Genomic DNA, 71,013 nt, shown 5'->3' on the forward strand with positions numbered 1-71,013 from the left:
CTACAACTCTCGCGCTTTTCAGCGTTTGGGCGGGGGGAGCCGGGGCGGCGTGGCGGGGCGCACCGGGGGACGGGGCCGCCTCTGTCCCCTCCGTGGGACGGGACGGGCTGCGCGGGTGGGAGGGGGCGGCGGAGAGCTGCGCCCGCCGGCGGGGCCGCGCAGGGCTGCCCCCGGGCCGGGGCCGGGGCCTTGGTCGCCCCCGGGCCGAGGCGGGCCGGGCCGGGTGGGTTCGGCGGGCATCCCCCGGCCGTGGGGGCCGTGGGCGGCCGCGGGATGCGCGGGCGAGCAGCTGCCGGCCCCCCGGCTGCGACCCTCGGCCGCTCACCATCCGCGGGGCACGGCGGCATCTTGGGGACAGGGCTTGTTTTGCTTGGGGTACTTTGGGGGCCATTTTTTTGGTTTCTTTTGCTGCTTTTTTTTTTCTTTTCTTTTTTTCTCCCCTCCCGCCCCGTTCACCGGCCACGCCAGTCTCGGTGCCTCCCCCCAGACACTTACCAAGCCACGGTTTTATCGCGGATCCCTCTCGCCGCCCACCCGCGACATGCCCTCCCGGGTGCAAGCCCGCGTTGCACAGGGGGCTGCTGCCCCCGCACCTGGCAAAGCCCCGTCGGGGCACAGAGGGACTCCGACGGGGCTGCGTGGGCAGGCGGGACGGGGCCACGGGGCCACCTGGACACAGCCCTAAACAGCGGGGAGGGCCTTTCGGGCCCGGGGGAGCCCTCGAAGAGAGGAGCAGGCAGTCTGGACCCTGCTGCTTTTCTGTCCGCTGCCCCCGTTATTTCAAAGGCTATCCAGCAGCGGGGGAAAGCAGGGTGGGAAGTGGGTGCGGGCGGGCGGTGCAGACCAGAGACCACGGCAGCGGCCCCCTCGGGTCAAGCGCTCGCTCCCCTCCTCTGCCTCCAGAGGCTGGAGGACTTGGGCTTGCAGCTTTAACAATCTCGGATGTTGGGGTGGAAGGGTTTTCCACGAGGGAGCCGAGGGGAAATAAGTGCCTGTCCAGTGCATAGTCGTTTATATACATTTTATTGGAAAAAAAAATTTGTACATCAAAATATTTTGGCAAACTGTAAAAAGTATACATAAGTGCAAATATATTCTCCTTTTAAAGCAATAGTGTGTGAGTATACACGAGATTTATTTAAAATAATTTTTTAAAAAATATTGTGGTAGAAAACAACTTTTGTAAAAATAAAAAACAAAACGTTGTATTGCTGCAATACTGGAAAAAATGGAACTTTTCTTAAAGTCTATACACGAAAGGGCTAAACAATACTGTTTTAATAATATCGATCGGTCGGTGCTGAAGTCCATACAAAGTGTCCTTGGTGGGGCTCGGGGAGAGAAAAAAATACAGAAGTAAATTTCCCACTAACGCAGCAACGGAAGGGGGAGTCCTCGCAGGTGCTGAGCTGGGAGATTTATTTTTCCTATTCAAAGACACTTTCTCGTATAAAAATATATCGAATTGTTCCCTTTCCCAAAGCTCGATTCTTTAGGAGATCACAGAAAGGCGGTTTATGATTAAGGTGGTCAGACTTGGCATAAGGACACTTACGTCCCACCTAACCCAACACATCACACAAGGCATTTTTCTTTTAGGAAGAGCTTTGGAGCGTTATATCGGCTGGATGTGTCCTTCAAGGTGTGGAGGGGGACCGAAAACACTGCTTCCTTAGGTAATTTTGCTAAGTGACTCGTGTACTACCAATGCTATCAGAGTGCACATTATATTTAATCTGCGTGGGTCCGTCTATACCTCGGCTCTGTCCAATGCCACCTGATTGTCTCTGTTGGAGGGGCTGCCTTCACATCACGCAGGGCTTGATGTCTTGACAGACGCTTTGATGGTGGTGATGGTGGTAGTAAGATCCACTAGCGGAAGGGTGAAACGAAGAAATGCCATTAAAATTGAGGACAAAATCTTTCCTGTCACACACCGGGGAGGGGTGATGCTGGTAGCGAGGCAATCCCACTGCAAGAGAAGGAAATAACAAGAGCTGCTCAGAAGTCGGGTAGCTCTGCTCGGGCAGAGCAGCCCTTTCTCCCTCACCCGCAGGGAGGACAGGCCGCCTGCACCAGGGCTCACACACCGCTTCGTTTCCCCCGGCCTCGGCACCCCCCTGCAAGTTTTGGGAGCTCCTCCCTGGTTTTCCTGGCAGCGGACCGGGCCCTCCCCCCGGGCAAAGCCTGTCCCGCTTGCGGGGCAGAAAGAGCGGCGAGTCCCATCGCCCTGAGCGAGGAGGGAACGTGGATTCCCCGGAGTCCCCCATTGCCCGCGGGTGGGCTCAGGGCTGCACCCCTGCTCCTACGAGCCCCCGTGCCCCCTCGGCGGGGGGGTTATAAGCTGCACAACCGTGCGGTACACAGGCTGAGGGGAGGAAGGCGTGCGGAGGCGGATGCCCACGGACACATGTGTGGCCGCATCCCGGGTGCGGATGCCCACGGACACATGCGTGGCCGCATCCCGGGTGCAGGCGTGTCTCGGAGCATCCCTCCCGTGTGGGCACACACGCTCTGCTGACTGCCTGCCCCTCCGCCTGCCTATTTATCAGCATGTAGAGTGAGGTCGGCCTCTGCGTGTGGTGTAGGTGAGGGATTGTGGGTGTGAGCGAAGAGACGATGCCACTTGCGTGGTTTTCTGGATGCGCTGCAGGCATTTGAACCCGATTCCCATCTTTGCTCCCTCTTCCCCCTCCCTATCCCGTTCCTGGGAAGTTTTTGCTTTTGACTTGAATGGCTGCGGGTTGAATTCCAGCCACGATCCGTTTGCGTGTTGATACTGTATTTATTTGTGTGTGTGTGTGTGTGTGTGTGTGCACACGAGCGTGCACGCCTAGTGGCGTATGTGCTTTCATAAACGTAAGACACAGACCGAAGACACCCTACGGTTCATCGTCAACAACAAGCGAAGTATATCCGTGGCACCGACATGCGAATGACCTTGCAAGTTCCCATTTTCATTTCCTTCAGCCTAAGGCAGCCTTTCGGGGGACAAAATCCCAGGGCCGCGTGGGAGATTCCCCCTCCCCGTCCCCAGCCCGCGCCGTAGGGCCGTGCTGGGATCTTTAGTCTGGCAGGGTTCCTACTGGATCCGGCGGGGAGGGGAGAATTGCCTGAGCAAGGCCCGCAGGGTAGAGCCAGAGAGGGATTTGTTTTGGCGTGCGGATGTCAAACTCGGCTTGTGGGATCCTGTCAAATCTGACTGAGGGTCAAGAAAAAAAAAGGAAAAAAAAAGACAGAGAAGGGGGGGGGGGGGAAGGCGGCAAGAGAAAGAGAAGGAGAGATGGACAGGAAAAAAAAAAAAAAAAAAAGAGGGAGCCGTCCCCGGTTTTCCCCAGGATGGCGGAGCGGAGCCCTTTGGCGGCGGCGGCCAGCGGGGCGGCGCGCACAGCCCGTCTCCTCCGGCACTGTCCCCTCCTTCACCCCGCAGAGCTCACTTTATAAAAGTGATTATTTCGCTGGATTTCCTCGGCTTTCTAATAACCCTGCTGGTATGCTCACCATAAACCGGGCCACTTTATTACAATCCTGATTCAATCATTTAGCAGGATTTAATAGTGTGCGAAAAAAATCCCCCCACACACACGCCCCCCAGCTTCAAAATCCTTTTAGCAGAACCGAGCCTCCTGTTTCCAATTTTTTCCTCTCTTATTCTTGGGTCTGATGCAAATTCAAGGCTCTAAGTCCGCCCTGTCGCTGTCATGAGTAGAGGATTATTGACCGATCAACAACGGTTGCCACAGAATTTGCTTTGCATTTAACTAAGAGAAAGGGAAAGGCGAGATTCACTTGCTATTGCTTTTTGGAGGGGAGAGGAGGAGAAAGATTATTGCTGGTAATAATTACGAATGAAGGAGTTCGGATGGTTTTTCCCCATCTCCTTTCAATCTACTAAAACGTTTGCGCTGCAGAGATTTTACGTAGCACACACGAACGAGGATTGGATCCACGCAAAAAAATAAAGGGTTGGGTTTTTTTTTAGTTAATCAAGGAATGGGGATGGTTTCCACTAAAGTCGTGGGCCCAGATCCTGAAGCTGTAGAAAATAAGAGGAGAAACGCCGTTTTGCAAAGTGGTGGCATTAAATCTGAGCTGCTGGAAACGGACGCTCGTCGTCGGCATTAAGAAAGCGTCCATCGGTCCGTCTGCATGTATATCGGTCCTTGAACGGAAACAATTCTGATTTAAAACGCCCCAGCCTCGGAAACCGTAGTGGGGGCTTCGGGGTAACCAGAACCCTTGTTCCCTCTCCCTCTGCTTTTTGTTTTGAAGAGCTGTTCTTGGACTGCTTCGAAATGAAAATTTCTCTTCCAGGAATCGCCTTTCCCACCTCGGGGGTCTGGCAGGAGGAGGGGGCGGCTGCATCCCAGGCCCGCTCCCCGCGCCAGTCCCCCTCCCGCGCCACGCGTGGCCCCGTGGGCCCTGAGCGGCGGCCCGCGGGGCCGCAAGGAATAAAACAAACGGAGAAAAAAAAAAAAAAGTCCAAAAGGAAGGAAAACAAAAGAAAACAAATAAAAAAAAAACCAACTAAGAACGACAAACCAAAGCAGAAATTCCTATCGGTAAAGGTACGTATTTCGGTAGGGGATGCCCGTGTGAACCCGCCGGCCTCTCTCCCCGGCCCTCAAAACCACGTGGAAGGTCGACTCGAATCTCCGAAAAGTGGGTTTAAACCTCAGCAGCAGAGCCCCGAGGGCACGGAGGAGCCTGTCTGGGGACGCACCGCGTCCCCGCACCCCTCTGCGCCGACACGCCGGTAAGGCGGCGACCCGCTCCGCAGCCGCCTCTCCCCAGGAGCCACACCACGGGCTGTTTAGAGGTTTGAGTTGTTTTGGTTTTTTTTTAAGGGAGGAAAATTTGCAACCGCTTGCTCTCCCCTGACACCCCACGTCCCTTGTGCGGTGATGGCCAAGCGGCTTCCCCAGCGGCTGGGCTCCCAGCTCGCCCTCCCCGCGGCGGCGGCAGGCTGTGGGGAGGCCGGGGCAGGCTACGGGGCTCGCAGAAGGACAGGAGAGTGATTGACAGGCGCCCAAGGAGGGGGCGGAGGGGGACCCAGAGCTGAGGGTCGCCTGTATTTGTTACTTGTTGAAATTCCCATAAAATTGAACAAGACCCCGCTCTCATAGGGGTTAAGTCAGGCTAAAATCCTCTTCGGTGTGGTCCAGCCCAGACTGTCTTTGTTTGCTTAACCTCCGAGACCCACGTTTAAAAGGGCTATTTGGAAAATTTCCCCGTAAGAGCCCAACATCTTTTACCCATTTTTGTGCTCGGATTTTTCTGAGCAGACATTGTCTGTAATCACCGGCCGGGGGGGGGGGGGGGGGGGGAGACAGAGACCAGAAAACTCTTTCCCTCCGGTTGCAGAAATACACGGGATCCGCTTTAATCTCTCGCGCATTTTTCAAGATAAGCTGTTTGGGATTTTTTTTCCCCCCCCCGAAGGGCTTGGGGAATAATATTTAACGCCTTTTTTTGATTACTCCCGCGACGCGTCTCGGCGGACCGCGGTTTACCGAGGCGGCGGCGATGCCTGCCGGCGCTCCCCGCGAAGTGAAGCCGCAGCCCGGGGCGGCGGGGCTCGCCCCGCTCCCGCCGCCGAGCACACGGCGCCGGCACCGGGGGGGACGTGCGAGCCGGGACGGAGCCGGGACGGAGCCGGGCTTTCCTCGGAGGGCTCCTTCTTGGCGCTGGGCAAGAAGGAGGGATGCTCGCAGGCGTAGCCACAGCCTCCCCCCCAGACAGCCCCCCTGTCCCGAACAGAGCAGCTCCAACCCACGCGTATTTTCCTCCCTCTCGCAGACAATGCCCCTCTTTTTTCCTACGCCGTGGAGGTCGGGGTGTCCCCGCGCGAAACCCTCGTCGCCGGTGAAAGCCCCGCCGGCGCCGCGCTCCCCGCCGACCCCCCCCCCTCGCCCGGGTCCCTACCTGAGAGGTCGTCGCGGGGGCTCTGGTGCAGGTAGCCCTGCTCCAGGGAGTAGGAGGGCACGCTGGAGTGGATGCCGGAGGAGGCGGCGTTGGCGGCGGGGAGGCCCTGCTGCTTTATGTAGGGCGAGGCCCCCGAGGCTGTCCAGTGAGCCGAAGGGCTCGTGTAGGGCGAGTGGCACTCGATGGCGCTCGCCATGGCCGGCGAGGAGGGCACGGGGCTGCTGCTGCTGTCGGGGCCGTAGTCCCCGTTGGCAGTCACCGGGCAGCTGGCCATGTAGGTCGAGCCGGGGTTGGGAGACATGTGCGGGACGTGGTGGCCGCCGCTGAGTCCCTCGTAGCCGCTGGCCATGGCGTTGGGCATCATGTCGAGGTTGTAGCCGTTGGAGTGGCAGGCGAGGGAGGCGGGGGGCGCCTGGAAGTCGAAGCCCTGCGGGAGGATGGAGGCGCCGAAGCCCAGCCCGTTCATCATGCGGTACATGGGCTTCAGCGCCTGGCATTTCCTCCTGAAGCCGCGGGGCCGCCGTCGGAAGGAGCCCTCCTCGAACATGAACTCGCTGGCCGGGTCGATGGTCCAGTAGTGGCCCTTGCCTGGGCGGCCCAGGCCCTTGGGCAGCTTGATGAAGCACTCGTTGAGGGAGAGGTTGTGGCGCACGGAGTTCTTCCAGCCCTGGTAGGAGCCGCGGAAGAAGGGGAAGCGGGCCTGCAGGAACTGGTAGATCTCGCTGAGGGTCAGGCGCTTGGAGGGCGAGCTCTGGATGGCCATGACGATGAGGGCGATGTAGGAGTAGGGGGGCTTCTCGGGCCGCCGCAGCCCCGAGCTGGCCTTCTTGCTCTTGGAGGACGCCGCCGCTGCCGCCGAGGAGGAGGAGGAGGAGGTGGAGGTGGAGGAAGAGGAGGTGGAGGTCTCCAGGGCGGAGGAGGGCGGCCGGCTCATCTGGAGAGCTCCGGGAGCCGGGCTGCAGGAGCGGAGAGGGACGGGGGGCTCCAGCCGCTGCTGGCCGCTCTCGGTGGTCATCTGGCGGAGGGAGGGGAATGGGGCAGGGTGGGGTGAGGCTGGGAGGGAAGGGGGGGAGCCGGGCGGGGTGGGTACCGGGGCGGGGGGTGCCCCGCAGGGGGAGAGAGCGGGGGCGGGGGGGGGGGCGGTGGGAGCTGCTGTCCTCCGGGTACCTCCTCAGCGCGGCGGGCGGCGGCGGGGCGGCGGCAGCGCCCTGCGCATCCCTCCCCGCGGTTCCTTGCGCAATGGCTCCTCTGCTTTCCGCCGGAGCCAGGCGCTGGGCGGGATGGACCGGCCCGGCCCGGCCCCGGCCCCGGCCCCGGCCCCGGCCCGGCCCCCGCCCTCCCCGCGCTGCCCCGCGCCGCCCGCGGAGGCTCCGCTCAGCGCCGCTCCGCTTCCTCCTCTGCCCCCCACCTGGGGACCGTCCCTCTGCCTAATCCGGCAAGGGGAGGAAGCGCAAGAGCCCCCCCTCCCCTCCAATCTCTTCCTCACTGTTATTCTTTCACATATACTTTTTTCTCGCGTAAAAGGCACAGCGCGACCGCCTACCGGTTCCTCCAATATTGCCCTTTTTTTTTTTTTTTCTTTCCCCCGCAGACCCCCCTGAATCCGGTCGAGGACTCAGCAGAGATAGAGAGAGGGGGAGCGAGGGGGGGGGGAGAGAGAGACCACCCCCTTTCCAGCTGGCCTCTGTCCACCCGTCATCTGGGCAGGAGGCTCGGCTGCCGCTGCCGCTGCCGCTGCGGCACCATCCCCGGCTCGCTCCCGCTGCCGGCCCCGCAGCATGCAACGACCCCGTTTACTGCCTCCCCGGGGCTCCCCCGGCCCCGCAGGCACCGGCCGGCCCGCTGCTCCCCGGCACGGCCCCGGGGCGAGGGGAGCGGCTGCCAGCTCGATGCAGCACTGATGCCGCCGGGTGCGGGCGTGGGTGTGTGGGAGGGGGTCGCCCACCCTGCCGAGACTCAAGCCTGCTAGACCTCCGGTTTTTAAGACTCCTCGCTACCCCTTGCCACTCCCCTATAAAATGCGATTCATTTTATAGGGCGACAGGGGTCGAGGCCGAGGACCGGGGATGCGCCCTCCCTCCACCCCCCGGGGACGTCCCCTCGGTGCAGCGGGTGGGTCACGCGTGCTGGCAAACGCCGTTTGCCCGAGGAAACGGGGCGCCGGGGCGGGCAGGGAGGAGACGGGCAGGCGGAGGCACAGGCCTTCTCCCAGATGATGGAGGAGGCTCCGGGATCAAACTGGAGACGGAAGGAGGACGAGAGGCAAAGCAGGCAGGGATGCTGGACCAAAGGCACGGGGGTGGGAAGGACGCGGGCAGAGCGGGACGCCGTGTCAGCGTGCCTGCAGCGCGCTGTGTGTGTGTGTCTGTGTGTCCGTCTGTCTCCAGCGCAGCTCCGTGCTGAGAGCTCGCTGGTGGGTACGGGCAGGGAGGGGGTGGGGCTGGTCCCAGACAGTGACCTGCAGTTGAGTGGAAGCAGGCTTTTTCCATCAAACTCTGCCTGGATACCACACACAGAGCCCAAGTGTCAGTTTACTGCCCTGAGCCCGGCTCCTTTTCCCTAAGCTCCACAGTAATTAGACAAAGAAAACCTAAATTAACTGAACAGGCGTCGACAGCTTCCTCCAGATCACCGCTGCTACATACATGGGAATGTGTCCGAAAATGGCTTGATTGTATCTGAGGATCAGCTAAGAAAAACACTACCAAGCCCGGCAATGTTTACTACACTTTTTTAATAGAAAAAATAATCGCCCGGTCGATAGACCGTGTTTACCTTTCCTGAGCCATCGATTTTATTTGTTCCCATCGTAAAAAAAAAAAAAAAAAAAAAAAAAAATCAATCAATCAATCTATCTATATATCTATATCTGTCTGTCTATCTATCTATGTTCTTTTTTTTGTTGTTGTTGCCTCCCTGGAGGGGCAGGGAGGCCGACGTGCGATTCCTGATCTCGTTGTAACGACCGACGCGGAATATTTTAAAAAAAATATCCGTGTTTTTATATATAAACATCCTTCCCTGATCTAGATCGGCGAGCAAGCGTCCTTTTTCGCCTTCCGCGGCGGGACGTCTGTCTAAATGTCACCTTTGGATGACATGTCCAAGCAATTTCTGCGATCTTCAGGAGGCTAAACGCATTAAAGGCAAGGGGCGGGGGGGGGAGGAGGGGGGAGAGAACGTTGCCTGAAAATCACTCTAACCTGCCCCCGTTTCAAATAGTTCGTTTTGATCCTTAATATTAGTCGAGTGGGAAGAGGCATTTACTCCCAACACAGATGTCACGATAAACGAAGGTGTCGTTGCGTTCTCCGCGGTGCGAGGCAGGACGGGCAACGAAGCAAAGCCGGGTAGGGCAGCCCTGTGGCAGAGAGCCGCATGCTGTTTCTGTCGCGACTTGTCCCAGCCCTGATAGGAGAATCGGAGGTAACACATTCAGTCAGCCGCCTTCTACCTGTTAGCAATGTCCTCTTCTTCGCAGCAGACGCTTCTTTGAAACATGGCATTAAGAAGTCTCCAAGACATGGTCCTGAGACTTTAAAAGATGGTTTGAAGTGCCCATGATTAAACAGAAGTGCGCTTGCTGTTTGGTGGAGATGTTTATTTTGATTGGTGTATCCATTTCTGAGCTGATCCCAGCTTTGGAGCACAACTGGTTTGTTTTACCAGAGTATACGGAAATTAAACTTTTTGGCAGATTTGGTTACTCAGATGTTGTTCTATAATCATCGTTTTTATTCTGGGAAATCTCTTCATTATTGCGGTTTCAGTTTCATGTTCATAACACAGTCCCCTCTGCTTCGTGTGCTAAATGAAATAACTTAGACTAAACCCGTTAAGAAAATGGGAGACAAATATGAAAGATAAATGTTTACGGTTATCTTGGAGTCCTTTTTTTTTTCCTCTTTTCCCCCTCTTTTTGTTCTTTTTCTGTTCTTTTCCTCCCCTTTTTTAACTGCGTGCTTCAGGCTCTTTCCTCTCCTCTGAGGTCCTGCAGATGAGAAGCGTTTTTTCAATTAAACCCGAGACTGAAACTTAAACAAATCCCTCCAGTATTGTAAAAGTGCGTTTCCTTAAGCCCCGGAGGATTTTCCTCCAACTGTCAGTTTCAGGGTGCCTGGATTTAGATCTCGATCTACAGCGGCTGACAGAGATCCCTTTCCGCATGAGGGGCATGCGGGCATTTTAACGAGCTGGAGGAGCCTAGCAGCCGCAGCGGCAGCGCCCGGCACCCGGCCCCGGTGGCCCCAGTGGCCCCGGTGGCCCCGGTGGCCCGGGGCGACCGCTGGGGCGTGGGGGGGAGGCAGGCAGCCCCGCCGCTGCGGAGGGAATAGCAGAAAGGCCGGGATGGGAAGGGACTCGCAGCGGTCTTGCCCCGTCCTTTGTGCTGCTCCCGGGACCTCTTGACTTCTCGGGACCTCTGGCAGTAGCCGTGCGATCCCGATGTTTGTTTGGAGAGGTTTTTCCGCTTTTTTTTTCGCCCCCCGCTCTTTTTTTTTTTTTTTTTTTTTTTTTTTTTCCTTTGCGTACGCGATGGGCAGCAGGCGTGACTCTTTGTAGACGTCTCCCTGAAGGCTGCCATCAGGACCCTTCTTCCCAGCTTCTGTCGAAGAGTCGGTGTCTTTCTCCTTTCCCGAGGCAGAGGAAAAGGGGAGATGATCCCGGCTTCCCAGGGGTTGAGACACCTCCCATCTCAAGGGCAGACAAGGACATTCAGCGCAAACGCAGGGGCCTACCTCTCCTTGCGGGAAAAAAACCACCCCGACCCCAAAAGCATCACCAGACACACTCCCTGCACAGAACGGGCACCTCTCTCGTAGCATTTTGCAGAGGGTTACCTGGGGTATCGCCACATGGGTTTGGCTGGCTTCCCGCGCAGATACCTTGGGAAATTTTTCAACAGCGCCTAGATGTGGGGGGAGTTAAGCCGAGGTCAGGACACCTCCATGAAGGTAGTGATCGTGAACTTGTAGGGCCGTACCTTTCCCTTTCCTCCATGCTACACAACTCTCCCGTCCGGGGCGGCTTTGTTCGGTGCCCGAGGGCGGAGAGAAAGACCAGGCGAGAAACAAAGTTTGGGCGAGGAGCCAGCCGAAGAGCAGAACCTATTCGCCTTTAGGGAAATGTTTTCCAGGGGGAAATCGGCCTCAGCAGGTGGGAGAAGAGGCACCACCCAACCCTCCCACGCTGGACACGCAGGACCTTGGCTCCCGGGAGCGTCCCGCAGGGAGCCGGGACTCCGCGGGCCCCAAGGGCCGGAGGACCCCGCGGAGAGGAAGTGCGAGCACTGAACACCGGGAGCGCGATGACATTCCTGCCCCGGACAGGTTCTGCTTGCCCGGGCGTTTGGTTTCTTCAACAGGCTGAAAAGAGTTTCTCAGCTTTTAGACTTTCCAGGAGGGCACCTACAGCCTAAGATTTTGTTGCCATGTTGACCCCCCCCCCATCCCTCCTGTCCCCTCCCGAGACCACTTCCATCCCCTGCATCCCATCCCGTCCTCATCACTGCCCGGGAACCGTGGCAGAAAGACACCCTGCGAGCCTGAGGTGCCCACTCTCCGTCCGAGCTCGCTAAGCCCAGGGTTTAGCAAAGCCGACGGCCACCCAGCCGCGGGACTCTGCTGGGGGTGCCGAGGGTGGTCTGCCGCGACCCACCGGGCCGCCCGTCCCCTTGCGGTCCCGGGCTGGTGGGACACAGGAGGAAGGGGGTCCCCAGGTGAGGGGTAAAGCAGGGGCTCCGGCTGATGGAGGAGACCTGGCCGCCCTGCAGATACCGTGGGTGTTGCAACAGCCCGTCGGAGCTGCGCGGACATCGCGGCGATTAAACCTGCACAAAGACACGCTCCGCGTATAATAGCAGCGTCGGTTTTGTAAGTGTCAGCCCGCGAGTACTTCCACCAAGTGTTTGTGTGGGTAGACTTTGCTTTTCCTATGCCAGATGACAATGTTAAAGATTTTATCCCCTCCCAGCTCTGCACAGCTCCAACTGAACTTCCCGGAGCATCAAAATAAACCCCCTACAGCGGTCAGGATATAGGTCACCTCTCTAAAAGGAAACACAACCCTTCCAAAAATATAAAACATCTTTGACGTAAAAAAAAAAAAAATACTCTTTTGTCTCCGAGCATCCTCTGTCGGTGTAAATAAAACGTGACAGGCGCGGGGTAAAACAAGAAGCGGGATGTTTCGAGCTCAGAGCGGAGGCGAGGTCCCCGTGCAGAGCGGGCAGGCGGGCGGCGGCAGCGGAGCAGGCAGCTCCGGGCAGGTGGAGGGCTCCGCCGCGCTCCCGGTAAGCAGGCAGAGCTGCCGGCCTGGGCACACCTCCGAGGGGACGCTGCAAAAGAGATGGGCGTCGGATCCGATCTCTCTACCCTCCCTCCCCGCATATCCCGGTCGGGTCTCAGTGGTAAAGGCCGCGCAAGAGCCAGCAGCGACAGTGCAAAAATATTAGCGGCAGCCCTTGTCGTTGGGGTTCATCGTGTCTCTGCGAGGCTGTAGGAAAAGCCCCCCCCCCAATCCTGCTCTGCATACCCAATTGACAGCCGCGAATAAGGGCAAACACGGTTTGGCCCGAGATCTGAACACACGGTACCTTTTTGACTGGCTTCTCCCCCGCCCAAGTTTACATTCCGATCAAATGAGATTTCTGACTTTACACATTGTCAATAATTTTCATACATGCGCCGAACCTTAATTACTTTCCATACCATTTGCAGCAGACAAATAGTTTCAGCGGGGAGAGGGAGCCAGCGGTGCCCCCGGCTCTGGCGGAGGGCTGCGCTTTTCTCCCTCTTCCCCGCCGCCCCCCGGGACCCCCCTCCGACCCCCCCGACCCCTCCGGCCGCCGCCGCCCCCAGCCCCAAACGCCCCCGGCCGGTCGGCATCCCCTTCCCGCAGAAACCCGCGTGAAAACCTCCGCGGGACGCCCCCGGCGCCAGACAGCGGGTCTCGCCGGGTGGGCAGCGAGGGGGGAGCCATCGGGGGCGGGGAGAGGGCTGGCTGGGATGATAGGCATATCGGTAACATCGGAGGGGCTGTGGGTTTGTTTTAACTTCGGAGGAAGAAGGGCCCGGAGCGATGGGCGCAGCTACCAAGCCGGCCCCGCCGGGCGGCCCTGCGCGCCCCTCACCCGCGTCGCGGCGGTGGCCGCGGGCCGCGGAGCGGGGCTCGTCCGCAGCCCCGGCCCCGCTGCCGGGGAAGGCACTAATCAGGAGCAGGTTTCCCCTCTCTCTGCTTTCCCCCCCCCCCCCGCCTTACCCCCCCCCCCCCCCGAGCACCCCCCTCTCCTTTCGTGAGAGGTTTTCATTAATTTTTAAGTAAAGCCCATAAAACATAACGACCCACTCAAAGGTAGAGCCGAGTTACTGAGTGCCGGATTATTACATGATTTACGAACATAGTTTGGAAAAAAGTAATAATCCAAGCTCGCACCTCAGGAGCGAGCCTGCCAAGGCCGGGCACGGCTGCTGCGGCCACGGCCCCGCCACCTCCCGCCCCGGCGACACTCATTAGGGCCTGTTCGAGGTGGCGGGGGCAGGAAACCGTAAAGCCGATTCTACATCTTTTCTAGGGTGTTTTTTTTTTTTTTGGTGTGTGCTTTTACAGGCTGTATCTCCCCGCCTCCCCCCCCTCCATACACACCTTTTTATACACGGGTACCTCCAAAGCCCTGGGTCTGCTACGATCCCCCACCGGATCAAAGGGGAAGCGGGGGGGGGCGATGTTGCCTCCGGGGTCCCTGTCCCCCCCCCCCCCCCCCGCCCCATCACCCTTTCTCTCTTTCCCTCCTCCACCCGGGAGGCTTTTATTGATGAGCTGCCTCCGAGCCCCCGCACGAAATGTCCCTGAAGGGTTTAGACAATTCATCAGCCATCACTTTCGGTATCTGCTTCCTCCCTTTCAAATACAATCCTCGCACACCACGCTAGGAGGGGAGGGGAGCATACTTGAGACCAGAACAGCTACATAATCAACGTCAAAATGATACCACTGACCTTTCGGAAACACGGAGTCCGGGCCAAAAAACCCTCCACATGATTTACTTTTACTTTTTTTTTTTTTAATTATTATTTTTTTTCTTAAACTTTCACTGCCACAGTATATACGCCATTATTGCTCGCTTTCCCAAATTCATTAGGGCTTTGCGGCATGGCAGAGCCACCTCTTCCACTGCAACGCGGGGGGGGGGTAGGGGGGGACCAGAAAAAAAGAAAAAAAAAAAAAAGACGTTTCAAAACGATGCCCCTTGCAGGCTGCTCCCCCGCCCGGGCACGGGGGTGGCTGTCGGAGCCGCAGCGTCTCCGGGCGGTGGGTGGGTGGGTGCCGGGCGCCTCCGGGGCCCCTCGATCCGCCCCGGGGGAGACCCCCGGCCCCCGCGGCGCCGGCCCGGCCTCTCCGCTGGGTGGCGCTGGGCTCCGGGAAATGGCGGCTCCGGCACCGCCTCACCTGCCGGGGCAGTGCGGCCCGGGACCCCCCCTGCCGCCCCCCGAGCCCACTGCCCCCCCCGGCTTCGCCCCCAGCCTGCACCTTTCTCCAGTAGTTCGGGAGCTGGTCCGTTTTAAAAATACATCTACGTTGGGTTTTTTCGCCCCCGCTCCCCGGAGAGGAAGGGGGGGGGGACCCCGTCCAAGCCCGACGATTTCAAAGGCCCCCTTGTTTGGCTCTCGTGTCATCCCTGCCGATAAGGCCGGCCATGCCTGCTTCTTGCCACGAAATTAAATTCCCAGGCTGACAGGCGGAGAGGGGCAGCGCGCTGCGGCGCGGGGGCCCGGGGAAACCCGCCCCGGCCCCGGCCCCGGCCCCGGCCCTCCCCGCCGCCAGGCTGGGCTTAAGCATCCCCCCAATCCCTCCAGAAGCAAAAAACTCCCGCCTCGGATTTGTCCCAGGGCAGGGTAATATCCTCTGCTTACAAAGACCTGCCATGCCTTTTAAACACGAGGCTGACATCACACTTATTCGTCTTCGTTAAAGCTTGGAGGCGAGGTTTTTATTGTTTGGACCGAGGGGAGAGGAAGGGTGAGATTTGCTGGGGGGGGGGGTTCACGTCGCATGGCCCTTAATAAACCCCTTGCTCTGGGGCTGGGCGGTGAGGAGGGTCTCTGCCAGCCGGGGGCTCCTTCTGCCGCCGCCAAAGGGGGAACCCGGGGGCCAGACAGCCCGGGGCGGCGGGGCTCGTACCCCCGGGGCGGTGCGTGCGCCCGGGCGCAGGTTGCTTCTCCCCCGAGGTCTCCCCGGTGAAGGCTGGCACCGGGTCTGGCTGGAAGGGAAAAACGCTTGCGGCTGCTTGGGTGCGAGAAGCCGTTTGAACGGCACCGGGGAAGAGGCAGAAAAATGTCCAGCATCGACGCAGTCGCGAAGGCGTTTTACTCCTCCTCTTCTGCAAAGCCAAGCCGCCTTTAAAGCTGTATGTTACGTGGAAAGCAACGGATCTCTTCGGGCGCTAGATGTAGTTAAATCCCTTTCGCTTCCTTGTTTTTCGGTCTCCAGAAAAACGAAAATGCAAATACGAATGAAAAAGAAGAAAATGGATTTGAGGGAGAATTTTTCCTTTCCCTTTCCTTTTTCTTTTCCCTTGTTCTTCTCCGTGAAAAAAAATTCCCCTTTTCTTCCCACTCAGAGAACACTGTCTTTTCTTTGCGATTGCATGTGAAGATGCATGTCTTTCCCTGAGCCACTACACGCAATAGCGGTGTACTTAACCACTATAATAGTTCATTATTAGCAGGCGGGCGGCCTTGAACACTCTCTTTCTGAGACCCATCCCCGCTCACCACTTGCAGCAAAGCTGGTGTAAGTGGGCACCGTGGTGGCACTGCCTGTGGGCTGGGTTTTTAGGCCACTAGGCAAGAAAGGGGTCCACGGAGGAGGAGTGGAGCCCTGCCCAGGCAGGGCACAGTTCCTGGGGTGGGGAGCGATGTGTGTGGGTGCAATGGTGAGTTCCTAGTGTGTGGAGCTGGCCTAGATGTGGGGTCCTCGCCGCAGGTGTCTTCCTTTATTACTGGTTGAGGGTTGCTGATGGAGACTGCAGGGGATGAAGACAGACCTTCCTAGAAGCAAAGCAGGGTCTGTATCAGAAGGGAGCTGCTGTGGAGTCAGACAAAGGCAGCAAGGTGGGCACCCATAGGCATGCTGGCTGAGGGAATATGTCGGGCTGAGTGACATGGGGAGGTGACCAGAGGTACGGGAAGGAGGTCTGGCCAGCAGACCCCAGGGTGGGGGGATTGCTCTCGTGGCCAGAACCTGGCTCCACCTCCAAATGTCACCCAGACCTGGCTCTGAAATCCAGTATCATGCATGAAAGATGCTGAGATGGCAAACTAATGCTCTGGGAGCTTACAGCTCTCTGGATCTTATCCCAGCACTTCCCAAGCTGCATCTAAGGACATACACTCTATAATCTCTGCGTAGAAGGATTCCTCTCCTAGGTGTACGTCCAGCCACTGGGCAACGAGGCTAGGGTCTGCAGCAGGGATCTACAGATGCTCTTGCAGTACAACAAATAATACCCAGTGGGGGACATTGGGTGGAGTCTCTGATCCACTCTGCATGAGAAAACAGACCTCTGTCCTGCCTCCCCTTTACCAGAGGCTCTGCGTGGGAACTGCAGTGTGCACCTTCATGGGGTGGAGGCTTCGTTTCCTGCATTCTGGTAAGATATTAGCTAAAGTGTCAGAGTCCTATCTAATGGGTAGCCTAGAGCTCTTATGGCTAACCATCTGATTATCTCAACGGATCAGACCTAGTGGCTTGGAGGCTCTGAAGACATCTGAAAGAGAGCAGAAAAAGAAATCAAACAACAGCCATGGAGTGGGTGAGAGGCAGAGACATCCCGCGGGTAAGGCAGTGCAGCTCTGCTGCTTCACGTGGTACAGAGGATACAATGTCCTGCGTGCAGTTATTCAAATCCTGCTGTTACTTGAATTAGGCTTTTTCCTCTCCTGCTCCTCCTGTTCTCATGAAAAAAAAAAAAAAAGCCTGAGGGCCTTAATGGAGAAAGAGCATATCTGTTTAACAGAAAACATCACATCTTTTGCCCTCCAAATTGAATCTTATTACAAACTCGTTCTGAGAAATGCTGGACCCAAGAGGACGTGCCCTTTTCTCCAGGCTAGAAGAAGGCTAGTGGAGCAACTGATTGGAAGATTAAGCTGCTGCCAAAGTTGTCCTGCCAGTAACTAATTTATTCTCCAAAGGATAACTCATTCCAACTCCTGAAATCTACAGTGTGGATCCAAGGGGAAATTTGGCTCAGAGGAGGTAGCATGTTCAAGTCTCTGAGCTTCACGCAGAAATATGTATCTGTTGCTGGGGGTGGAGACATGTCATTGACTTTAAAAATTTGAGCACTTGTAGCACTGTGGCCCATTCATCTCACTGGGACATCTGGGTGTAAAAATAACTAGCGGTGATATTTGTGCACATCTGGAATATGTCTCAATGGCTGTCTTTCTTTTCAACCTGTCTCTAGTTTTATTCTGAAGTTATTTCTTCTCAGAGGCTGGACCTAGCCCTGCAAAGTGACACGTTCCCAGCTGAAAGTTAGGAACAACAGGCTTGTTAACAACTTCTTAGATCCTAAATGGAAAACCATGAAAGGTTTTATATATATTGGTACAGATATATGTGTTTACACACAGACACAACCTTTACCTGTGTATCTTTATATATTCATTCATAGAGCATATACATAAAACATTTATATAAACTCACTAGTAAGTGCAGTCCAGATTGGCTAGCTATGTGTTAAAGGAACTAGTGCCATGTACAATTACTTTTCTTGCCCTGGCTTTTTCCTCACCTGAAGCTCGCTCCAATTCCAGCAGAGTCCATAAAAGCTGTCTTCCCTTCAGTGGCAGTCGAGTTGCATTTGCAGCATCCTGTGGGTCACTGAGTGATGTCAAGGTGACCATCAGAGGTGAAATCTCAGCCAACCCATTTTGAAAATGGTATTTACACATGAGGTAGGTCTGATGTAACTGCATTTGTATTGGCAGACTGGACGCATCGGTGATGTCTGCTATAGGTGTGTCGTGGTTTAACCCAGCCAGCAACTAAGCACCACGCAGTCACTCACTCACTCCTCCCCAACCCAGTGGGATGGGGGAAAGAATCAGAAGGACAAAGGTAAAACTCATGGGTTGAGATAAGAACAGTTTAATAGGACAGAAAGGAAGAAACTAATAATGATAACAATAATAAAATGACAACAATAATAAAATGACAACAATAATAAAATGACAACAATAATAATAACAAAATAATTGGAATATACAAAACAAGTGATGCACAATGCAATTGCTCACCACTTGCCAACCAATGCCCAGTTAGTTCCTGAGCAGCAATCCCCCCCTAAGCCAACTCCCCCCAGTTTATATACTGGGCATGACATCACATGGTATGGAATACCCCTTTGGCCAGTCTGTCTCAGCTGTCCTGGTTGTGTCCCCTCCCGAATTGTTTTGCCCCTGCAGCCTTCTCGCTGGCTGGGCATAAGAAGCTGAAAAATCCTTGACTTGGTCTAAACATTACTTAGCAACAACAGAAAACATCAGTGTGTTATCAACATTCTTCTCATACCGAATCCAAGACATAACACTGTACCAGCTACTAGAAGGAAAATTAACTCTATACCAGCTGAAACCAGGACAAGGTGAAAAGGATGTGGCAGGGTAAGTATTTTCCATATAGGTGAATGGGTGATGCCTTTGGTTTACAAGGTTGGAGGGACGTGGGAGAAACTTGCCTGGTTTGTGCAGTTGCTCACCTTCCCCACTCATACTGCTGCCTTTTGGGACTTCTAACGTGTATTGTGATGGCATAGAGAAATTCTCAGATTTGAACAACTTTTGCAATCTTGGCATTTGTTATCAGTTGCCATGTGAGTGGATCGCTAAGCACCCTGAATTGCTGACACGTTGTCTGCTGCCCATGGCTAGATTGGGTGAGGAAGCAAGTCCAGCTGCAGAAGGAGGGAGGAGAGCTGAAGGACTGAGAGAAGAGTAAACTCACCAAAATGGCTGTTCAGGGAAAGGAAAGGCGTAAAAGCTTACGTGACCAAAGAAGCCAACGCTAAAACTAAACCTCAGCTCTAAACCCAGAGCAATCTCGCTGGGCAGGATAATAGGATTATTTCTTATCCCGTTGGCCTTGATTTTCCACTCACTTCCACTGCTATAAACAAGGAGTAATTCAGCTAAGTTAATGAAATTGCGTTAGTGCTAGTCTGGTATACAGAGCTTATTGAAGCCAATGGAAATTTTACTGTGAACACGAGTAAAAGCAAGAAAAAAACCCTTAAAGCTTTCCCCCATTTTGCAAGTTATTTATATAGCAACATTAATCAGTAGTAATATCTCAGTGCTATTGGAACAATGCAGACGCATTGAAAAAAAGTGGAAGTGGTGCAGTTATTTTTGGGCTCGTGCCATTGGGTGCAGTCCATTTCTGTGGCCGTGAGCTGGTTCCCCATGAAACCACAATGAGAGGGTGTTCGATTGGCCTTGCTGTCAGGAGTTGGGGTGGAGTTTGAAGTAGCTGACAAGTGCATTAGAAAAAATAAATATAACTGGAATGCTTGGGAAGTTAGCTCAGCCAGAGCTAGAAAATCATTTGGACTGCTGTGAGAAGGAATATTTGAAAAAGTGATTCAGTAGAAAAATGCTTGGATTGGCTATTAATCCCCAGTGCTGAGCACATTTTTCTATATTTCTGTAATTATTTTATTGTCCGCTACTGTGGGACAAATGACAAACAACATCTGGTCACAAAGCCTTTTCAGAGTGATGGAAAAATCACTATAGCAGCAATTAAAATGTTTAGAGCCAAAGAATAAAACAGCATGCAGCAATCGAGTGAAACAGAGCACACTCTACAGTCAACAGTTCCCCCCGCCCCCCAATTTTAAATACAGCAATGCCAGTCTCACTTGTATAACCCAGAGTAACTGCTTTCTCAAGGGGTTCCTGTGGACACTCCTGGCCCATGAAACTCTGCAGCACTTTTGCCTCAAATTTTGATTGAACCTAGATGAAGCTTCATGCTTCCACAGCTGCTGTTCTGATGAAAAATACACATTTCAATTAATGTTTCAGTATCTTTGATAAAACATCTTTAGCTTTAGAAAGCTGAAAATACTTTTGTTTGCTTCTCTTTTTAGTTCTTCGTCCTCCCTATTTTTCTTGATTTTCTTCCTCCTCTTTTTTTTTTTTCAAGTGGATAAATGGGGAATGAAAAGAGGGCAGTGAAAATTGTTTCCAGTTTGTCTTACCTCTGAACGCCTTATGCATATGCTTAATTTATAGGTTTACCCAGATAACTCTTGAATAAAAATAAAGACCCCACAGTTACCCCTGTACATATATATAATTCTATACCCAACACATATGAAGAAATATGGGTGGATGTTTACAACTCAAGCCATATGATTTTTTCAGTTTACATGGAACTGTTTAAAAGATCTGTTCAATAGCTGAGGTGTATACATCAGTAGAATGATTACCTTTAAACTTTTGAAACTATATTTCAGCAACAATTTCCTTGTCTACAACTTTACTAGGCTGTAAATAGCCCCTGTGTGCATAATGAATTCTGACATCATAGGCCAGGGTTCTTATACACAGCAGGTTTTCCAGAACTTTTATTAGCAAGTTACACCTTGAGGCGAAACTAAACCCCCCAACTTTCTATTATAAATGTTACAATAAAATGTTCCTTTGAGTTTTCCTAGAGCTCAATGTTCCTTCTTTCTTCCCGTTCCAAGTCATTCTTTCTGCAGCGTATACGGATTTGATACAGTCAGATTACATGGAAAATGTGTTTTGCTGCAGACATATTGGATATTAGGTATTGTTACAAGGCGTTTTTTATGGCTAGGCTTGCAGGACCAACGTAACAAGGTGATAAAGAACAAGATTTCTTGCTCTTACAATACTGTACTCATGGCTGTTGCTATTCCTACATGATGCATGTGAGCTGATTTTATTTATCCCAGTGCTGGGTCTAACGAAGCTCCAGTATGTTACAACCGAGGGCTGGGAGGAGAAAGAGTCAAATGATTTTTTCAAAAGATTGAAGAGATACAGGCAGAGATAGGCTTGCAATGAAACTATTCCTTGTAGCCTGTTTGTGTTTCTTTTCACCCACTTTTGTGGCTAGCCCACCTAACAGTGCCCTTCTAGGTTCTTACATACAACACCACAAAACTGTTGCGGCTATAATGGTCTTTCTCCTCTGCATTCCCACAGTGTGGCACACAGCAAGGCCAGGCTTTGAGAACACAAACATATTGAGCTAGATACAATACTGTTGTACGTGTGATTTCCTTTTGATCGCTAATGCCATTCCCGGCAGCTAGAAGTGATCCTGACTAGAGAAAATGAAGAGACAACCCTTCTGTCCTCTTCATTGCCACTGGGCAAGTCACTTCAATATAGATTTCTGGGCAGTAGACTAGCTGAGGCGATGGGGACGCTTGAATTAGTCAAGAAAGCACTTCCATATATGCTAGTTTCTAATCATAGGCTTTAAGTATTTTCTGAAGCAGACTGCATGCCTAGGTGAAAAAAGCAAATGGTAGCGCATCCTCACTGTGTAACCTCTCCTCACAGCTCTTCCTGTACAGAAAGGATTTAGTGACAGCGTGACCACCACCTCGCTGTGCACCGGAATAAGAAACCTAGGCAAGGTGAATGAGTTTGTTCCTGCTGTTTGCTTTTGAAGGTATTGTTCAGACAGCTGCTTACTGAATGTAGGATGCTGTCAAGCAGCCATGCAAACAGCCCCCATTCCTGTTTCTAACACTAATTTCCCCTTCATTTTCAATTCTGTATGTGCTTCTATGTTTCTGGGTCTGCCCTTGTCTGAATTACCATATTCCACACTGAGAAAGGGCTCGTTTTGCACACTCCCTTTGTGCCTTTGGGTTGAAAAGCTGTGGACAATGGGGAGCCACTTTCTCTTCGGATTCCGTTTCACCCCGGTCTGCGGAAAAGCAGAGTTCTCAGGTGAGAGGATTGAGGCAAGCATAGGCAGCGCCACGTCTCAGCGCTAGTGCCTGGGCTCCAACGGGGCAGCAAAATTCACTGCGAATCTCTGTCAGGAAACAGTTTTTCTAGCAAGCTGATACTCCTCTCCTTTTACAGACTCATCAAGCGAACATCAAAAATGACGAGAGAGTTTTGCTTGGCCCTTTTCCTATGGCAGCAAAGCATCTTCCCAGTGTCGCCCCTCCACCTCCTCAGCATACTGTACGTTTCATTGTTGTTGAAGTAGGTTATCTAGAGGTCAGTAGGCTAACAGGGTGTTTGGTTTTCCTAAAATTGTGCCTGTCCTTAAACGTGGCAAATCGGATTGTTTACACACCGCTCCGTGAACCTGGACCGCACACTAAAAGCTGCACACAATGCTGCTATTTCTGCTTCTCTGCTCCCTTCCCCCTCGATGTAGGTATTTCAGCTTTCTGGGGGGGCTCATTAAGGTTCATAAAACACAGTAAAGAAGCTGGCTGGAGACACTCGTAATTCTACAGGTCCACCATGTGGGATATGCAATAAAAAAAATTGCATAGCTAGAAAGAGATGTCCTTAATAAAACACTTAATTGAAAGCAGCCCTGATGGTCAAAATGGTATCAAGAGGAAGGAACTACTGTGACACTCAGGTTTGCATTTGTTTCCTCTGACACTGATTTCCTGTATGGCTTTGAGCAAGGCACTTAATTTCTTCAGAGCTCCATTTCCTACCCATAAAATGGGGATAATAAGATTGCTTTTCTTTTATTGTCTTTTATCTTACCTATTTGGACTGTGAGTCCTTCTGCACAGAGCCTGTCTCTAACTAGCTAACACTATCCATTTGGATGGTTGTTTAAGGTACCAGCGTTAGACTGTCAGAAGACAGGCAGTATGTCTGTCCTTTTCTGCTACTCTGGGGTTCAAAAGGGTTTTATTATCAAGTGCGGGAGTGGGTGTTACTTTCTGCTCTTCTTCCTAGACCAGCAAAAAAGCCCCTTTGCAAGAGCTCACTTGAATCACTAAGGGCACTTTCCAGGCTCGATTAGAACTACTTTATCCATATTCACCCCAGTGTACTTCCACTGAAATAATTTCACTGGTTTCACAGGTTTTATTCTTTCTGTGTTTTCTCAATAAAAGTATACCCATGAAAGATTGGCCCAGTTCATACTCTAAACTGGAAACTTTCCACTAATGTCAACGGCTTTGGACTGAGTACTAGAAACAAGAACAAACTTACTCCAAAAAAAATTTTTAACTTCTAAAGTAGTAATAATCATAAAAAAGCCCTAGTTTCAGGGAGTCACATTTCTGCGGCTTTGTGCTCTTCTTAAACTCAATATTCAAACTCAATCTTAACTTTGGCTCCTGTTCCATCTTGAAAATACAGCATAGCATGAACACATAATACTCCTAGTATGTTTTCTTGCCCATTTGTGCCATAAGGAGAAAATTAGAAATCACACATTACAAGTTCACTTACAGATTGTGAGTCCAACATTATATGTAAGAAAGACTGTAGGCGCATGGGGAAATTTTGGGACAAAAAAGTCAGAGGTTAGTTTTGGAGATGCTGAAAAATCACAGGAATTTTCAAAACTTCTATGTCTACCTCAAGGGTACAGAAAGTTAAGGAACTCTTACTGGAATATTGAAAAATGTATAATAAATTGAACTTATGAAGTTCACACCATTCTGTCTTTTTGTTTTGGCTTTGTACTCTTTCCATCCTTCCATGCATGCCTAGCAGCCCAGCTGGGAACCATCCAGAGTCAATGTGGTGAGCACCGAGCAGCACAAGGAATCCATCTACATGCAGAAGAAGTAGACCATACGGCAAAGCAGAAGTCATTCCTGTAGCTAATGCCCATCACATCCCTTTTAATTGTGCCTGTGTTAGAAGGGTGCAGGAGAGGTGCTATGACATTAGGAACTACACTAGGGGTAAAGGACCTAGCATCCACCCCAAACACACTCTTGTATGAACATGAGCAACCACCTGAAAGACCACAACCTGTCTGCTGTGCTGAAGAGACTGGTCTGAGGGAATATAAGGCCAAAGCAGGTGGATGCAAATGCTCTGAGCCTGAGCAGCACAGCTCTTTTCAATATACTGCTGATTAAGGCAACCATAAAAACGAGGATGGCCAACAGACTGGGGTTGTGATTGTGTTTGTGGGTTTTCTGTGATTTGCAAGTAGGGGCTGCTGTAGCACTGTGCATGGGTTTTAGGGCAACTAAATGGCTGATGAGTAGGTGCAGTGTGAGTTGTGCTTATCCCGTCTAGATAATCTGGGTGAGACAGAAGAAAAGGAGGTGTCATTTCTAGCAGAAAGTGGTCTGATGGATGTCTGAACCTCATTGCTGTTTGGCTTTTGTAGTGTGTGAGTTTAGTTATTGGTATCTTTGAAGTTAAAGTTGAGTGATTCTTTATCAATATGCTGCCAATTAAAAGTGGTTGAGGCAGAGGGTGTGGGTAAGGCAAGCTGTGGTTTTGTCTGTGAGCCTGTGAAGGACTTTTCCCACAAGAAAAGGAGGAGGCGATGCCACGAGTGCACTGTCTAAAATGCTGAGAGAAGAGGGGTTGTTGGTGGCCAGAGAGGTTGCTGATGATCAGTGGCTGCCTTCTGAAGGGTGCAGAAATAGCCCTTAGACTACTTCCCCTGTACCTAAGCAGGGGAAAAGCATTTCTAGACAGAAGAAAGCTGAACTAGGCTTGAAGGGACAAATGATAAAGGTCCACAGGTAAAAGAGTGTCCTGGCCTCTGTGGGGAGAGAATGGGGAGCTGTATGAGACCCATCAGAGAAACAGGACTGAGAATAATAGGGCAGTGAGCTGAGCACTTGGCATCTCTCTACACTAATGCCAAGGGTATGGCAATAAACAAGAATTCAAAGTCTTAGACTACAGCCAAAGCTACGATATAAGAGGTATCATGGAGACGTGGCAGATGGATTGTATGACTGCTATATCAGAGTAAGCTGCCTTGGAAGGGAGATGGGGAAACAGAAGGGAAGGGTTGCACTGCATGCCAAGAATATATATACTTTCTCCAGAGAAGGAGGGATGAGTGGCAAGTTTGCTGAATGCTTCTGGGTAATAAAAGTAAAGATCCAGAAGTCTCCTGGAGGTCACAAAACTGAGTGGAGGAGGTAGAGCAGAATCTGGTTTTGAATAACTACTAGAAGGATTTAAAAGGCAGGCCGTGGAGGGGTTTTAATAAAAAAATATAACAGGACAAAACGAATCAAATTCTTGGAGTGTGCTGAGAATATTTAACTGTGGAGGAATGTGGAGAAAGCAGTAAAAGAAGATGCTATTATATTTCTGGCTCTTATTGTTTGGACGAACTGATAAAGGATCTGAAGTTCTGAGGTAATTTAGGTGAAGAGGATCACCTGAAATAGCTTGAAAATGGTGGTGGTAGAGCACCTGACTTCCAAGGAAAGGAATATGTAAAAGCAATGGTGGGGGACAATAGACTTGAAAAAAGTAGCCCTTGACAGACTGGTTAGTGGGACTGTTTTGAGAAGATACCTGGCTTCTGAATCAAAGGTGGTAATGAGAGTGTTAGCCTATTTGGTCCCCACTTCTGTGCTCATTTTCAGTTCTAAGACTCTCTCTATTTCCCTTTTATGCTCCCAGTTATGTGTGCAACTGCATTTATTGTTTGTCGTCTTGAGGTTTTTTAGCATTTCCCATACGCATAAAACATAAAAACATCCAAGGTTAAAGAAAGAATTCTACTAATAATCTTCACAAAGGCATTCAATTATTGGGAATGGGTCGGAGGAAAGGTAAGTCATAATTTCCTTCTACTTATGAACCCAGCCAGAATAATTTATTTTGGTCTGCTTAACACTTAGCTCACTGAAGTGACTTCAAAAGATCCTCCGGTCTGTCACTGCCAGTGTGCTCTCCTCTGGGAGTGGAGGAGTACCCAGGTGTGTCCTGGTGTTATCTTAAAAGGCACCTGCAGGCTGCAGTGTTGCCTTGATTATCTGCACACCTCTACAAACACTCTGCTTAGTTTTTGTTCTTAATGGGTGTGCCCATAACCAGCTGTAGAAACTAGAGTCAAGGGAAAGCCACAAACTGGCTTCAAACTAAGAGGAGACTAGTTAGACGTTTCGATCAGTGTTGTTCAAGCTAATAGGGGAGGAAGAATAATGTGGGTGTTTTGTCAGTTCTAATAGTGTGTTTGTTCCTACCATGTAGATCTAAGAGGCACAAGGCTGGTGGTGTTCCTACTGGAAGGTAAACTCACCTTGGCTCAGAAAGTGCCTTTTCCTACAAGTATCTAAAAATGCCCTTTGATCCAAAAGGTGTTTAGCTTTGTGTCCAAGAAGTAATATAAAATTCTTTCTTATCCTTTCATTTGAAAGCATGTGTGTAGCATCTAAAGAATAGAATGAGAGCCAAATATCTTCTGTAGGAATAGCTCCTCCTTTTGTAAGGGTGGATGATGGAAAAGAGACAGTGTTGAATCTGAGCTTCCCAGTCTGTGTAGAAAAGGGTTAGCGTGTCCAGAGACTGTTGCTGAAGAACGTGGAAGACTGAGTATCCCAGGAAAGGCAAACTGACACACTAATCATTTGGGTAAGGGAAAGAGAAGAATGCTCTCAGTTGGTGTGTGGGTGGGTGCAGGGTTTTTTGTTCTTCTGATCCTTGATGGCAGTGTGACTTTGCCTGGCTCAGGGCATGAGTATCACACTTGTTGGGTCAGATTTGCAAGTCACAGCATCAGAAGATGGGGCATCTCCAGCATCCCTATGGAGGTGGGCTCCTGGGCAGGTCCTTGGTAGATCCAGTCCCCCAGATCTGGTGCAGGCATAAATCAAGGCATGCAGACCAGCACCTTGCTGTGCCACTGGTCTCTGGTCTGCTGAGTGGGAACCAAAAGGAGTTACAAATGGAGTTTGGATGCTTTGGCAGGACTCCAGGCTATTCAGCACTGTTATGAATCCTTCTATCTAGAAAGCAGTTGAAGAAATGATGCTTTACTGAAAGGTCCCCCCCATTATTGCTGACCTGATGAATTTGCCAGATAGTGTTTCTCTATTTGGAAAGGTTGAGTATGTTGGAGAAGCACTGTGCAGCCATTGGATGAAGCCAGGCTTAGGGCTTACAAAGTACATTGAGTGGATTGTGGGCTAAAGGAGAACCTATGAATCTGGAGAGACCAAGGGTGCTCTATCAGTCCTGAGTGGTGTGACTGTCAGACCTGGCGGTGGAGATGTAGATGTTGCAACAAAGTCAGAGGTCCAGAAACCAAGCAAAATCCCATAGGAGTCTGCCCAGTGGGGCTGCCCTGCTCAGTTGCAAGGAGACCTCTCTGATGGGAGCTACAAAACTTTTTTTTTGTTTTTGGAACAAAACAAAGTACCTGGATCCTACCAGCTTCATCTAATGGCCCTTAGGTTATTAGGAAAATGCAAATTAACAGCTGGACCCTGTCCACGTTCACCACAATGTTCAAGATTCTGTAGATTTCTATTGTATTCTGAGGTGATTTTTCTCCTCCCTGCCCATAAAGTATGTTGACTCTGGGTATATTATGGTTAACTGCTACAGAGCAGTGCTTCCACAGTGAGGTACTTTTGAACCAGATCCTGCAGATTGCTCCCTGCCAAGTCAATCTGAAGTCTTTGTTTTGTTTCTTTTGCAGGAGTCTTGTGTTTTCCAGGTCAATGTGTATGACTATATGTAGAATAATGCTTTTTTCTTTCTGGCCATAGTATTTCCCCACGGAGCTGTGCCTTCTCCACAGCCCTTAACATGCCTGAAGGAAGGGAGGAAAGTAGAGTCCTTGCCTGCAAGCTTACAGGTAAACTGTCTCACTGGGGTGTCCACTCTTATCCAAAGCGGTTTCCTGATGGATAGGGCTAGGCTCACAGCTGAGAACTCTATTTGCACGCTGCAGATGTTGTCTTCCTGTTGTAACAGTACAGCTGGTCATGTGTTTTGCATTTTTGAGACAGAAATGAATAGGGATAGATATATCCACCTGAATCTGAATGGTTTGAGATACTGCCTGCAAATCCCACTGGGGCTGGCTGCATAGGCTGAAATTTCCAGAATTGAAATACCTAAAAGCATTTTAACCCATATTTGGGAATCTGAATTGGTGGCCAGCTTTTTTCTGAGAGGATGTAAAGCAGATGCTACTACCATCAAAATCAGTGCCAGCTTTGAGTTCTCAGCTCTGACAGGAACAAATGCATGCTTTTATTTCCTCCACAGCTCCAGTCTTCTAGTTCCACAAAAATCCAAAAGGAAATTCTGCAACATGGAAAATACTGAATGTCTGATCCAAAGCATGTTGAAATGTATGCAAATCACTACGATGGGCTTTGGATCAGGTCCTAAATAAACTAATTCTAGGATTGTCACCTCTGGTCATAATGGCCCTTTGTTCTGCTTTTTTAATGACAAATGATTGTTATAAAAAGCCTTATGTAATTTCTGGCATGGTTAGACATCATATACGAGAGGTGTGTAATCTTAGAAATGCTCTAGCTAGTTTCTTGGGTTGTGTAACAAATAATTATGGAATCTCGCTGAGTCTTGCTTTATTATTATACAGCTCCGGGCTCTTACCCCCAGTGGCTTTACATGCTTGTTAATATTTAAGCTATCTTGTAGCTTGGGTAATTTGTAATGACTTTTTTGTTACTGAAGCTAATATTAAACAAAAGAAGTTGTTGGGGGAAAGGGGAAAAGGTGCGATGGATGTTTTGTTCTTCTGAAAATGCTTTTCCTTGCTTTAATAGCTTTTGGCTGATTCACAAATACAAATATGAAATAGAAAGCTCTTCCAAAGCCTTCCTTGTGTTCTCCTCTGGCTAATCAGGAACACACAGCACCGCTCTTTTCAGCAGATTGGGCAATGGTGGGCATGCAAGTTTGCCATGAAGAATGCTCTTGTATAAAACATAGATCACTCTTAAAGATGGTGATTTTGCCTACTAAGACTAAAGCTCTAGGCAAAACCCATTAAAACAGAGGAGGTCTTCTGACTGCAGAACGTATCCAGGCCCATAGAAAGGGCCCAAACAATTCAGCCACCCTTTGCTATAAACAAGGTGGACAAGATAGCTCCTGTTCCTGCTGCTTTTGTCCCATCCTGCTAAACCATGAAATCTTTCTCTGCCTGCTCTAACTAAAAAATAAGAATTTTCTACTTACTTATTCAAGACATCTGTGACTTCTCTTCAGGGTCAGAAGAACAGATCCAAACCAGAAAATTTTTGTGTAAAATTGGAGTTAGTCTTCAGCTGGGCTGGTGCTTCAGCTTGCAGAGGTGGTAGACAAGGCTTCAAGAATGGTATGTGCAACTACAAATGATCCTGATATGGATGGTGGGGTGGGGGATCATTGGTAGGGGTTTCAAGCATGACTCATTGTTAAACTTGCCCTGCTTCCACTAGCTTTCATGGTATTCAGGGGGACCTGAGGTCAGAGTGTGTTGCATGATCTAAAAAATTCCATGCTACTTACTTAAAGACAAAGGGACAGAGCTATGCACCTAATACTGATGACATACTATCTTGGTTTCAGCTGGAATAGAGTTAATTTTCTTCCTAGGAGCTCATATAGTGTTATGTCTTGGATTCAGTATGAGAAGAATGTTGATAACACACTGATGTTTTCAGTTGTTGCTAAGCAGTGTTTAGACCAAGTCAAGGATTTTTCAGCTTCTGATGCCCAGCCAGCGAGAAGGCTGGAGGGGCACAAGAATTCAGGAGGGGACACAACCAGGACAGCTGAGACAGACTGGCCAAAGGGGTATTCCAGACCATGGGATGTCATGCCCAGTATATAAACTGGGGGGAGTTGGCCTGGGGGGGCGGCACAGATCACTGCTCAGGAACTAACTGGGCATCAGTCAGCAAGTGGTGAGCTATTGTATTGTGCATCACTTGTTTTGTATACTCCGATTTTTATTATTATTGTGTCCTGGTTTCAGCTGGGATAGAGTTAATTTTCTTCCTAGGAGCTGGTATAGTGTTGTGTTTTGTGTTCAGTATGAGAAGAATGTTGATAACACACTGATGTTTTCAGTTGTTGCTAAGTAATGTTTAGACTAAGTCAAGGATTTTTCAGCTTCTGATGCCCAGCCAGCAAGAAGGCTGCAGGGGCACAAGAATTCAGGAGGGGACACAGCCAGGGCAGCTGACCCAAGCTGCCAAAGGGGTATTCCATACCATGGGATGTCATGCCCAATATATAAACTGGGGGGACTGAGTGGCTGCGTGGTGCTTAGTTACTGCCTGGGGTTAAATCATGACATGTACATAGGTCCAAGATGACCTACCGTGCTGGGGTATGTCTGGCTTTTTGATACATAGCAACTCAAATGGTTTAGCCCCCCCCCCCCCAAAAAAAAAAATAGCAGCTGCTGCTAGGCTCTGAAACAATGCTTAGCACACAGGAGTGAGGCTTGATTTTTTTTCTAATGAAAACCAAAGGTCCATAGCTAATTGCAGTTGGAAAAAACAATAGCATCAGGTAAAGATAATTTGTTCATGACTACCAATTCCTTTGTATTTGGATAATATGGGTCCATAGTATACTCAGCTCTCAAACCCTGTATGTGACTGCAGGCCTCCCACCCCTGGCATTTGCCACCACCGCTACCTCAAACCAAGGTACAGTAAAGGTAGAAGAGGTTCACAGGTATCATCAGGATGAGGAATGAATATACTATAACCCTTCAAGAGATGATTCAGAAGGGGATATGACACAGGTCTTACATTGTGACAGAAAAGTGCTTAGGGGAATGGTTGCAAATCTTTCCCAGATGACACCTGTTGATCCTGTGGTCTGTTATCGGGTGGCACATTCAGAGCAAAATAGCAAGAGATGCTTCTTTACATGACTGTTGTGGTTTAACCCCAGCCAGCAACTAAGCACCATGCAGCTGCTCACTCACTTCCCCACCTCCCCATGTCATCCCCACCCCAGTGGGATGGTGTCCTGATTTCGGCTGGGATAGAGTTAATTTACTTTCTAGTAGCTGGTATAGTGTTATGTGTCTTGTATTCAGTATGAGAAGAATGTTGATAACACACTGATGTTTTCAGTTGTTGCTAAGTAATGTTTAGACCAAGTCAAGGATTTTTCAGCTTCTGATGCTCAGCCAGCAAGAAGGCTGGAGGGGCACAAGAATTCAGGAGGGGACACAACCAGGACAGCTGAGACAGACTGGCCAAAGGGGTATTCCAGACCATGGGATGTCATGCCCAATATATAAACTGGGGGGAGTTGGCCTGGGGGCATCACTGTTTGGGAACTAGCTGGGCATCGGTCGGTGAGTGGTGAGCGATTGCGTTGTGCATCACTTGTTTTGTATATTCCAATCCTTTTACTATTATTGTCATTTTATTATTTTTATTATTATCATTATTAGTTTCTTCCTTTCTGTCCTATTAAACTGTCTATCTCAACCCATGAGTTTTACCTTTTTCCTTCTGATTCTCTCCCCCATCCCACTGGGTGGGGGGAAGTGACTGAGTGACTGAGCAGCTGCATGGTGCTTAGTTGCTGACTGGGGTTAAACCATGACAGCTGGGGAGGAGAATCGAAAACAAGTAAAACTTGTGGGTTGAGATAAGAACAGTTTAATTGAAATAAAAAAAAAACAAAATAAAATAATAATAATTGTAATGAAAAGGAAGATAACAAAAAGAGAATGAAGTATAACCCAAGACAGACAAATGATGCACAATGCAATTGCTCACCAGTTGCTGACCAATGCCCAGTTAGTTGCTGAGCAGCAATTCTCCCCCACCCTGCCCCAGGCCAACTCCTCCCAGTTTATATACTGGGTGTGATGTCATGTGGTCTGGAATATTCCTTTGGCCAGTTTGGGTCAGCTGCCCTGGCTGTGTCCCCTCTCGAATTCTTGTGCCCCTCCAGCCTTCTTGCTGGCTGGGCATCAGAAGCTGAAAAATCCTTGACTTCGTCTAAACATTACTTAACAACAACTGAAAACATCAGTGTTATCAACATTCTTCTCATACTAAATCCAAAATGCAACACTATACCAGCTCCTAGGAAGAAAATTAACTCTATCCCAGTCAAAACCTGGACAATGACACAAATCTAACTGTGAAATCGAACTGAAAAAGTTGGCATGGGCTCAAAAAGTGACAGGACAAATCTGTGAATGAAAAGTTCTTCAGGACTATTAATCACAAGGGTCTTTTTTTGACTCATGCAGGCTTAGGAAATACTTTGGGAATATGCTTACCTGCTGTTGAACATTTCCTAAACTATGGAGAATAGATGTGCTGAAGACAGGACCTTGGGCTAAGCAGACCCTTGCTTTGACAGGACAGGTGGATTTTTAAATTGGGCACATCTGAGGGGATTTGGGAGTCATATGGCTTCGTATGAAAAGATGCGTAACAATTCTCACCATCTAGCTTGGTGTCTCTTGTGACATTTTCCACCAATTATGGGTCCATTGGAGAGATCCATAAGGGTCGGATGTAAGCTTGGGCTTTAAGATGTATTTGAGCTGCACGGCGTGAGCTGGAGTTCTCTTGGACAGAGCAGCCAGGGAAGAGGTAATTCTTCTGTCAGGGCATGCTGGTGGTAGTCTGGCAAACCTGTCTGCCCTGCTTGGGTCTTTCAGCATCCTGTACAGCTACAGGCCAAGAGATGATGTTACCAGAGCAACATATTTAAATACGTCAAAATATATCAGAAGACTGGAAAGGTGATGGTGATTAACTGGGATGTATTTGAAAGCGTGGGACCTGAGCATGACATAAACAGTACAGAATAAGGGGTGGATACTGTCCTGGTTTTGGCTGGGATAGAGTTAATTTTCCTCCTAGCAGCTGGTATGGTGCTGTGTTTTGGATTTAGTATGAGAATAAAATTGATAACACACTGATGTTTTCAGTTGTTGCTAGGCAGTGTTTATACTAAGTCAAGGACTTTTCAGTTTCTCATGCCCAGCCAGCAAGAAGGGTGGAGGGGCACAAGAATTCAGGAGGGAACACAGCCAGGGCAGCTAAGACAAACTGGCCAAAGGAATATTCCATACCATGTGATGTCGTGTCCAGTATATAAACTGAGGGGAAAGCTGCCTGGGGACCGCTCCTCAGGAACTGACTGGGCATCAGTTGACAAGTGGTGAACAATTGCATTGTGCATCGCTTGTTTTGTACATTCTAATTCTTTTATTATTATTATCATTATTTTTATTATTATTACTATTATTATTATTTTCTTCCCTTTTTCAAAAACTTCTGCTGTGTTTCCTTATATGATGATTTCATCAATATGCTAGAGCATATTTAAATATTATCAACTTTTTCTGTATGTTCAATCTGTAGAACTAATAGAGTAAGGAGAGAGCCTTATGCAAATAGGGCTACCAGTCAAACTTCCCTACTAGTCTGTACATATAAACATCTCAGAGCTCAGGTATGTTTTCAAACTGATATGCATGATCAACACTATATAGTAATCGCATATCAGTGTAACTTGAACAGTAGTTGAGTTTACATGATAGAAAATGCTGATAACGTATCTATGCATTGATGGGCAGAAGGGAACCCTCAGGGCAGTGCACTCAGAGCTGCATATGGTGATAAGAGTGTTTAAGTTGGAAACTTATAAACCTCTTGCGAATGATGTGCCGTCAGACAGAGCTGCAGCAAGGCCTTTGGGTGACTCTCTTAAGTTGCTCCCTCCTCCTCTCTCGGGTTCCTTCCAGTTGCTGCTGTGGATGATAGCTGATTGTCCTGAGAGGCAGCAGTGGCTGGTAGGGCCTGGGCAAAGCTGGTATCTCGGCACACAGCCTGTGGAGCAGCTTTGCTTAGAAGAATATGAATCCATGACTCTCAGGATTGTCTCCAAAGTCCCAGTCCTCATACATAAAGGAGCAACTTTCCTCTACTTTGCTAGAGAATGATGAGTCACTGTCCAGGGGTATCTGACTAACTCCTGCCTATTGTGACTCTCCCTGAAGAATGAGCGTGTATTTTGAAGGCTTGGGGTTTTTTGTGTTATGCCCACCAAGGGGATGTGCCATTGGAAGACCTGGTCTGGCAGATCTTCCAAGTGTTGCTCATTGATTTCACCTCCCACTGAAGTCAAAGGTCTCCTTCTGTTCATGGTAAGGATGGCATTGCATGGAATTTTGGGTGGCATTGCACGAGACAGAGACTCTTCCTGACTGTCTGGGGCAGAACCTTGCAGAGTCTGTGGGATGGGCGGGTAATGCACAAAAGCAGGCATGCTGCGTTGTTTAACCTATTCTTTGTTGCATGCTGAAAACTTCAGAAGAACTGGATGCAGCCTGGCCCATGGTAAGATCAGCACCCTGAAATCCTATGGGTCACTCACAGCTTGCTGCAGTTGTGGTCTTAAGGTTCTCTGTAATAAGTTTAAGGTCCAGGAAAACAGTTGCTATGTAAGTAATCAGCATGTTCAGCATATTAAGATCTCAAATTTGGCTCTTATATAGGAGAGTTTAAAGAAATGGGGTAGAGAAAGATGAAAATATATAACAAAGGATAAAAATGAGTCTTATGGGGTTTTTTTTGGCTTTATGCTAAAATGAGCCTCTTGCTCAAAACAAAGTTTAATGTTAGTGTTTGAGCCTTCTAATTTGACCACTTATTTGGCCTTTTATTAATGCCGGGGACACAAAAATACCCCTTCATGACTCTGGTTGCTCAATTTGACTGGGGTTTCTCATTACCTCCTTTCCCAGACTATTTATAGAATGGCAATTAAGATTAATGTATAGCTGCTCACATTTAGTTCCTGGCTCTGCTGGGTTTTGAGCCACTCCCAACAAGAGCTGAATGATTGAGATATTTAGTGTCCATGAGAACTCCTGCTGAAATCAGCTGGAGCTATCTGTCATGTGTATACCTTGAAAACAAATGGGTCTTTTTTTTTTTTGTATTGTCAACTTTTTTTTTCTGTTGTGAAATGAAATTGTGAGGCTGAAGCTAAACAGAGCATACTTCCCAGTCAATATATGGAAATATATTTTCAGTATTTCTCAGTCTGTTCTTGCTGTTGAATGGGAGACTTATCAAATAAATAGAAGGGAACTCATTACATGCACCTATTCCTACCAGTCCTTTTGTAGGGAGTTGTTATCCGTACAATTCAAGTGTCTTATGGCTGTTATGAAGTGGTTTGTGTTGTTCTTTACTGCTTGCCAGCTTTTATGGCTTGTGTATACGGGCTTAGACGTAACTGGTATCAGTAGAAACTGTGTGCATACAGCAGGTATGGTCTGAGGGTGGTATATGCCACTTTGAGAAATGGACTCTAGTAATGAGTTTATGGATACAGACTCCTCCTTTTGATGTTGTAAATCCCTGTGATGCTCCTGTGCTGCATCACTTTGTATAGTGATGGCTGATAGATCTAGGCTATAGGCACAATCTCTGATTGTAGGATGCCGCTTGCTGGCCTTGCATCAGAGGAGGTGGATGGATGGTGCTTACGAAAGCAACCAACCAAAAGAAATTGAACTCAAGCAGTGTTCAATCCTGTTTTTCAAGCAATTAAATCAGAATGACTATGAGGATGAGGGTACAGTTTTGTCAGGCCTCATCACATTTGGGAGACCTGTAGGCACCAGCATGCTCAGCCAGGCATCTTGTCCTGGTGAGGAAGAGCAGAACCGTGCCAAAGGGAAGGGTCCCACAGCTTAGATTATTATCTGAGTTAGACTCAAGTCTGGGTGCATGTGACTGCTCAGAAATTGCAAAACTTCATTTCTAAAAGGATACTGTGACAGGGTGTGCATGATACTGCAAGGAGCCTGCCTTTTTGATTGCAGTTTCCTCTGTATTAGAATAGGTTCTGGTAAAGTAACAATGGCCTGTGTTCCTAATAAAACTGACTACCAGAAGTACTTCAAATGCAAAAAACGTGGCTTAGTTTACAACATGTTTCTATATATCTTGATACCAAGCTAGCTGAAAAGATTTAATGACTTTAGTTCTCCTATGTACATGCACATCTAGAATCCTATGACCTGAAAGAAAAGGATGTTTTAAATATTTCAGAGGTTCTTTTTCTCACTTGGAATAAACCTCTTGACTTCTATTGAGTCAAGGCCCTGAGAACAATATTCCTTTTAATTGCACAAGACTACTTCCTTGCCACAACAACTAGTTATTGGATGATGTGGGAATCCTATAGAAAGAAAAATAGAGTGTGATCCTGTAATTTAAATAGTGCACTACAAATGGTACGTGCACTGAATTAAAAGGGACTAAAATAATGGTGTATGAGCACAATGGTCCCAGTTTTTGAATGATTAGCTTTAAGATGTTTTATTGTAAGGTTTGTTTTTTATGTAACAATCGTATATAGGAAACTAAAATAGTTACCAATTGCTGATACCACACTGTGACCTGAAAATAAAACGGTTTATATGGTACCTCAGAGTAAGACAGTAAACTGCAACTTCTGTTAATTAGCACGAGCACTAGCTCTAGAACACTTTATCCCATGCTCTTCTCTGTTACACCAACTTAATTGTCTGACCAACAAGCTTTTGGCACCATTCCAGTGTTCACAAACCTGCCTGTGAACTGATTGATTTCTAGCTGCTCCCCAGTTTGAGGAGTCATCTCCACCCTGTAGAAAAACCCAGCATAATTCCCCAGCATTTAAATCAAACAATGAAAATGTATGCCTTTCACTTCTTTTCAAGCTAGTTACAAGATCTTTTGGTCTTGAGATTTCAGCTGTAAAAAGAACAAAAGTGTCTAACATCAATTTTACTGATGGAAACATTAAAGGTAATTTGGGTAGCTTTATAATCCTTCCTCTAGTGGTTTGTGCTGGAGAGGAAGAAATGATAATAAGATGCTAGCATGTGCTGAGCTTGTCGAGACAACTGGTCAGATTTGAATGTGTCATCTGAGGTGACAAACGATAATGTGCAGAGGAAATTCTCCCTTGCAGCCACTGGGAACAGTATGGGGTGGGGGGAACTTATTCCTGGCAAATGGTAAAACGAATCTCCTTTATATGGAGTAAAGAAACGAAGAGCACTGTATAGTCCCTGGGGAACAGAAAAATTCAAACCTGAACATTCCTGGGGAGCTCTGACAAGTGTTTTATTTTGCCAGCTGTAGAAGACCTGGGGATTGCCCACATTTCCTTGGGAACTGGCACTAACAGTGGTATATGTTTATTTTGCTTTGGCCAAGGTCTCAGCAGTGACTTTGCTACAGGATGGGTGCATTGAGCTGAGTTAGGGCATCTGACCAGGAAAAATGCAGTTCATGTGCTTTATCTTCCCAATTCAGGGTCTGGAAGGAGAGGTGCTGTCTGCAAGAGACCTGGGGCAAAGTCATCTTAGCAAAGGATGCTAAGGCATCAAAAGAATCTATGGCAAGTCCTGTCTTTTTGTGCTCAATGTTTTGTAGACTCGACTCAAGGCAGAAATTGCTTCTGCTTACTCAAGGATAGCCTTGGATAAGGGCAAGTAAGATAAGGAAGCAGAGGGAGGTGAAAGGGGTAGGTTGTTTCTCTGCTTGAACTAGACCTTGTTGAAATGTTACACTGAAGGGGATTTTTTTTGGTGGTTATTGCTGAGGAGGTTGAGTAACTGTAGTCTGTGTACTCTGGTGTCATGCATTAGCCTGGCTGCTTGCAAGATAACTTATAACTTCTTTGTCCTTCTTTAACCTGCTTCTTCTGGAGCTGGGGGGCGTGGGAAGAACCTGACATGACTCCAGGTATTGTGACACAGAAAGGTATGTCTTTGCCATTTCTTACGATTAGTCAGGAAGAGATGCTCCAGAGAAGTTCAGAGAAAACCAGAAATGACTAGGGGGCTTCCTGGACCGACTTATGAGGAAAAAGTGAGAAAGTTGCTGCTGTACATCTGTACAGTTCTGCTAAGTGATTAATGGGGAATGTGATGATAACATACAACTAATTGAGGCTTGTATACGCGAGAGAGAGGGGAATTACTTTGGTGTTGTATGATGAGCGTGAGTAATGAGCGCATACCACTGTGTTGAAGATGGCTGTGTGAAGTACCCAGAGCAACAGCAGTTGCTTGATGGTGAAAGAGAATTCCATTAGACACTTGTTTTAGGAATATCAAATACTAAAAGTCTGTTATTACCTGGTGATGCAACTTAACTTTTCTCACAAAGAAAATCATATTTTTGTGGGGTTTCTTCTTCATAGCTTAGGATGTTTTAAACAAGGCTACCAGATACTGCCTTGCTTCATAAGTTATTAAAAATAAATTGGAAGAAACTGCACTGGAAGGAAAGTCAACTGGGCAATTCCAGAAGCCTCTCATGTCTGCATTTTAATGGATTTTTATTAGAAATCTAGGGAAAACTATTTCTGTAGTGAGATGTCACAGTTTTCAACAGTAAATGCTGTGGAAGGAATTGAAATAAACAGTTTTGTGTCATGTATCTGTTTTGAAAAGCCATAGGTAACCTTTGAGGTCTTACAGAAAATTGTCTTTTCAAAACCTTGAAGTAAGATTGACAGCTTCTACTTGGAATATTGAAGTTTATCTGGCCATTCGCAACAGCTACTGATAAAAATACAAGGTTAGGAAATCGGACTCTCATGTTTCTGCTGAAACTTTAAGATCTCTAAGTCAGGTAACTGAAAGTTCTACCAAAGGAAAATGAATTTCACAGAAGTAGTCTTGCTTAAGACCCTTCTGTCTAGTGAGATAGTCTGGGATACCTCATGGAGCCACAGAATACCAGTAGTTAAGCACAGTTTGGCTCTGGCATGATATTCACTAACATTGCTTCTCTACAGCAGACTAAAACCACTTCAGTAATAGTAAAGGTAACATGAAATACACTATTTGTGTGAAGGGTTACTAGTTGGCTGTCAGATGTTACTAGAGTATTACTCTAGTACCAAATTATTACTTAAAATAACAACAGCAGTTCAAACACAGCTAAAATAAACCTATTGGACCCTAAACCATCTAAATTATACTTATTAAAACATTTATGAACCCTTATGTACTGCTTATAGACATGTACTCGGTGAATAGCTATGATCAGGAAGCAACTACAGCAGAATTTGGAAAACTAGGTGTCAATCTATTTTTCCTTTTTTTTTTTTTTTTTCCCCTCTTGCATGCTTTTCTGCCTGATGGTCCTAGGTCCACATATTCTCTTCAAGACATTCTGCTGAAGAGTAGAGTTGTATTGCTCCATCTTGAATATTCTCTGCTCTGCCATTAAGGAGAGGAAAGAACCCACAGAAGGATTGCTTTTCCCCATAGCAAAGGAGGCTATTAGTATGCCATTCTCCTTGAAAGAGCTCTGAAATTTTGAAACGTGTCATAACAAAGAAAAAAATACCATGGTGCAAGAGCACAAATATTATGACCGTGTGTTCTCTCAATCCTTCCTCATACATATTCCCCCTGGCTCTGGAAAAGAGGACAAAGGCCTAGTCCGTCCAGTCGTATGGAGGTAAAACTTCCTGAAGGCAATAGCAATGTTTAGCTCCTATGCAGGGCTGGAGACTATGTAAATTACTAGCTTTCTGAAGCTGGCAATCTATGTAACCTAAATAGTGATGCATTAATATAGGTTTGAATGCTTAGCAAGGACTAGGCTCTCTTGAGCTATCTGTCTGATTTTATGATGGGGTACTTGGGCTTTGTGGATATCTTTCCTGAAGCTGGTTCTGAGACTCCTGAGAGTGTCAATGAAGACAGGAGAGTTTATTCAAGAGGGAAATATTTCCTCTCCAGGATGTAAATGAAAGATGGAACCATATTCACCCCATCATTAAATAGCTACTGCAGCACTCGGCAAAGTTGCAACAGGATACAAGCACCCTTGCCAAAATCACAGCTTAGTGCCTTGAGTTTGGCTGGAGGTGGATTTCAACTTTGTTTTTATGTTTACTTCAGACTTAAAAGGCAAAAAGCCTGGCACAATAAAGGGACTCTCTTGTCTGTTATTAAATGAAACACCTCTCCCAGCTCATTGAAGAATTGTGCAAAATCTGGACTTTGGTTCATCTCTGCTTTTCCATGTGGGGCTGTGGTTGTTCTCCTTGCTTTTGTGTAGCAAGTTTCACCTTGGGCTGCTTAAGGCATGGTGTGAAAGATGAAGGGCCTATGAATGAGTCCTTTGTATGTGCCTGTTCCTGGGGTGAAATTTCTTTTTGTTAAGGGTCTTCTGTGCCTGATACATCCTGGCCCTATGAATCACCCTTCTGAAAAAGGGTTTGGGGCAGAAAAAACAGACAAGGTCTGGAGACAACATGACATCCATCTTCTTTCAGTCCTCTCAGCATCTAGTGTGTGAAATGAAGCTGATACCAAGTGCTGGACTTTTGTTTAGGAGCTTTCAGTAGAGATCTGTGTTGAACTGAGTCTTGTAGCTAGCACTGCTGTGCTGAGATGGCTCTTGAATAAAATGACATATTTCAGTGGCCTTCTTCCTGAGTCAGGGTTAGGGATATTGAAGGGCTATTTATCCCATCTTATGGGTCACTGGGAGTGTAAGAGCTGAACACAAGTTTCAGGCTTCATCAGATCTGGCTGGTGAAAAATGGGGTTAATTAATCTGATAGGAAAATAACACAATCAAAATCCTGCCCTACCAGCATGTCTCCACTAAGGTAATAGAGTAAAACTCTTGGCCTCCCCTATAAAGGAGAATAAGCACAGCATTACTGTACTATCCTGCCGCGTGGAATCTATGTAATATATACAAGCTGTTACCTACAGGTCACTCTTGCAAGCTTGTTTCTTCTGTGAGTTTGTGTTTGGCAGCTATCAATTCCTGAAGTGGATAAACTTCTGCTTAAACCTCTCCTTTGTATTAATTTGGTCTTAATCCACAAAGGAGGAGTTTATGCAGTTCTGCTGCTCAGTAGGTTAAAATTTGATGAGGTTTAGGAAAGTGGTTAGGACTGACATTATTCAGGTAACTAGTTGTCACTATCTAGTATGGAGGGGGGACAGGATGGGGACAAGCCCCCCAAAAATGTTTGATGAAAATATTTTGATTGTCAGGTATGATTTTTTTCTTCTTTAAAGCACGGTAAGACATTCAAAACCTGCAAGAGATGAAACAGTTATGAAACAAAAAGTCTCGGAAATAAAATACATTTATTGGGAAAGCTGAATCTCTTTTCAAAAATGCAGTTAAAACTAGAGCCCGGTCCAAACCAGAATTTGTGTGCAATTCTGTTCAGGCTGGGGTTTCCACCAAGCGCACAAAGAAACTGCGGAGGGTTTGGAGCAGCCAGCATGGGATGGTTGCAGATCCTCTCGCGTGCTGATGAACAGACTATTATGCTCCCTGTTCCAGCCGGGCTTTCCATGCCACTGACATCATTTTTGCCTGTATAGCGTGTAAAACTCTCTCAAGTATCCCGCACCCATTCAACAAACAGATACTCTGGGTGATATAGACACTAGTAGGGCTGAAAGAACAGGGTGTAAAAGTATTGGTTTACTGCTGATGTGTCAAATATCAAAAGGAGAAAGGCTTTGTCTCTCTTCTGTCATCCTGATTTATTAGACGTTAAGAAAGACAAAGTACCCAGACATACAAACGTCGCTGTTTTGGGAAGGTCTGCGAAATGGTTAATGTGCTTGTTCCACACAAAAATGTAAAGTGTCGGTTCTCTGATTACCTGCTGCTGGAAAGTGTTTGGACAGGTGCCGTGTTTCACCAGCCGTCTGTCACAGCTGACAGCCCAGATTTATGGCTGTACACCAGGGCTGGCCTCCCCCCCCCCCCCCCCCGGCCCCGCCGCCGGCTCCGCTCCGGGTCCCGGCCAGCCCGGCGCTGCGGGGCGGGGGCTGCGGGCAGGGCCCTGCCGCCCCCCTACGCGCTCCGCGGAGCTGCCGGGCGGCTACTACCTCTGCCGTGGGCGCGGGGCAGGATGACAGCCGAGACCCAGCCGGTTTTTTTTAAATTATCCCTTCCCCCGTAAATTCACTTGCGTGTGAACAAACTGGTCCAGCTCCCTTGCTGAGAAACGCAGGCGTGGGCTAAGGCAGTACCGCGAAGGGGGCGATTTCCACCCAAAGGTCAACAGGGGGAAATTCGTCCCTTGCCTTCTCTTCAGAGGATGATGCTCAAACAGGAGGAAGGGGGAGAAGACCCCCACCCTTCAGCAAGGGAAAAGCCCCTCCGGTACCTGCCCGCCCCCCGCCGCCTCGCCCGGCAGCCCTGGTGGTACCGGGTCCCCTCAAATCCTCATCCCCACCCGCTGGGGAAATCCCAGCAAGCGCTAGGAAAGGACGGCGAGGACGCAGAGATCCCTTATGCTGTACCGTTGACGTACCCAAGTATCCAAAAATCGAGATTCATAGAAGATAAATACTTATTGACAAGGCACGTCTCGAACTCTGTGGGCTTTTTTTTTTTTTTTAATGCTGAGTTACTTTTTAATGAAAAAGGGACTTTTCTAAAAGTAGAAAGGCGAATGTCATCCTATTAAGCATACGTTTACACACACATTCATCCCTACTCACACTTACATACATCCAGTTAAATACTCGCTTGTGGCTGTAATAACAAATTCCACTTTCCGTCAAGGTGCTTTTAACATACCCTGAAATACGACCATTACAGATCGACAAACCCGAAAGATACTAGCAGTTGCACACTGACGGCTCATGTGGACTCCTATAAAGAAAGAGATGTTAAAATACAAGCTAGAGGAAAGGGTAGATTATAGAAGGGTAGATTAATATTTGCACAGAGCCTTGAAGGCAGAATGATGTCGAAATACTGTGTGTGCGCGCATGCGTGCGTGTACATAAAAACCAATTCCTTCAAGGGTTGGATTACTTCATACATTAGTCACTAATCTCTTGCAATGTTCTGATGAATGTTATGGTCTGAGCTAAACGCACCGTGAAATCTGCTTGAGCTTTATTGAAACAAGTCGGTGTTTTCGCCCGCAGATTGTTCTGTTTGAAGCTTTCCTTTTCCCTACACACCTTCGCTATTCGGCAGAGTTTTTGCGAGTAGCATAGAAGCTATTCGGCGGCTGAACCGCGGCGCTGAGGGGAAAAGGTGTGTGTGGGGGGAAAGTCCAGGGTCCGAAATCAGAGTAATTAAGCAAAAAAGAACAAGCAGCAGCCAAAAGTTTGCTTGTCATCGTTTGTTTAGGTGACCTGTGCTTACAGAAGACTCGGAGGGGAAAAATGCCCGCCTATTTTCATCCTTCTTTAATTAAAGCAAACAAACGAACAAACAAGCCCCGAATTATCATTTCGGTGTTTGTTTAAAGCTCTTCGAGTTCGGGGACGCCACTAAACTGTAATTCAGTACCACGGGCAGTTAAAACCCCATCCTTTCCTTTTTCCGACTCAGTCTTTCTGAGGCTTTCCTGATCGCTTCTGACAAGAGGAAACAGCCTTAAGACAACACGCGTCAGGAGAAGGGAACGTATGTAAACTTATTACCAGCAAATACTCAATAGCGTTCACCCTGCTGAGGTTTCGCCGGCTGCCGATGCCAGCGGGGCTGCCTCCACCAGAGGCGGTTGGAGCCCGGCCGTGCCAACGACCTTCCTTGAAGCGAGTTTTCTTTGGACCGAGAGATAACAACAGGATTACATTGCGTCTGCTGTCCTTCGTGGGGGAAAGAAAAAAAAAAAAAAAAGAAAAATAAGAAGATGGAAAAAAAAAAGGCAGGCAGATGCTCAGGACTTCCGCAGGCTGCCCCTAAGTCGGGCAGCCAGGCTGCAAATCTGCCTGCCTTTCTGCAGGGCTGAACAGCGGCGGGGAAACCTGATTTGACTCGAGGAATTGAAGAGGACTTCCAAACCTGGCGGGCGGCCCAAGAGGAGAACCTCTCTCACCTCCCGTGGTCAAAACAAGGCGGGTCCGTACGCGGCACCTCTACCCCCCGGGAGGGATGGGGAGGAAAGGGCGGGCGGCCCGGCTGCGCCCGCAGCCCGAGCGCTCCTCGGCCAAGGCCACCCCACGGCGGGCTCCCCTCCCTCCGCGCCAGCACAGACATCACGCTCTTCTCCGGTATTACCGTCTTTATTCAGGGGGCAGCTTTTATTCGAGGGAGAGGAGAAAGAAAAAAAAAAAAAAAAAGAGGGAAAAAGCATGGTGGCCGAGCGTCAATAAAATGCACACGCACATGTATTATATACAAACATAAAAATAAAATAGGAAAAAAAAAATCACTCTTCTCTTTCCAGTAGCAGTGGTCTCGGTCTTAAATGTACAACGCCAACCAGTACAGCAGAAAACGCCTGACATTTTCGTGAGCCCTCCCCCCCCCCCCCGCCCAGAACAATAATTAATTAAAAAAGCCGCACTCTCTTTGCGTTAAAAACACTACTTTTATAAATAATTTAATGTCCTCCCTTCCCACGAAATGCTAGTTGCCGGACAGGAGAAAAGGTTTCTTTTGGCACAGTGATGCATCGCTTTGCAGTACAGACCTACGGCTCCGCAGCAGCCCCCGGCCCCCTCCCTTCCTCTCTCCCTGCTCCTCCCGGCAGGCGCCCCCGGCCCCCCCCGCCCTCCTCCCCCCCCCCCCCCCCCCAAGTGCACAGCGCATCCCCGGGCTGCCGCCACCGCGCGTCTCCGCGGGGGCATCCCCTGCTCCGCTGCCCAGGGCTTTGGTGGCAGGGGATGCGGGGACAGGAGGGAGGACAGAAAGGAGGCGGCGAGGGAATGGCTGAAGTCAAGTAGTCTCAACGAACAGTAAGAAGCACTTGAGGCTCATGGCTATGTCCAAAACGACAGTTGGGTCTGGTTTTTCTTTTTTTTTGGTTTTTTTTTTTTTTGGTTTAAGTTAAACCCACTGTCATTTCATTTAAGGCACAGTCACCGAGGCTTTCGCTTTGGAGGCTTTGGTCGCCTCTGGAGTTAAAGTGCGGGATCCAGAGCCTCCTCCTTTCCCCCTCCCCGCCTCCCCGGGCAGGCCCCTCGCAGGGGAGGAGGGGGGCTCCATTAAGCCAGGGGGGTCTCCACGGCGTACGGCTGCAAGGAGGCCGAGCCCCCCGCCGCCGGCTGCAGCGGGCCGGCCAGCCGGAGGGGCCTGTAGAGCGGGGAGCCGGGCGGCGGCCCCCGCCCGCCCTTGGCGATGACGGCGGGGAAGAGCGGCGCCCGCGGCCGCTCCGCCGCCGGCGGCGGCTCGCCCCGGGCCAGCGCTTGCCGCCCGCCCCCCAGCAGCAGCGGCGGCGGCTCGCCCAGCCCGTAGGCGCAGAGCTGCAGGAGGCCGCCGCCGTACAAGGCGGCGGCGGCGGGCGGGGGCTGCGCGGCAGGTGGGTAGGGGAGCAGCGGGTAGAGGCCGGGCAGCAGGTGCGGGGGCGCGGGCGGCGCCGGCCACAGGAGGCGGCCGTGCGGCGGCGGCTGCGGGGCGGCGCGGGGCCCCGCCGGCCGCCGGAGGAGGTTCTCGATGGCGAAGGAGCTGGAGAACTTGGCGCCGCCGCCGCCCGCCGCCCGCCGCCGCCGCCCCGCCGCCCGCCGCCGCTGCCTCCTTGGCGGAGGCGCCCGGCGCGCAGTTGCAGGGCGAGGAGGCGCAGCAGCACCGCGGGGAACCGCGGGGGGACGCGGCGCTCGCTCCGGCCGCCTCCTGCGGCGGCGGCGGCGGCGGTGGCGGTGGGGCGGCTGCGGCGGCGGCGGCGGCGGCGGCGGCGGGGCGGGCGGGCTGCGGCGGCGGAGCGGCGCGGCTGAGGCGCTTGCGGCGGCGGCGGAAGACGCCGTCGGCGAAGGTGTACTCGCTGCTGGGGTTGAGCATCCAGTAGTTGTCCTTGCCCCAGGGCCGCGCCGGGTCGCGCAGCACCTTGACGAAGCAGTCGTTGAGGGAGAGGTTGTGGCGCACGGAGTTGCGCCAGCCGGTGTAGGCGCCGCGGAAGAAGGGGAAGCGGCTCATCAGGTAGTCGTTGATCTCGGCCAGGGTCAGGCGGCCGCCGGCCGAGTCGCGGATGGCCATGGCGATCAGCGCGATGTAGGAGTAGGGCGGCTTCGGCCGCCGCGTGTAGGGCTTCCCCTTGGCGCTCTCGGCCGGCGGCGGCGGCGGCGGCGGCGGCTGCTGCGGGGCGGGGGGCGGCGGCGGGGGGTGCCCCGGCCCCCCGGCCCCGCCGCCCGGGCTGTTGGCGGCGCAGTCGCCGTCCGAGCCCAGCTCGCTCTCGGCCGGCGCCGGGGAGAGGGAGCCGCTGCCTTCCTGGTCGCTGCCGGCGCTCAGCTTGTCCTCGTAGTGCTGCGAGAACACCTCCAGCTTCATGGCGGCGGCGGCGGCGGCGGCGGCCGCGGCCCCCCCGCACCCCGCGGCTCCGCTGGGCGGGCGCGACCTCCGCCCCTCGGCGCGGCCTCAGGGGCGGCGGGGGGCGGCGAGGCGACCCCGGGGCGGGGGGGGGGGGCTTCTGACCCCGCGCCGGCTTGGACAGCTCCGCGGCGGCGGGCAGGGCAGCGGGGCTCCGCGCCCGCCTCGCCCGGCCGGCCCGGGGGTCGCTGCCGGGGGTCGGCGGCCTCTTCGCCGCCGCTGGACGCCGGGGACGGGCGGCGGTGCCCAGCCGCCCTCGGCCGGGGAACGGGGCGCTTCCTCCGGCTTCCACCTCCTTCTCCCCCGGCGGGGCGCTCGCTCGCTCGCTCGCTCTCTTTCCGCCCCCCCTTTTTCTCCGTCTGGCTCCTTACTCCGGCTGCTCCATGGGGCCGGAGGAGAGGGGCGAGGAGGCCCCCGCGGAGCCGGTGCGAGCGGGCGGGCGGCTGCCGGAGCCGGCTCCTCTCCGCGTCCCCCCGCCCCCGAGGCCGGTCCTCGTCGGGGCGCTGCCGATGTTACCGTCCGGCGCTCCCCGGGCGCGGGGAGAAGCTCTGGGGGGACGTCGGGGTGAGTCCTCTTCCTTCCAACGGCTTCGGCCCCCGTCAGTGCCGGGACGGCGGGCTGGCTCCTCGCTGCGGCGCGGGCAGCAGCCGGGTTATTGGGGTTATTAGTGTTATTGTCATTATCTCTCTCTTCCCCTGTGGTTCTGTCTCTCTCCACCACTTTCAGACCAGCCCATTATAACGCCGGCGAGAGGCGGAGCCAGGACAAAGATCTGAAAGGGTGGTGGGTGGAGAAGCAAGGTAGCAAAGGTGGGTATGCGCTAATAAGCCGTATCAGAGCCGTAATTAGCAGAGATGACAGCGAGGTCTTGTTGGAAAGTTATTTTACGAAACTTGTTTGTATTTTCTCCTGCCAGGTCCCTCCCCTTCCCGGGTATTTCGAATGAAGCCGCGGTTCGGCGCGACTCCGCAGAGCCGGGCCCGCCTCCCAGGTGTAAAATGCAGAATGACTTATAGGTGGCAGAGCAGAACCTGTTACATGCAGTGATTTATTTTAATAGTGCCGTATATAGCAACAAGTTGTAATGTGACAGCTCAACAACCTGTTGGAAAATAATACACGGACGGCTTCGCACTTGTGAATTCCTAATGATTTATGTAGCCTGACGAAGTCGTTTCAGTCCTGGCCCCTCTTTCCTTCTTGTCATAACTGCACCCGGTGCAAGGGGTAAAATGGGAACAGGTAGGCAATGCTGTGGGCTTTTGCTACGAGAGAATTAGCCAAAACCTTAGCCTTAGTTTCAGTTGTGTTAATGTGCATATAATAGCGTTGCTTGATCTCTTCCGGACAGTGCATTTGTAACCTCTCTCTTGTAACTGCCACTCTCCAATAAAATCTTTTATTGTGTTTTTTGGTTTTTTTTTTTTAAGCAGTGACTTTGCTTTAACATTTTTTTTTGCACATTGTGGATCTATAAATTTTCCATAAAACCGGGCACAAAAAGTGTTCCATAATTTTACCTAGACGCTTTTCTTTCTAGAAAAATAAGTCATGATTTTGGAGTTGGTTTTAGGTTTAAGTTGGCAGGGTCTTACCCTCCTTCAGAGGTTTTGCCTCCTTCAACGGTATGCTAGGCAGAACAACTCAGTGAATAGAGCTATACGGCAGTAGCTTCTCTGAAAACTCCCTGTTCTGTCCTGTCCTGCTTGCTGGTCAAAGTCAATTGCAAAACGCCATTTGACTTCATATGGCAGTAGCGCTAGCGTCTGCAAAACAATAACAAAACAAAAACATCAGCAGAAATCTAGTGTGGTGCTTATATTTTATTTCTCATACGTACACTTTGAATTTTGTGTCCTGGAGTAAGAGTTGGATTGGTCCATGTTTTCCAAAAGCAGTCTTTCTAAATCAGACCTTATTTTAGAATAAATACTTAATGCAGAGTCACTCCGGTTAGGACTATGCTGTTGCAGTCTGGCTCTTAAAGAGTGTTGGAGAGGAACATGAAAAAAGGCAGGTTTAAAAAACTAACAGAAGAAACAAACAGCACTACTTTCTGTCTCGATCCCTCTTGAATAGAATATATGTTCCCCCCCCCGCCACACCTGCATTTTATTTCAAAGCTTTGCCATTTCTTCAGTCTGCATGAGTCTTAAATAGTAAATACTGAACAATGAGAGGTTCTTCTGTCCTTCTGGTTGTACTCTTGCTACCTTTAATAATAATAGGTTTGATGTCTTCCTGTTCTCACTAAAGCTGTACCAGTTCAGAAAAGCTGGCAATTTAGAAAGACAAAAATAAGAGGAGGGAGACCTCTCTTGGTTCCTTGTTGTTGTTGTCTCCATGTAACGTAAACCAAGATCTTTCAGTAAAGTGTTGCATTAGCTATAGGTGCCAATGTTTGTGTTTAAGGGTATGGGAAAAATCTATCATTCCTTCCAAAACTTGTATTTCCTAAGATGATGCCAATGGCGAGGGTAGGTTTTTTCCTCTTCCTGCTTTTGTTGTAAATAGCAGTGAAGTAGCGATGATTTGCTAGCTTACCTTTGATGTTTATTTTATTACCGTTCCACTATTTGTATGGAAAATGTACACATTGTCTCTTATCTTTATTCAAAGAACTTAAAAAGTCATTCAAATGCTGTAGGTAAACACGTCAGACATAACAAGCTTTTTCACAGCCATACTTCAAGACTAGGAGTGGATGGCAAAGCTGGTTTTGCAAGATTTAAGAGGGGACAGAAGCTTGTGCTCAAAATAATACAATTACAAAGATAGCTATTAACGGCTGCGAGCAGGGAGCCCTTCTAAGATCAGCGCTGATTCTTGTTGTGGCTCAAGGTCCCTTCGCTGCCTCTGAGCGAGTGACTGTTGTAAACTGGCCCTTGAAATCGGTGATGGCTGTTACCTGAGAAGAGACAGGAAGGTGCTTATGTGAAGGACTGTGCGTGGTTTAAGTAGAGCCTTCCCGGCCCAAGTGAGAACGGTGTCAAGCCCATTGCTATTACTGCCCATGAAACAACGAGCGAACTTGTAAGAAGTGGTGAAATAGTCCAACTACTCCCGTCTCTCACCACTGAGAGTATATGTAACCTCAAGTCTTTTCCTGCTATAGTTTTTTAAAAGGCACAGTATCGCCTTCAGGTTTATAAAGATTAACACAATCATCGGAAAAACTGATTCTGTTAAGTAAACTTCACATCAAAAGCGCTTTGATGTGCTGTATTATAGCGAAGCCAAACACTCCACCCCCATCACCCCAAGAAAAACCTCCAAAAACCTCTAGTGAAGCAATGTGAAAAAAAATCTAATTCTTTGTTCTAAAATGAAATGTCTCTTCCTCTTCAGAGCAGCAAAGCGGGACTTTTTTTGATGTATGACCCCCTCTTTTCCTACCCAAAACAGTACCCAGTCAAAGACAAAGGGGAGAAATGTGAATGGTTGCTTGAAAAATCACACACTCAACTTTGCTTCCCATTTTCTGTCGTATTTGACTCATTTAATTCAGAAATAGTAGAGTGTGCCAATGGGTGTTTGGAGGTAGGGCAGTGTAGTCCTTTGCAGTTTGCTCAAGCTATGAATTGCAAAAATATTCCTTACTAAATGTAGCAAAATGCTACACTGTCTGGTGGTCGCGGGTATATTTTTGGTCGATCCAGTTGTGTTGTCTCCATGGTGTTTTAAACCATGATTTGGTTTTACACTTCAGCAAACATCGTGCGAAGGTGTGTCAAATCTTTTGTTTTTTTCACCCAGTCCTTTCTTACCATCTTCTCTGCCTTCTGTCCCTCCAGACTGCTAACTAGATTAGAGAGGGCTTCCAGATAAGATCATATAAGCACAATTGGTCAATAAAGGTCTCTCTGTGGTGACTGGGAAAGTCCTATAGTTAGTGGTAGGCAAGCTTATTTGTACATCTGAGATGTCCGGCACAGCAGCTAGACAAAGTGCTTCATCATCTCTTCTCCTCCTCCTGTAGCAAGCGGCAGGAGTGCGCTGCCTTGCCAGGAATGATGAAACTGGACAATGCAATACACTACTCGAGCAACAATAGACCAGTTCAAAGAGTTCTCTTTGGATGGGCTGCTCACAGCAGGAGACGTGCCTAGCATGCATAAATGAACTACAGAGTCTGTGAAGGTTGGCTAATTGCACTATGTATATTTTTACAGTTGAAGGAAATCCAGCTAGAGACTGAGCTGTAAGAAAAGAGGTTAGTGGAAATTCATTTAGGCCTTGAGAGGAAGGGTTTGATCGCTGAAGCAGAATGCAGGTCTGCGTGAATTCCCACATTGGGAACTCTACAGATTTGCACTTTTTCACGAGGACAGCCATTCCCTGTGGGCAGAGATTTTCTCATGTCTTTGGCAGGTACTAAGAGCTGAATTTACAATGGGGACTTCCATTTCAACTTTGTTTCGCACAGCCTTTATTTTCTTGGGAGCTGTTGCTCAGTATGAAATTTTCCCATGCCGAGAGCTTAGTATCACTTCCTCCCTGTGCCCACTTCGTGTCCCATAAAAAAGTCTACATCTAAGCAAATTTCTTTTCTCCAGCATACTGGATTGTGACAGAATGGGCAGGGACAGATTTTCTCCTGTGAAGACGATGACATTATTGCGGTTGTTACTAATGCTTAGTACCGGAGAAGTAATTCCTGGTTCCTACACCATCCTTTCCACCCAGAGATCTCAGAGCTCTCCCATTTTACAGGCAAAAAGGAGTGAAGGGGAGCCCTGCTGAAAAGCGTTTGGCAAGTCGGATGCAACCATCTGTAGAACTGAGCTCTTCAGAGTCCTTGTCCTGCGCTGTGTCCACTCAGGTATCCACCACGAGACCTCGTCAGAAGCCTTTAGCAAGGAGCTGTCAAAATGGAGATTGCTCTGTCCTGAGACTCAGATAATTTATAGCTCATTCTCTCTTTTTACTAGTGCTATGTCAAGCCTCAGGGGCTTGAATGGGGCTCCACGCTGGCATAAGATGAACCTCTCTGGAATATATTGCAGATCTGCAGTCTGAGAAAGTATATGACATAAAAGAGTGCAGGGTGAGCAGTGAGGTTAAGTCAACACAGTATTTACAACGTATTTTGTGATGACTTAATTTAGTAACTGTCCCCATAGGCTTTTCTCATAGCTGATTACCTGGTTTCATGTAACTGCATCAAGAGACAGAAGATCCAAATGGTGATGGACTTAGGGGTTTGTGGATCTCTTCAAGGAGATTATTCTTACAGTGAGAAAGAAACTGGTATTGGAAGGCAGCTCAGGTATTGATAAGTCTGGATGTAATTGTCAGGGTGGAATTGCTTGCTAAGAGACAGGCTCCACCACAATTAGAAGTTATGTTGTGTTATGTTTGTTATGAAGTTATGATGCAGAAGCCATTTGGTGAAATTCTGTGGCTCTCTGCCAGGAATAGTGAATGTTTCTTGCTACTGGTGCCAAACAAACTTAAAAAGAAACCATCATAGCTTGTTATTGCTGGTGCCAGACCAAATATCTGTTGGCGCCAAACTTGGTATTGATGCCAGAGGCTTGCTATCACTGGCCCATGATATGAGGAAACATCGGCTGAGCTGTTACAATAGCCTCTTATTGCCTTCAAGTCCATGCACTGACGGAGCAGAGCGAACAACTTCGTAAGAGAAGTACAGCAAAATTAACCGAGAGCTGAATGGCTTTGAATGTGTGATGGAGAGTTATTGAACTTTGCTAACCCTTCCTGGTATACACCTAAGCCAACTCAAAACCACATATATTTTACATGGGTAAACAAGTGACTAGAGATACGAAGGATATGTTTCCATTCAACTAAGTTAAAGTACTATTTATAGCACGGTAGATTAACAAATGAATCACTTTACCAATAATATTCCAGTTGAACAGCAATAAGTATTCAACGTGCTTCCTGCTGGGTTGGGTGGGGGGTTTTTTTGTTGGTTTTTTTTGTTTTCAAAAAGCTATTTCTGGGTTGAATCCCATGATTTATATAAACTTTAGCCAAATCTGTAAATAAATAATGGTGTAAAAAAACTTCTTGATTTTTTTCCCCAAGACCAAATCAACTGCATTATAATGGAGCTATTCAGGAGCAGGCCTTCCTGTGGTAGGTAGGATTTGGCAGTAATGCCCGCAGATTATGTCTCTCTTGTGCATGTTCTGTCCTCCATTTGCGGTTTTCCATTTTCCTTCCCAGCTTCAAGATCTGAATCGTCATCTGTCAAGTCATTTTGATCTAATCCTCCAACCCTCTGGACAGCTCCAGAACAGCATTGGTGTATCTTCAGTCTGGTCTGTGCTGCTGCTTGCTTACTCCTGGGACAGGTAGCATAGTTACACCAAGGGTACATCTCTTACCGTCCCTCAAGGTGGTGGGGGATGGCGGTTTATAACCTCCAAACCATGTTCCAGAAATCGGGTGTGTTTTCACCACTTTTCAGGTGGCGGAGAAATGCAGTAAAAGCTCGAGGAGCTGGTTCTTCAGCTGCTGCAGATCTGACAAAATCATTAGTTTTGTTGAGTTGGCATGGGTTGAGTATCTGATCTCCAGTTTGTAGGTGAGTTTTTAAGGGATTAGCTGAGTTTCAGTCTCTTGAAGGTGTGAACAAACATACTGTTGCCTCACACACGTGAAGTTTCTTCCCTAAAGCTGTGAAAGTGCTTTGTGCAGAGGATGTTGGTACTTCTGTTCTCTAAGTAAAGGTTCACAGGTTTCAAATGTCTTGGCCAAACTTACATGATCTAAGCTGGGTATAGGACGTGGGTTTCCTAATTCCTCAACTACTGCTCTACCTACTAACCCTGTTGTTTCCCTGAACCTTTACATATACTTGAGTAGATTAATAATTAACCTCCAAGTGGGGCACTTTGAAGCAAATGTAAAATGAAACCAAACACTTGTCTTGGTTTTTAGTCATACCAGATTTGCAAGTAGGGTGTGTTTAAATGATGCAGGTAGATAAAGTCTTGTTAATTTAGATTAGAGTAAAAGTCAGTGCCTTATCAAAGCAAGTGACTAATTAGGAAAACTATTACCTTTTGGAAAAGAAACAGTTGAACTATCACTCAAAATTATTTTAACTAATTGAACAGTACTAGTATTTATGCTGAATAAAGGCTCATGCAACTGCTGGGGAAAGGAGAAAGACTGAGAGCTTTTCCCAGGAATTGCCAGTGTTCTGTTTTTTTGATAATTCTGCTTTTAGAAACTTAACAGTACTTGTCATCAGTGTGTAAACACGGGGGAGGGAGGAGAGTCCTGTGAGTCATCAGGGAGCCAAACTTACAGAATTTAAGTGAAGAGCTGCAGCATTTGTATTAAATATACTGCCTTCAGTCTCTTCACCTTACCAAGCCAACAGAATAGCAAAGTGCTTGAGAATGGTTTGAAATGATCCAGTGAATCTCAGGTCTGTAATAAGTATGGTAGGGCATTTGAGAACCTGCAAGGGTGGAAACACTAGGGCAAATTCATGGTGTGAAAAGAAAGATTACGATCAGACTGTATTTATGTTCAGACAGATACATGCAATTGTGAAGAATCATTAAATAACTGTTAACCACACCTGCACAGAGCCTCTGGCAATGCTGGCTTACACAGAATCTCAAGAACTGCTATGTGCCTGACATCATACCTTTGCAAGGAAAGAAAAGTCCTGGGTCTTAGCCCAAGACTGGTAAGTAAAACATAGTCCACAGACGTGAGCCAGTTTAATGTCTGTTAGTGATTTTCTGGTGTGTCACACCCAGTACCTTCTCCCCTGTAAATCTGTCAGTAGTCCTGATTTGTTTGGTTAAGACCAGGTCTTACTAAACATCTCTGAATCTGCTTTAATGCAGTGGCTACTTACCTGTAAGTCAGTCAGGACCGTGAGGAAGGAGTAAGTATGCACGCACGTAGGGAGCCTCGCACAAACAGTATCTTGACTTCTCTGGGGCTTGTAACTGCTGCTGCGACACACAGCTGCTGGTTTGGTCTTCTCTTTACATGGATCATTTTCCCTTTTTAAAACACTGGGGGTTTTAGACATTTTTTCATGATGGAAATGACATTTCACCTTTTTATTTTTACTGTAAAAAAAAAAAAGGGAAGCCTATGGGGAAGGGGAGCAAGCAGGGTAAAGGTAGCAGAGGAAAAAGAAAATGGGACAGGAGCAAAGCTGAGATGGAGGTGTGGAGAAAGTTGGAGTAGATAGCTCCAACTGAGCACGTTACAAAGCAGTTCCGCTCAGACTGTAGAAAATTTCCAGGATGCCCAAAAATCTCCGATTTGGCTGCTTCTGCTGGTGGAATTTTTTGGACTGCTCGCCTCTACAGCTTTCCTCAGGCTAGGGAGTTCTCTGGTTTTTTATTTCCCATGGTGCGTTTGGAAGCAATCGTCTTTCATCTGCATTTTCTCTCTTGGAGTATACTTTTCCTGTCTTTCATGGCTAGGGATGGTTGAGGAGTTTGGGGTTTTTTTTACTGAATAAAAAAACATTAAAAAATGCAAAAGTCAACGTTTATGTCAGTGTGTAATTCCTGAAAGGGGCTGCTATGCATCGGTTTGATATCTAATTGCAATTTCTGTACAAAATCTTTCCTTTTTTTTTTTTTTCCCCCCTAATGAAAATCTCCAGCAACTGTGAAGGATAGGAGATTCTGAAACAGAAACAGAGCATGACTGATGCACAGAGGGCTTTTCAAGCAGGTGGAATAATATTTCAAAAACTTGCAGACTTCAGTATTCATATCAGAGAAGTGTAAGCTCCGGCACTTGACATTGATAGATCAGACTATGGAGATACTTACTCATCGCTTACAAGAGTCCTTATTCATAACTTGATTTATTTATGCCATAAGGGTTTGGAAGACAGTCCATTTTTACCTTCTCCAGTTCAGTTGGAGTCAATGCCAAGAAACTTAGCAAAGCTCAATATATATTAAAACTTTTAAGAGTTATCAAAGTGTGGGAAAAATGCCCTCCCACCATGCTACTTTAAATACCCGTCAGCTCTCTGTAAGTAAATCTTACTTGGTGACTTGGAGAGAGTTTATTTTGAAGGCAGGATGTGAAGTAGTACACCCTGTACCCTCTTACCCCCACTTTGGCCTTTAAATGCACTATCATTGAAGGTTGGCCCCTTGCTGAAGTTAGGTGGAGTCAAGTGCAGAGGCAAACTGTATAGGTGGGGCTTTAACTCCAGTGGGCCTGAATTCAAACCTTCAAAACTTTGGCCAGACTCATGACTATTCACAGTTGAGACTTTAATTAAATGGTGTTGGATATGAGCGTTAAATGTGGAAACTGTATTCTATTATACTAGCTCATGTTGCCGAAAGAAATAGAGCCCTGCTGCTTGATTGAAGAGACAGAGCTAAGTGAATAATTCGCAACAAATAATTAATCTAAATGTTTCTAAATGATTCTTACAGAATCTGATTATGGTTGAGAAAGATCCCTATTTATTAATGCTATGGGACTCCCTTTCACAAGGGGAAAGTTTATTTATATAAGATTAATGGGTTGAGGTATAGACTTGCAAGTTCTTCCTGAGTCATCAGACCCAGAAAACATGTATTTTATATTAAGGTTAATACAATCTTCCAAGCGAAAGCATTTATGAGTGCACTTTAACTGATGGGTATATGATGACTGACATTCCAAAACCTCTTCTGCTAACACCTACGCTGGCATACTTTTATACATAGGAGTAATCCTAATTAATTTGAGAAAATTACTCTTGTGCATGAATGTATTCATTAGTATTTGAAACATCATGGTCTTAGTATGGTGAGTCTTGCAGATACAATCTTGGTCTTATACTTAAAGATGCCCACAACGTCCCATCCGGTCTTTATGGCTACCTTAGCACTAGTAAATAGAACGGGCTGGCACCCAGTCTTTGCCCCTGAGGGCTTGCGTCCACATGGCTAAATTCTCTTCCTTCCAAAGAAGTGGCCTCATCTGTACTGCCTAGAGGGAAGTGTCCTTTGTCCATGTTATCTCCTGAACCATGCCTATGTGTTGCGCGAGAAAGTACTAGGTTACGGGGGAAAGCCCACGTCGGGAAGCTCGTTCCTAGTTAAAACAGTGTGGATAATCACATGCCAGCTCTTGAGTCCAGGTCCTGGCTCCTTTTAGTTTGCAAATGCAAGATGTAACTTAAATGAATATTTGTGTTCACTTCATATCTTGAAGCTTTGATAAGGTGTTACTGCTCTCATCTGTTCTTTACGGGAAACAGGAGCACTGTTGTTATCTTCAGCAGTGTACTTTCGGGGATGTGTTGGCTGGGTTTCTGTTCCAGCGCTGCTGAAAAGTTTTGCCCAAGAACATTGCAGGGAAACTGTCTTTCTCAGTGTGTCGTGAGTCTTCCCTTCCAGAGGTAAGATCTGATGACAGCCTAAGTAATTTTTTTTTTATAGGCACCATTTCAGTCTGTCACAAGAAAACTATTGGCTAGGGTATTAAAGGGTTGGAAAGTTATAGCACTGAGGAGAGTGGCTTTATTTTGAATAGAGGAGAAGGTAGAGAAATTCATAGGCAACAAGAAAATAAAACCTACAAACTGAAGACATAATAGTGAGTTTGAACTTGAAATTTGTACCATTAACAATTTCTAAATATGCAGATTCTGCTTTGCAGATAGTGAGTTCTCAGAGCAGCTGCCTGAAATTGTAAATGCTTGCACATGTTGTCACACCAGGGAATTGTCATCATCTCATCCCAAAGCAGGTGCCTGTAGTACATAAAGGGATTTGCACCTTGCAATGCCCATTTCTGTTAGCTGAAAGGAAGCCTGAGGCTTCCCAGGTGATCACCTGGGATGCATTACAGAGCTCTAAAAGTATTTAAGGTGAATTCCAGCCTACCTATCTTCTCTCAGGAAGCACTGAAGTTGGGGGTGTTCTAGTTTTTGGTGTTTGAGGTACTCTGCTTAATGGAGATTGTTTATAGATGATAATTGATTATGAAAAGAAAAACTAATTTTGTCATTAATCAAACTTCATCCTGAAGTTAACATACAATTTAACATAGTGGGCTAGACCAAAACATGGTGTAAGGTAAGAGGGATTGCCCCTCAAAATTTATTTGCTGCTTAAAAGCCACACACTGTGTTCCATCTCGAGCATTGCAGTTATTCTCTTCCTTTGCCTGGCTACCACTTGCTTATCATTCTTTCTGATATGACTCACGCAGAAGGACATTTCACATTAGACTGTTTTGTAACATCTTTCCATGAAATGCTAGAACACCAGTGCTTGCTCCAGGAAAAGGTGAGTTAATATGTGTTTTCATGTGCCCTGATGGTTGCCTTGCTTAATCAATAGTAAAAAGGATGTCTTTATTGACACTGAGAGCTTTCCAAAAGTGTTCTTTCCACCGTTAGTGATGTGTTGCTTAACAGAGCTAGCTTAAGCTTGCCACACTGAGTTGCGCATTGTTTGCATTGCATTGGTTGGTTACCTCTCTCTGTTAACTTTCCATGTACAGTTTAATTAGGTTGTGAATAATAGGACATGTTATCAGATGGTATGGCATTATTAACTTCAGTGAAGCGTCGTGTGACGAACTAGCTAAAGATCTGGACAATAATGTATACATTCTTCATATTTAACTGTCTCTCTGCATTTTTGGATGAAGATAACTGCCAGCATATGTGATTGCAACTCTGTTGCCAAAAGAGGTGTGTCTGTTTATGCCAGTGAGGTGCTTGACTGTTGGTGTAAATATAATGGCATGGTAATTACTGGTTATAGATACAATAAAGATCAAACTTTTTTCCACACAGAGTGCTTTTATTATCCTGGAAGCATACCTCTTGTCTTTTCATCTGAAGAATACTAACCAAGAGTATGACACTTAAGAGTTGGAAACCGAAGTGAAAAAAATCATAATGCTTTATTTCTGCAAATAATTTGTATGTATTAGTTGCCCATAAGCTCTGAACAGTGCTCTCAGGTGTCCTATTATACAAATTAATCATGACTTATTTTGGCCAAAAAAACAACAACAAAAAGAACACTTTTATAATGCTTATGCTTGCTGGTTGTACAAGAGAAATGGTGTGGTTTCTCTTTTTCTGATTAGATACTTTATGGAATAAATTAATCTAATGCATATGTGAATAATAGGGAAAGTGATAAATATGCCAACAATATCTAATTTTAAAGTTGCTTTTCTTATGTATCTGACAATTGAAGTAAGTCTAGTCTGATCTCTGAGCAAAGCAAATAAAATGTACATATCAATAGAAATCAAACTGTTCACAAATGTTTTCAGATGGAAGTTGGCTTTTAACAGCAAATGGTAATCCAGTGTTTTCCTACTCTATCCAGTTCATACTTCTCACTGAAAGGTGTATGCAGTATGACACAACATGTTGTGACTCCCTAGCACAATGTTGCAATACATATTGGTCAAAGTATGTAGTATTTCAGAGCTATGCATAATTTGTGATTGCAACAGTCCCAGGTAGGATACAAGCAATGGGAGCACATAAAACGTGCTCAGTGTTTCCATCTCATTCATAATTTTGACTCAGCAGTTCCAGCTGATTATTAATAGTTTCTCCAACAAGCCTGGATTGACTAAGTGAATTCACTTGAATGTACTCAAGTGGTTTCATTAACCTTGGCCAATGCAAAAGTGACTTTCTAAATTGGATTCACTGCACTAATCTTGGTGCCTGTGCTATTGTGTATTGCATCAAGCAACAAAATAAGTGAGAAACAGAGTGGTAAAAAATATTATTTAAACTGGAAGTGAGGCAGAATTCATTAAAAAGAGAATATGCACCATGCTCATTATAGGATTTGCTAATGCTCACAAGTTCTTCCAGCTAAATTTAATGTATGCAAATGATTATTTACAAGCAGTTATTATCAACAATACTAATAACTTCAATACTAATAATAACAAAGATCTGGACTAATTAACTGTTTTGAATTGAATTTTGTAATATTTGGAAGTTTTCTCAGTTTTATGGGAACTAAAAAAAATCAGCCCCATTGGCTAACACAAAACTCTGTTTCATAGAATATGATTCTGGCTTTGGAGACAAGATTTGAACCAGAATAAAGAGGTGGCTGAGAGAGGTTCTGCTTGTGCCAACAAAATGGATAGAGGAATAGGGTCAACATAAATGCATTCATCGCGTTTTCTCTGTTCATATGAAACCAATACATTCTGGTAAAGTGCAAAAGGCTCACTTGATTTTTTTTTTTTTGTTGTACTGCAAATGTTATATTTTGATGGTTGTGAATGGTTTGGAGGGATGCTGTTCTTGTGTTGGTTCTTTTCTGTTTTTCTGGTTAGAAAGAAAACAATTTTGTGATCTACAGGCAAGATTTTTTTTGATTCCTTCCTGGCTGTGGGGAAAAAAACAAAAAGAAATCTTGATCTGACTATAAACAGAAAGTAGAAGGCAAGTTCATGGGAGCACAGGAAAGGGGATCTCCTAACTTTTACAACAATCTATTCAAAATTGTTTAAGGATGGCAATATTGTGCATTAGTCTGCAGATTCTATGGGACCTTGTTCTGTCTGTTTGGGCAGTGAGATACCATGCACATGAGCCCGATGTAAGACATAAAAATAAGCGTGAATGATAGCAATGCAGATAATATTGCTTCTTATAAATAATAATTAATGCTAATTAATGTTGACTCTGTATGTTGTGGCTTGGATGAAACTCTGGCAGCAATTGGCAGACATGCTGATATGAAATCTCCACCCACAAAGATCTGCTGAAAGAGCAGTATCTGGTGTAAGGGGATCTGCCCTTGTAAGTGCAAAGAATACAAAGTTTTTCTAATTACTTTTCTTTTTTCAGAGAAATCAGGCTTATGGTTTTAGAGTCTGTCTGCATGCACGCATCTCTGGGAACTGCAGACATGAAACAAATGCAACATCAGATCACGTTCCTTATGTAAGCTTATAAATAGTGTTTCATGTTAACTGAAAATAGCACATGTAATATAATGTTCTCCTATGATACTGGCCCCTTCACATACGAACACGTAGATGCCGCTGCATTTGTTCAGGAGAGGCGATGCCCTTTCCTCAGTGGGGGTGGATGTCTGAGCCACGCTGCTGTGGCTGTACCACAAGATGCAGGAATGCATGCTGCACAAACTGGTGCTGATAGGGAGGCTGACGCCTCCTCGCTAGTCCTTGGTAAATCTGTATCTGCATGTGTGTCCGCACATATGCATACTATTTTTCCTCTGCCGCTTCCCTCCCACTCTGAGCTGCCTTCCTTTCCGCGCTGCCCTCGAGCCAGGAGGTCAGCGCTACCACTGCTTTTTCGCCAGTCATGCTTTTCTTTCTATATTTTCGCCTCTTGTTGTTACTTTGGGGGGGGCAGCAGGAGCCGTTTGGCTGATTTAATGTTTTTCTGGGAAGGAAAGGATAAGACTTAGAAAAATAGGATGCTGTTTTTTGCCTCCAGGCAAAATGTGTAGGGGGGACATTCTTTTTCTTGAGGGAGGAGATTTTTATTGCCAGGGAAGGAATTTCCCCTAACAGAGCAGTTTTACCTGCGTTCCCCTGAGACACAGGAGTCGGGAGCCTGTGTGCTGTTGATGTTATGGAGGTTCTGGGGCTGAATGACCAGTTGGCATCACAAAATAATCCAACTTCCCAAGGGGTTGTGTGTGGCCTTGCAGACAAGAAGGAAAAGGAGAGGAAGAAGTGCCTGGTTGTTCCTGGCTTAGCGGGAAGAGCTGCAGGTCCCCGATCGCAGTGTGACCAGCAAACACCCTTGCTGAGAGCTGTAGACCAGGCCATTTGCTAGAGCAGCTCTGTGACTCCATCAGCTGCCTCGCAGGGGGTATATGCTAGAGAAAAACTGGGCCTATAAAGCTGTATTAGCTGACATTTCAAAGGTAAGAGACTTTTTTGTTTGTTTGTTTTCTTGTTTGTTCGCTTCCCGCTGGGGGATCAGTTATATGTTGAGATGACTTGACTTGATACACACCTCCTTAGCAAATACGTTGATTCAATGTTTAGAGGATCATGTTTCTTTGTGGTACAGAGTTATTTATTACGATATTTGTGGTAGGCTGATGACACTCTTGTGATGATCAAAAAGAATAAGTTGTGTATTTTTTTAAGAATGTGTTAAGCCAGTTCTGTCAAAATAGAGCTAATAAATACCAGTAATTGTTTAGACAGCTGAAAAGGAATAATTCCCCACAATTTTTGAAAACATTGTAGGTAATGATTTGGCTGAATGTGTATGGAGACCTATGCTTACCTCTACATTTCTGAAGCTGAGTGTAGAGTACTGTACTTGTTTTGTATGGGCCTGGAATCTGAAAAACTAGAATTTTTCCCTGAACGGGCCAAAGAATGTCTGTGTAAAGTAGGCTAACTTTAAATGTTCAGATTTCATCTGCTAAACCGTTTTGGCAGGAGTGAGACACAAGGATAGCAAATGTAGACTACACCTTCTTAAACTGAGGAAGCTGGTAGGAAGGTGGGCAGGGACCAGGGAGATGGCACAGGTTCTGCCAGTTTGGTGGAAGGTTATTAGTGGAAATCCTCACAGACCAGTGTGGGACTGATCTTACTTAACATTTGCATTAATGCCTTGGGTGTAGAAGGCTGGAACTGACTGATGAAATTCTCTGCTGACACAAGACGAGGAGGCATTGTCAGTGTAGAGATAATGTCCAGTTCTTCCCGTACTGGGAGTGTGAGGGCAGGAACGATGGAAACAGGCTAAGAGTTTAATAGCTGAGGGTTTCTGCCTTTGGTGGAAATTGTTGGTCCCTACAAGCCAGTAGAGCATGAAGTGGGAAAGAACTTGGTAGAGAAAGATTTGGATATGCTAACTGACTACAGAATAACTGTGAGCTTCTGGTGCAATCTGGGAAAAGCCAAATGGAAATGGACTGGTCATTAATGGATTAGGTTTGTAATTAGGAGGTTACTAAAAATGAGATTCTGTAATAACCTCCCAGCTGGAGTAGGAAGAGCAGCAAACCTAACTGGAGCTTCGTGAACTGATGAACAGGGCTCCTGATGCAGGAGCCAACACTATCGGGGGATAGTCTAATGACATAAGGCTAACCCAGACCTTATTTTCAATGAAAGAGGCGTGTGTGGTTTATTTAGCTATATAGTGCGTATAGAAAGGGAAATTGTTGTAGGCATTGCTGATTAAAATTCTGAAATCCAATAAATAAATTTAATATTGAATCATCATGATGATGTACCATTTTATTCCTCTTACTTTTCATTAATTTCTCCATGTATGACATATTCTAGACTTTATGGAACTCATTATTTGTAATTGGTCTTGTGTCAACAAGCAGCAAAGATCAGACTGTCTGCCATTAGTGACAGTTGGCTTAATTTAGTAATAGTACTTAGCAGTTATGTAGTGCTTTAAATTTTAAAATCCCAGTTCAAATATTAGCTAATTAGTCATCACACCAATTGCTTTAAATATTATCAGGCCTTCTATAGAGATGGGTAAATAGCTGTTGTTATCCATATTTCAGAGGTGAGGAAATTGAGACACAGATGGGCAAGTTGCGTCTCTGCGTATCTTTATATATAGGTATTTCAAAGGCACCTATCGTTTCAAGGTCTAACAAGTCTATCAACTTGTTAGACCTGATTCAGCGTCCACTGAAGCCAATGGAAATCATTCTAGCAACTTCAAAGGGTCCCCTTGCTGCCTAATTGGATTACCCTGCAAAGGCCAGCTTCCTAGTATTACCTAGCTAGTATAGTGCACTTTGAGATCAGTTGATGAAAAGCACATCTGCCCTGGCAGTCGGCACCCTTAGTGTTGCTGTGGGGGACAAACAGAAGCACTCAGAAATGATGAGGTTTGCTCAGTCACTCAGTGAGTGAGTCCCAGAGGTGAGACTCTGGGTTTCTTGAGTGCTCTGTTTTCTAGAAAAGTTATTTAAGAGCTTGAAAATATGAGATTTTCAGAAGTTCCTAGCTAAGCATCATCTCTTGATTTTGGAAGGAGTGTCCAGGTATTTTGACAGTCGCAACATATATTTCTCAGTCTATTCAGGCATCCACATGACTTTTAAAACCTAGCCCTACACTTCAGTGGTATGTGGGAGTTAAAAGTCAGATAGGAAAAGGTCAACAGAAACTTGTCTGGAAACTCCAAGACTCAGCAATGTGTTTTTTTGTGTTGCTTTTTAAAACTGATGTTCTGTGGAGAAGAAAAAAGGAAAGGAAAGAAATCTTAGCCTCAAGTGTAATGCTGAAGGATCCTAGAAATCCTTTATCTATGAAGTGGCAGGCAGCTGTGTAAACTAAATGTGACATACCTAGTCAAAGTTTGACCAGTTATGTGCAGTCTTATGGTTCAGCTGTGTTCCTTGAAAGATGGAAATAACCCTTCACAGGTTCAAGAACATGTTGTCATGTGTATTAATTCAGAGTTTTCATTCCTTGAGCATTTACTATGCTTTGCATAAGAACTATATGTTTCTGCAAATGTTCCTGCCCTAGAACTTGTTGGGGTTTGTGACAGATAGCATGAAACAAGTGAAAGAGCATGTGGAAAAGAGGCTTTTATCAAAATATAGGAATAAATTTCTTTTTGCTTTTAATGTTAACATTTGCTTGATCCTGTTAGTCAATAGGGCAGTATTGTATTCTCTAAGCTTTGAAAGATGAGCTTAGATGTGGGAAAGCAGCACAGACAGCATTTTCCTTGCTGTCCTGCCACTTGCTGCTAAATACATGCTGCTTTTGCCTGCCTTCCCAGCCAGGAATATCATGGTGTTTGGGAAATATTACAGTAACAAGAATATACAGAATAATCTTCTCTCTAGGTCAAAGCCCTATGCTATGCTTGCGAATAAAGCTTTTCATGTTTGTTACTTGTTACTCAACAGCAATCATGAAATGACAGCCATTGTAAGGTAGACCCCTCCTTAGGCTTATGTCTGTAAAGAAAAAAATGATGAGAGAGAGAGACGTGTTCCTCCACATGTTTTAAGATTTCAGATATTATGGGGGCATTGCAGTCAAACGAGTGTGTTTACAGCCGACCAAAGAGGTGAAATGAGCCAGAGAGATGAATACTGCTGAGCCAAACTCCTATCTGCTGGCGTTAGTGGCACGTGTTGTCAGGCTTTAGACTCAGCAAGGTGTGATCGGTACTAATGCAACAAATGGCAGCTATTGCATTTAGTCTCTGTTTTCAGCTACCCTTCAGCATATGAGGGGTTCTTTCTTTCTGACCTTGTGAATCTTGTTAATAACTATAGCTGTACCTTCTAAAACATGAAATCTGAGTTGGATCCAGGATCTGTGTGCCCACTGGCACCAGCCTCCGGCATGGGAGCAGAGGGAGGCCAGGATCTCCCCACCAGGGCGGCTGCTCGCTCTCCAGAGCAGCTGCTTTCCCCGTTTCCCTTTACTTCTGGCTACGATGTTCCTGCCGCTTGGTTGGTGTTCAGGAGGGGATTGTGCAGTGGAAATCCAGGGTGGCAGATGTTTTGCTTTGTGTCTGATAGAAGAGCGGCAGCTGTGGTCTGGCTGTGCTGGCAGTTTTGTTGGCTGCTCTACCACTTCTACCCCTGTTCTCCTTGTTCTAAGCCCTGGAGGGGAGGTCTGCCTTCGTCCTTTTGGGTCCACTCAATACCAAAATTCCTCCAGATACTTTTACATTCTCTCCTCATAGCTTATACCCATGTAATTTTTCTGGATGGCTTGGGAATAAATCAGATCAAGGTTTCATTTCCTCACTCTTTCATTCTCCTTTTTTTAGCTCTGTGGGATTGTCTTTCCTCCTTATGTGTTTTTGCCATTAGCAATATTGTTGCTTTTTGCTTAAAGGACATTTAGAAGGAAAGATTCCCTCCTGTCACCCAGACACAGTGTATGTTTCAGTCCACAGTTGCCCTTTTTTCCACAGTTCCCTTTCCCCTTGTGTTCTTGCCCCTGTGATAAAAGATTAGTCCAGACAGAACACCAGAAAGCAATTGTAGTGGAGAGACTATTTTTAACTTGGCAATGATCGACTACGGATGATCTAAGGGAAAAGCATGGCTTTGGTACATGGCTAGGGTACAAGAGTTTGTTTCTTAATCTGACTTCTTAGTTCTTCCACTCCTTGGCCTAAGCACATCATTTAACTCTGTGCCCCACTGTCGTGGTTTAACCCCAGCCAGCAACTGAGCACCATGCAGCTGCTCACTCAGTTCTCCCCCCAACCAGTGGGATGGGGGAGAGAATCGGGGGGAAAAAAGGTAAAACTTGTGAGTTGAGATAAGAACAGTTTAATAGAACAGAAAGGAAGAAATTAATAATGATAATAATAATATGACAGTAATAATAAAAGGATTGGAATATACAAAACAAGTGATGCACAATGCAATTGCTCACCACTCACTGACTGATGCCCAGTTAGTTCCCAAGCAGTGATTCCCTCCCAGGCCAACTCCCCCCAGTTTATATAGTGGGCATGATATCACACGGTATGGAATATCCCTTTGGCCATTTTGGGTTAGCTGTCCTGACTGTGTTCCCTCCTGAATTCTTGTGCCCCTCCACCCTTCTTGCTGGCTGGGCATGAGAAGCTGAAAAATCCTTGACTTTAGACTAAACATTACTTAGCAACAACTGAAAACATCAGTGTGTTATCAACATTCTTCTCATACTGAATCCAAAACATAGCACTGTACCAGCAACTGGAAATAAAATTAACTCTATCCCAGCTGAAACTAGGACACCCAGTTATCCAACCTGTAACCTGAGGATAATGGTAAGGATTCACATGTTTCATAAGGCTTAGAATGGCAGTGTAGTAGTAGATGGCTCCTTTTCCAAATGAAAGGAGGTCCCAATCATCTGATCTTTCTAATGGCCAATTTTATGCCATTAAAAACTGTTGAAATAGTGGTTTTTTTCTACTGTAGGACCAAAGTCACATTGTGAATTGTAGGGAGATGCATAAAAAGTCAGGTGGAGCTTCCGTCCTGGAAAATTGTGAAGTTAGCAAAATTGGTTTTAAAAAAATTGGCTATTATTCCAAATTGTACAAAAACTGTAAATGGATAATAATTTCTAGGTTTGCTTGAAATGAAGCTTGCTAAGGGCAGTCTCAGGCTGTCTTCTGTAGTCAAGCAAATTTCTTATTAAGAAAATGAATAGGAGTTTATTGAAATTATTGGATTGGAGTCATCGGTTCTTTCTTTTCTGGTAGTCCTTCAGTTCTTCTCCCCACAGTGCCTGAAGCCATACTTAGGTTTCACAAACCTACATATGCAGAGACAGAAATGAGATTATTATGTTAAAGATTACTATCTTCCTAGAATACAGAAAAAAATCATATATATACATACTCATGCTCTGAGATGCATACACATAGAGAAAGAAAAGATGACAACCTACTGTAAATTAGTGTAGCTTAATTGAAGTCAATCAAACTGCTAATTTGATTTAGTCAAACTGTACTAATTTACACCAGCAGCTGAGATTTTGGCCCTTACTGCTTTAATTTCGTACTAATCTGTTTATAGCTTTCAAATATATGGAGCCAGTTGATTGCTAAACTGTTTATTGGGTGTGGTTCCAGGATTACAACAGTAATTACTTTACTGAAGCCCTTTATTTTCAAAAATGCATGTTTCAGATTTACATAATAGGACTAGACAATGACTAAGGGGCAAATTATACCAAGATTATTGCATGCACTTACGCATGTGTTATGTTTTTATGACTCAGAGTGGAGCTTGTTTGTCTTCCACCTTTGGACAGAGGTGTTTTTGGGGGGGAAAAAAACATTGTAGAGCACAAGAATTACAAAAGAGTCTCAGCCTGTAGAATTCTGTGCCAAGACATGATGCTAGACGATAAAATATTACTTAAGTGTGAAGGTGGGGGACTTGGTTATGAAATGCCAAACGGTTTTCCACAGCTCTGCTCCCTCAATATGGTGTTTATTCCATCCTGAGAGCTAAGGCCTTCAGTGGTGATCCTGACTGTGAAACACCTCTCCTCATTGGTACCCAAGTGCTGGCATGGGAGCATTCAGAATGGTATTTTGGGTGGTGTTTGCCTGGAATTATCAGCTCTCAGTGCCTTTCCCCATGCCAAAGGATGGTGTTGATAAGGACAGTGGCATGGTGCTTTGAACAAGCTTTGAAATATTGCTTTTCCTCCTTTTCCTTTGGTGTGCTTCACGGAATAGTTTGCATCTGTTTGATAGGCAGGAATGCTGCCAGCAATCTTCTGTCTGCAGAACCACTGCAGCAAGAAGAGCTTCAGTTCAGCAGCGGTGCCTGCACCGGGACTGACAGAGCCCACCGCTCCTCCCTGCGTGGCGATCGGGCTTAGTCCTCCCCTTCTCTGTGGAGCCTTGTCAATCAGTAAGCCAGTTACTACGAGGTTTGATGGATGCTGGTGGTGGTGAGGATGCTTTTGTGTAGGTTGGATACTTGAATGAACCTGTTCAGCCTGGCTGTTGGTAGGATCTACAGTCTGAAGGTGAAAGGCTTTAGACTCTTATCTCCTGAGCTGTGCAGCCTCTCTCCTGGCTTCTTGGTGTTTACGATAATTACCTTAACGAAACAGATCATTATCTGCTTGCTGTCATCAAGTGTGGAAAATGGTTGTTGGAGAGTTCAGGACTGCAAGATTTGCTTTCTTGCAGCCAGAAAAGAAATGAATGAAAACATTGCTCCAATAATCCCTAGCCCTGAACTCTTTAATGCATCCTGAAAACTGAATGCATATAAATGATTATCTAGGTTTTGTAAACAGAGCTAAGTAGAAAGATACAACCCGCTTTGGGATCACCAACTTTGACAGCACCTCTTTAAAAAAAAAGTGACTGTGAAACAACTTACAGTAACTCTCATAAGTTTGCAGAATGACCTCAGTCTTCATAACTGCTTGTTAAAGGATTTTCTAAAAAGAGCAGCAACACCTGGAGACTCATTTATCACTGTCTCTGCCTACTGGCGATCCCACCTACACACTCAAGAATGACTGCTAACATAATATTTATGCAATAAACCAGCTGAAATATGTAAAAAGAAAAGCCTTCTGTAGGGATGGTAGAGATTAAAGAAGTATTTGAAGTCATTGGTTATTTTTTGCTGCTTGATAAACAGGGAGGATTCTTTTGGTTTCATGGCACAGTTCTCTTGAAGAGAAAAAACTTTTTGGTATCCATTCTGACACAGGAAGGCCACATAAGAGCAAGCAGGTTTTCCTGTTATGAAAAAGGTTCTTTCTTCCCTCATCTTCATGCTTGTAAACGATGCTGTCATCTTCTGCAACTCAAATCTATGGAGCAGGGCCATTCTGAAAATCTCTTGAAGCCATTTGTTGCCTCTCGAGCCTCTTTAATGATGTCCAAAGGCATCTACCTTGCAAAGGCCAGCCTGATAATTCGTAGAGACCTTAAGTTTCTCCTCTAACTGAAAAATGCTGCAAAGACTCCACCTAAGACCCAGGTGTTTCAAGTGTCCGGTAATAGAGGTGCAAAGCTTATAGAGGAATCAAAGCCACTGGCAGAACTGGAGCCCTGGAGGTGCATTAGTAAGCATAAGCTCAGCCTAAAGCCTACAGAGTTGAGTGGAATGACCTTGTGTTAACTTCAGTCAGTCCAGCAGCTTTGGTCATAAGTGACAGTTGGGCAGTTCTGACTTTCTGCTTGCAAACATAAGGGCTCTCTCTCCCTGGGTTTCTTTTTCTCCTGTGCACTGGCCCTGTGTGTTGAAATTCAGGAATGGCCATGAAAACTGAATTCTGTCTTGGATCTCCAGGTCGTCAACCCATGGGGTTCTTAAACAGTAAGAGTCCATTAGTGGCAGAACAAATACCCAGTAGCTGTGTTGGTCAGTATAAATTAAGAGGACTATCACATCAGATCATGTTGGTCAGCCTAAATAAAAAGGACTATCACTTCAGATCATGTTGGTCAGCCTAAATAAAAAGGACTATCTCTTCAGATCTAGGAAGCTTGACACATTGGACTACCACTTTAAAACCACGTGTGATAATGCTGTTGGGTCATACATTCAGTACAGTGCAAGTAAATGGATTGTACAAAGGAGGAGCAATTTGTATACATATGGTCAGCAAAAAATAGCTTTGTCTGAGTAGAGGGAACATAGCCGCCAAAGATGAGCCGAGAGACACAGTCCCCATGGCCTCATGGAAGTGTTAGTGACTGACCACATAACAGCTTTGCAAGTATGTTATAGTCAGCAAGAATGCTTGCTGAATGGGATGATCTGTTTTCTGTATGTATCTTCTCCCTGTCCACCAGCTTTGTTTAAAACAAACAAAACCAACAACAACAAAACAACTGAAACAAAGAACAATAACAGAACAAAACAAACAAAAACAAGCAAAAAAACCCTCCCGGGGCACACAGAAGTAACATGTTGGAGCTCTCCAATACCTCTGCATCAAGGCTTTGACCAAGGATAGTTTGCCCTTTAGACACTGCTAAAGTAACACAACTGGTAGCGAAGAACATCAACATCACCAAGTCATCAGTTCACATGAGTAAGTAGCTGGGAAATACTTCTTCAGAAAAGAGCCTTGCAGGTTGTAGTGGATCACAAGTGTGAACATGAGCTGGGAATGCTGTTTAAAAAAAAAAAAAATTAAAAAATTGCCAACCTGGGACATACAAACAGGAATATAGCTGACAAGACACATGAAGTAATCCTGCTTCACTCAATGCTGATAAGGCATCAGCTGGAGCACTGGATCTGATTTTGGGCTGTGCCTTTCTAATAGGATGTGAGCTCATTGGAGAGAATCCAAAGTGAACAAGGGAATGATCAAAACTCTAGAAAACCGAATGGTAAGAAGAGATTGAATGAATTGGGTTTTTTTGGCCCAAAGAATAGAGGATTTAAAAGGGAGAGAGAGTTTAATAAGGGTCCTCAAATATATAAAAAGCTCTGGGAAAGAGGGGACTGATCGGAAGATAATTGTATCTAGTATAATCCTGTGCTGTTATTCTTCGTATCAGGCTAACTGGCTCTAATTGCAGTATGTTAGACAATTGGGTAGATATTCAGGAATACTTTGTAGTGATAAGGATAGTGATTGCCTGGAGAAGTAGCAGAGTTTCTGTGAGTGGAAATCTTTTAGAAAAGGTGGGTAAATATCTTTGAAGAATGATATAGATGCAGATGATTTTGCCTTGGAGCACCAAAATGAACAAGATTATTAGATCCTTTTTAGTGTTATTTTTCTATTATTTCATTGGGAAGGGGAAACAATAGAGAAGATAACAAGACTGTCAAAGGCTTATGATGATTTGTGCAAATTTTAAGGTGCAATTCTAATACAGTGCCATGTATATAGCTACTTTCATCATCATGTAACACAATGGCAATCCACATAGACCTTTCTCACTGGTATACCCAGCTGTCTGTATGGGATGGTTAAAAGACGAGTATCGCAGGGTGATACATGCATAGTGCAGAAGGTGTAGTATGGGTTAATCTCAGAATGTTGCAGCTCTGCCAGTTTTGTCTAGAACATCTCCATGTGGTATGGGATTCATGGGATCATGGGATTTTCTTTTTCCTTGTAAGAAAATAGGGAAGAATTTAATTGAAACTGGTAGAGAAGAGGTTGACTAGATATTGGCTATATGTTGTACATAAGATGCTACTTGCAAATTCTACTAGGAACTTGTGTTGAGTGCATAGAAGCCATCAGTTTAATGCTTAGTGTCAGCAAATAAGGGAAAAGCAGAATCTGAGACTAACCAATGTTCTTGGCAGTTGGCATTTAGCTAAGACTGCTCTTTGGACACTTACCTTCACTTTTTTTTTTTTTTCAAGAGGAGGGGCAAGAATAGG

The 71,013-nt window shown here is 47.0% G+C and overlaps 2 protein-coding genes and 1 long non-coding RNA gene across 3 annotated transcripts; 1 reads left to right on the top strand and 2 right to left on the bottom strand.

The window, feature by feature from the left end:
• Positions 1-1,063: 1,063 nt before the first annotated feature.
• On the bottom strand, positions 1,064-7,219 carry FOXF2 (forkhead box F2). The gene is made up of 2 exons (XM_030042159.1): positions 5,926-7,219; positions 1,064-1,972 (listed from the first exon to the last, which is right to left on the bottom strand). The coding sequence occupies exons 1-2, from the start codon at positions 6,938-6,940 to the stop codon at positions 1,806-1,808; spliced, it is 1,182 nt and encodes a 393-aa protein (XP_029898019.1). The 5' UTR covers positions 6,941-7,219; the 3' UTR covers positions 1,064-1,805.
• A 37,551-nt stretch (positions 7,220-44,770) lies between these two features.
• On the bottom strand, positions 44,771-46,276 carry FOXQ1 (forkhead box Q1). Its single transcript, XM_030042156.1, is given in 2 exon segments — positions 44,771-45,369; positions 45,371-46,276. Coding segments are annotated over 2 exon segments (1,275 nt in total). The 5' UTR covers positions 46,163-46,276; the 3' UTR covers positions 44,771-44,886.
• A 183-nt stretch (positions 46,277-46,459) lies between these two features.
• Positions 46,460-47,608, top strand: LOC115353156. Its single transcript, XR_003927455.2, has 2 exons — positions 46,460-47,010; positions 47,118-47,608. It is a non-coding gene; the product is annotated as an uncharacterized LOC115353156 (long non-coding RNA).
• The last annotated feature ends 23,405 nt before the right edge of the window (positions 47,609-71,013 follow it).

This window comes from Aquila chrysaetos, chromosome 18 (assembly GCF_900496995.4).
Source record: "Aquila chrysaetos chrysaetos chromosome 18, bAquChr1.4, whole genome shotgun sequence".
Taxonomy (NCBI): domain Eukaryota; kingdom Metazoa; phylum Chordata; class Aves; order Accipitriformes; family Accipitridae; genus Aquila; species Aquila chrysaetos.

Coding starts and splice junctions, on each gene's coding strand:
- FOXF2 (XM_030042159.1), bottom strand. CDS start 6,940: ATGACCACCGAGAGCGGCCAGCAGCGGCTGGAGCCCCCCGTCCCTCTC. Junction 1,973..5,925: donor CCCCCGCGACGACCTCTCAG/GTAGGGACCCGG, acceptor CTTCTCTTGCAG/TGGGATTGCCTCGCTACCAG.